General features: G+C 43.2%; 1 protein-coding gene across 1 annotated transcript; it reads right to left on the bottom strand.

Moving 5' to 3' along the window:
• Nucleotides 1-58,020: 58,020 nt before the first annotated feature.
• LOC134592862 (gap junction beta-5 protein-like) lies at nucleotides 58,021-63,517 on the bottom strand. Its single transcript, XM_063444549.1, has 2 exons — nucleotides 63,331-63,517; nucleotides 58,021-59,755 (listed from the first exon to the last, which is right to left on the bottom strand). The coding sequence occupies exon 2, from the start codon at nucleotides 59,752-59,754 to the stop codon at nucleotides 58,939-58,941; it is 816 nt and encodes a 271-aa protein (XP_063300619.1). The 5' UTR covers nucleotide 59,755; nucleotides 63,331-63,517; the 3' UTR covers nucleotides 58,021-58,938.
• Nucleotides 63,518-72,089: the final 8,572 nt, after the last annotated feature.

The raw sequence follows: 72,089 nt of genomic DNA, 5'->3' as shown, positions 1-72,089 counted from the left end.
ACCTCAAAAAACCCTAGTACAGAGCTCTTTAAAAGAACACAATTATCCCTCAACTATATTCAATAACGAAAAAGGCTTTTACGGTTGCGGCCAGTGTGCAGCCTGCAAGAAGTCAGGGTGTACTCAAAGAGTGATAAAAGATATAACTCTTAACGAGAATAAGAAAATCCAGATCAAACAATTTATAACTAGAGATGTCCCGAACGGTTCGCTGGCGAATAGTACCTGGCGAACATAGCTTGTTCGCGTTTGCCACGGATGGCGAACATATGCGATGTTCGGTTCGCCCCCTATTCATCATCATTGAGTAAACTTTGACCCTGTACCTCACAGCCATCAGACACATTCCAGCCAATCAGCAGCAGACCCTCCCTCCCAGACTCTCCCACCTCCTGGACAGCATCCATTTTAGATTCATTCAGAAGCTGCATTCATTTTTTTTTTATTATTATTTTTATTTTTTTTTAGACAGAAGTGTGTTATATTTGAGCATGCTAGGCTGAACGTGCGTATATCATGGCTAGTTGCACTGAGGGTATGAGTATATAGCAGTACATTGTTGTGAAAGATGGCTGTCATGTTTAGGGTGTAGCTTGCACGTTATCAACTGTTTATTTATATCAGCAGCTCCACTACTAGTTATAAATCAAGTATGAGTCACCCCATGAGATGAGACTAGTGAATAACATAATACATGAACGGTTAAGGTAAAGGCATGTAAGGAACTACGACAATAAACTCTTTAGGAGGTGAAATAATGACATGTTTAAACGCTTGCTACTTAACAATTAGTTAATGTGCAGAGAGCAGTTCATGTGATCAAAGGCATGGTGTGAAGGATCGGCTATAGTGAGACATGCTTGGCAGGCTGCTGTTTACTGCTTGTGCTCATCCGATCCCTTCTGGGCGCCAGGTGCAGACCCTGGAAATCCCTGATACCTGGAACAACAAAGGCAAGTCTCTGGCTGAGTGCCGGGTTCGCGTCTTGAGGTGGTGGAAGCTTGTTTTGTCGGGTGGTCGGATCTGTCCCGGTGGTGCTTCACGTCCGGTGCGGGATTGTGGTGGCTTAAGGTGGAGGTGAGTGCTTGACGTGGGTCAGGCTCTGCATTTCTGTTTGTGCCTCCGGTCCCGTCTTGGTGGATTTTAATGCGAACTGCTTCGCTTAGCTGTGGTGGAGCTTGTTGGGGCTTCCTGCTTGTTATTTGCTTCCAAAATTGATTAAAGAGTCTGTCCAGCTTAGACTCAATATCCTGCCATACTTTGCTGGTACCAGGAGGACACGCGGCTGCCGCCATATTGGGAGAGTCGCAGATGAGTATGTCAGCCTGGGCGGCTGTGCTCTGTGCATCCATTAGCTCCAGACAGGGGTGGACCGGGAAAACCACCACCGGTCCGAGGGGGGGTAACGGAGCTCCTGCCAGGAAGTAGCTGCTCCTGGGCATCCCAGGATCAGGAGATCGTCCGCCTCTCCCGCCTGGTGAGCACTAGGCCACACTTGCCACGCGGAGGTAAGTAAGACTCTGTCGAGTTGCTGACCGCTATTAAGCATGTCGGGTCGGTCAGGTAGGAGCAACATTGCTGGGTCATCCCCTTCTGGGGTGTAATTCGCTTGTTGATAGCTGCTTAAAGTGAGATATTGAGGGAGCTCACACGAAGTGCGTCTTTCCTCCATGACAGCTTTGCCCCGCCCCCCGGAAGCTGCATTCTTAGTGAGAAGAGGGACAGTGTAGCTGCTGCTGATTTAATAGGGAAATCGATAGCTAGGCTAGTGTATTCAGTGTCCACTACAGTCCTGAAGGACTCATCTGATCTCTGCTGTAAGGACAGCACCCCAAAAAGCCTTTTTTAGGGCTAATTGCAGTTGCCTCCCTGCCAGCGTGTGTGTCAGGCTCACAGCGTATACTGAGCCCACTTGCCCAGGGCCACCACTCATATCTGGTGTCACAATAGCTTGCATTTAAAAAACAATAAAAAAAAAAAACTTTGACTGTAATATAATAGCAGTTAGTTGTCTGCAAGCGTGTGTGTCAGCGTCTACTCTGCCAACTTCTGCCAGTGCACAGTGCCACTCATATCTGTTGTCACAGTAGCTTGCACGCATAGTACCACTAATCAAAAAAAATTACAGGCAGAGGCAGGCTACCCCGCAGGGGCCGTCGTGGTGCTGTGATTCCCTTTGGCCCTAGAATAATGCCCAGTGTTCAGAGGCCACGTACCCCGAACTCGCAAAGTTCTGAGGACATAGTTGACTGGCTAACACAGGACACCCAATCTTCTACAGCTTCCGCTCGGAACCTTGATGCACCATCCTCCTCCAGCTTAGCTTCGGGCACCTCTCAAGTTACCACTCGCCTGCCTGCCGCCACCACCAACACTAGCACCACAGCTGCTTCACTTGATCTGTCAGAGGAGTTATTTACACATAAGTTGGAAGAAATGAGTGATGCGCAACCATTATTGCCAGAGGATAACAGGGATTTGTCTTAGTCAGGCAGCATTACACACATGGACGTACGGTGTGATGATGATGTTGTCATCAGTGAGGACAAGGGACTGGACATGGCTAGCTTGGTATCCAACCTTGTGCAAATGGGGAGTTTGCGGTTGTGCAAATGGACTGTTTGCAGTTGTTTGCGGTGCGTTAAACGGGGAGTTTGGTCTGTCACTGTTAAGCGGGCGTAACCCTTACACTACCTGATCGATACAACATCATACCTGATGGTTTAAAGCACATTATTCCAAACAATTTAGGAATGTTAGGTAATTTATGCCCTTTATGGATTAAAACCAGACTCTGCATCTGTGACGAGAGCAATCTCGCCACATTGCATTGGAGAAGCCTGGTTGCCCGCCTGCTGCCTTTGGACTATGGCCCTGGGAGATTGGGCCCTTTAAAAAACGTATTCGGCCCTAACAGAGTGCATGTCACTCATTCTGGCCCTTTAAATACAGTGGGGTCATTCGGTACTTGCCCTGTGTGAGCAGTGATACCCCAGATAGCTATGCCATGGAGCCCATTCATATAATGCAACCATGTGCTCAATGGAGTCTGCCTCTATCCCTGGATATAATTGGATTATTTTCCCATTGTCTCCAGGAAAGAGGGCTCTGTAAAACCGGTCTGAGCCAGATAGCCATGCTGCCAGCCAGGGCCCAAAAGATATTTTACTAACTTTTGAACCCCTGGTCTGATTCATGCCATTTTTAATATGTTGTTCCCCTGAATGGATTGATTGTGAATATGTAATTTTTATGTGAATGTGATGTATGGTTTTAGAGTTATGAAAGTTGGGTAGAAAGTATGTTTTAACTGTATGTGTAATTGAGTTTCCTCTCAGGATAAGGGGAGGGAACATGTGGGATGAAACTGATATGTGATTGGTTGTTTTATACCTCCCTGTGGGCGGTCCTGTATTTGAAAAGACTGTAATAAAAACAAGGCTGGGTGTGCCAGCACCTGAGACCACTGCTTGACCCTCAACACGGAGCCTTGTCTCATTCTTGGGGGGATTCACTGTATACTGATAGAGACTGACTGCCAGGAGTGTAAGCCGCTTGGGAGCTTTTTCCTGTTCGTCTGCTAACAGCTATTCGTGAGGTTTCCAGTTTGGAGTGCTATTTTGTATCCAGTTCGGGAGTTTGGTGTTCTGCAGTAGCTGTGCCTGTCTCTCAGAAAGGGGCATATCGCCTAAACGGATTTTAACCCCTTGTCTGCTGAAACGGTCCATTACAATTGGTGGCAGCGGTGGGATCGTTCCTACAGCCAGAAGGACAGCTACAGGAAACACCATTTCTGTGGATTTTACAATTTAAGGGCAACGCATGTCCCAGTACAGCGACCCTAAAAGCAACAGGATGGAACCAGCAGTGTTATACGAGGAGGAGGACCTGGATGGCCGGGATGCATTAAGGAAAGGCATCTGGTACCAGGCCCTGGATAATGTACAATACCAGCGGGGTGAGAGTCTCCCCAGTGAAGAGCATCGATTGCAGAAGCAAGTGGCCCTGCGGATGCCCTTCCTGGGAGAGCAGCCCCTGGAGGAAAGGGTGAAGGAACTAGAGCACCGGGTATGGCAGGAGCTATGGCTGGAGGATGCCTACCAGGCGCTCTGGTGGTATATGGCACAGTATATACCCTGGACAGCCGAACATGACAAGCCAGAGGGAGAGGAGTTTGATGGTCCTGGCTTGTTATGGGAGTCCTTTGCAGAGCCTGGCTTTGGGAGCCCTGCGCAAACCAGACTTCAGGACACTTTCTATGAGAGGGAGGCTAGGCATGAGTGGGATGACCCCCATGAGGTAGAGCAAGACCTGGCTCACCTAGCAACCCTGGAGTGGGAACTGGAGCAGGACTACCGAGATCTCTTCCACTCCATTGGGAAGGCTCAGCAGGACAGTAAGGTGACAGACCCAGATCCAGACCCATTCAGCTGGGCAGATATTGTAGAGTGTTACTGGGAAGGTCCCCAGGTGGCCGGTAGAGATGGGACCGAGGTCTCTCCACCAGTCCTGCAGGGAATTGGGAGTTCAGTCTCCATTCCCCAGCAGCAGTGTGAAGTGCAGGGAGAGGAGAGCAGCGTCCTCCCTCCCCAGCGGCAGGCTGAGTTACAGGGAGCAGAGGTAGTTGTCCCTGCCCCCCAGCAGCAGAGTGATATGCCGGGAAGGCAGTGTGAAATGCAGGGAGAGGAGAGCAGCGTCCTCCCTCCCCAGCGGCAGACTGAGTTACTGGGGGCAGAGGTAGTTGTTCCTGCCCCCCAGCAGCAGAGTGATATGCCGGGAAGGCAGTGTGAAATGCAGGGAGAGGAGAGCAGCGTCCTCCCTCCCCAGCGGCAGACTGAGTTACAGGGGGCAGAGGTAGTTGTTCCTGCCCCCCCAGCAGCAGCATGATTTTTTGGGAATTGGGAGCCCAGTCTCCATTCCCCAGCGGCCGAGTGATGTGCCGGGAATTGGGAGCCTAGTCTCCATTCCCCAGCGGCAGAGTGTCCAGCAGGGAATAGAGAGCCCAGTCTCCTTTCCCCAGCAGCAGGACACTGTATTGGGAGCAGAGACAGTCGGTCTCTCTCCACAGAGTATGGAAGTATGTATGGGAGAGGAGTTTGCTACCACCTCTCCCCAGCGGCGGATCCGTAATGTGCAGGGAATAGAGAGCTCAGTCTCCTTTCCCCAGCAGCAGAGTGTTCTATTCGGAGAGGAGCCTGTTACCCCCTCTCCCCAGCGACAGCTTAGAGTATCCAAAGGGGAGACAGTTGGTCTCCCCCTCCGGCAGCGGAGCTGTGCAACAAAAGGGGAGACAGTCTGTCTCCAGCAGCAGAGCGGTGTAACTAAAGGGGAGACAGTCAGTCTCCAGCAACCAGGCTTCAACCAGACTACTCCTGCAGTGGTACTGGCATCAGGGCAGAGTACCGCTGGTCTCTGCCCCCTCAGCAACCCACCAAGGCAGCCTACCAGTCCCCCACACAGCCGTGGTGAGGCACCTGGACCTGGACAAGTTTTCCCCTTACTCGGGTGTAGTAACCAGTTATTGTGGATGGGCTGTATTACTGTTTGTGTTTTGTGGGTGGGCTGCTGGACTAACAAGGGCACTGACCGGCAGGAGGTCAGATACCCTGCTAGTCTGTTTGGAAAAGGGGAGAGATGTGACGAGAGCAATCTCGCCACATTGCATTGGAGAAGCCTGGTTGCCCGCCTGCTGCCTTTGGACTATGGCCCTGGGAGATTGGGCCCTTTAAAAAACGTATTCGGCCCTAACAGAGTGCATGTCACTCATTCTGGCCCTTTAAATACAGTGGGGTCATTCGGTACTTGCCCTGTGTAAGCGGTGATACCCCAGATAGCTATGCCATGGAGCCCATTCATATAATGAAAGACTATGGGAAAGACTTTAGCTCCATGGCAATTGAACTGTATGTGTGTGGTCTGAGCGCCATTCAATAATATGCGCTCAGACCTAAGCTATCTGGGGATATGTTGCATGTCTTTATTTTATGTAGTAAATGTAACCTTGTGTATTTTATTGTATTTTATGTCTGTTTGCAACCATGTGCTCAATGGAGTCTGCCTCTATCCCTGGATATAATTGGATTATTATCCCATTGTCTCCAGGAAAGAGGGCTCTGTAAAACTGGTCTGAGCCAGATAGCCATGCTGCCAGCCAGGGCCCAAAATATATTTTACTAACTTTTGAACCCCTGGTCTGATTCATGCCATTTTTAATATGTTGTTCCCCTGAATGGATTGATTGTGAATATGTAATTTTTATGTGAATGTGATGTATGGTTTTAGAATTATGAAAGTTGGGTAGAAAGTATGTTTTAACTGTATGTGTAATTGAGTTTCCTCTCAGGATAAGGGGAGGGAAAATGTGGGATGTAACTGATATGTGATTGGTTGTTTTATACCTCCCTGTTGGCGGTCCTGTATTTGAAAAGACTGTGATAAAAACAAGGCTGGGTGTGCCAGCACCTGAGACCACTGCTTGACCCTCAACACGGAGCCTTGTCTCGTTCTTGGGGGGATTCACTGTATACTGATAGAGACTGACTGCCAGGAGTGTAAGCCGCTTGGGAGCTTTTCCTGTTCGTCTGCTAGCAGCTATTCGTGAGGTTTCCAGTTTGTGAGTGCTATTTTGTATCCAGTTCGGGAGTTTGGTGTTCTGCAGTAGCTGTGCCTGTCTCTCAGAAAGGGGCATATCGCCTAAACGGATTTTAACCCCTTGTCTGCTGAAACGGTCCGTTACAGCATCAACTATGTAATTTTCCATGGGAGTTTTGACATGGATCCCCCTCCGGCATGCCACAGTCCAGGTGTTAGTCCCCTTGAAACAAATTTTCCATCACTATTGTGGCCAGAAAGAGTCCCTGTGGGTTTTAAAATATGCCTGCCTATTGAAGTCTATGGCGGTTCGCGCGTTCACGAACATTTGCGGAAGGTCGCGTTCGCCGTTCGCGTACAGAAAATTTTATGTTCGCGACATCTCTATTTATAACCTGTTATACTAAAAATGTGGTTTACCTTCTGGTCTGTCCATGTGGATTAAGATATGTGGGGAGAACGACAACACCTTTACATACTAGGATTAGGGAACACATATACAAGATCCAAACAGGCTTTGAACAACATTATGTATACATTAAATTATTAAATTATTATAATTATTAAATTATGTCATAACCAAAAACCAGAGGGTTTAACCTTTATAGGGATTAATAAAGTTAATAAGAATTGGAGAGGTGGAGATTTTATAAGAGACCTGGGAAAATGTGAGATGGAATGGATCTATAAGCTTAATACATTGATCCCCTATGGCCTTAACTCTGATTTTGAGTTGTGCCATTTTTTATAAATATAATTTTTTCTCTTTAGACCAGGTTTTTTTATATATATTCTTTGAATTAGATTTTATTGCGTATTCTTATGTTCTTTTTATATTTTTTAGTTCTATATATGGTATTCCTATTTATAGATTTTTCGTATTTTTATATTCTCCTTTCTTTTATATTGATGGAAAATCTCTGATTAGATACATCAGTTGGATAGAGCCTGATAGCCCTTTGATTAATCAGCATGAATTCTAAGCTGTTTTATTATAATTTAAAGATTCTGAATATCCGCTGTGCCAGTATGGAATATTAAAGATGTACTTAAAGGACCACTCTAGTGCCAGGAAAACATACTCGTTTTCCTGGCACTTGAGTGCCTGAGGGTGCCCCAACCCTCAGGGTCCCCCTCCCGCCCGGCTCTGGAAAGGGGAAAAGGGGTAAAACTTAAACTTAAACTTAAGGTTTATGATTATTGATTTCTTAATACACAAGATCCAGTGCGCACACTTATACACTAAACAGCAACTTCAATGTTTACAGATTGTATTCTTTTTAAAAAACACCTAATCTAGGCAAAAATCATGTGGGTTTAGTTACAGTATATGATCATACATTGCATAAGCACTCACCTGAACATGCATAAATAGGGTGCTCCTGGGGGCCAATTTATACAATACACAAGATCCAGTGCATACACTTATCCACTAAACAGCATCTTCAATGTTGACCAATTTTATTCGTTTTTTAAAAACACCTAATCTAGGCAAAAATAATGGGGGTTTAGTTACATTATATGATCATACATTGCATAAGCCTGCCACAATGCCAACCGAGTGAAACTGAATAGGATATATGAATATTATACAATTATTATTTTTAATAATAATATGTATTATATTTTTTTTAATTATAAATATTTTTGGAGTTTAAGTTTGGAATTGGAATGATTCATTGCTATTTGATTATGTATGTTATTTAGATTGTAATAATCTTTTGAGTTTGAATTAAAGTACATTTTTTATAGGGAATACATTTTTACATTATAAATGTTGTTTTATATTTTACTATGTATTTATTGATATGGTTCATATGTTTATTGACTTATATTTTCCTGTATGATAAAGTTTTTTACGAATTTTGAAAATGGATTTGGTAGATAATGTATGTTAAAACTGATATGTGGTGAGGCTATATATATATTATATACCGTATATACTCAAGTATAAGCCGAGTTTTTCAGCACATTTTTTGTGCTGAAAAACCTCAACTCGGCTTATATTCGAGTCATTGCCATAATACAGACTGGGGCTGTGGGGGCTGCAGAGCGGTTACTTACCTCTCCTGCAGCTCCTGTCAGCTCCCCCCTCCTCCGCGGCGGTCCGTTCAGCACCTCTGTCAGCTCCCAGTGCGGCCGCGAGACTTACAGTGTGAGCTGACAGAGGGAGCTGCACGGACCGGCGCGGAGGAGGGAGCTGACAGGAGCTGCAGGAGAGGTAAGTAAACTCTCTGACAGCCTCACAGTGCCCATCCACTGGACCACCAGGGAGTGAGAGTCCCCTCCCTGCCATGTATCAAGCAGGGAGGGGGGACAAACAAAAATTTAATAAAATAATAAATAATAATACAAAATAATAATAGTAAAAAATAATCATAATAAAAAAATTATTAAAATAATTAAAAAATAATAAAATTGCCCACCCCCCACCAAGGCTCAGCTACACACACACACACTGCACTCATACACACACACTGCATTCATACACACACACTGCATTCATACACACTGTTACAAATCGTTATTTGTAACTGGCCCTTTAAATGGAACATTGCCCTGCTTCCCTGGATTGTGGAGAAGCCTAATGGCCAGCCTCCTTCCTTATGACTATGGCCCCTGGAAGATTGTGCCCCTGAAAACTTATTAACTTTTATTGGGTGTGTATGGCCCTTTAAGAACCGTCTGGGGACATATTGTGACTTTGCTGAACAATGCCCCTTTAAGACTATGTCCCCAGACCTGTAAAATAACTTGTTCCTGGCTTTCCCCCACTTGGTTCAGTAAATAGGGCTTACTGAACCAAGTACCACACAGGCGGACCACCCAGAAGTTAAAGTGTGCAGGCAATTTACCTCCCAGGCTGTGAGGTTACTGCCGGTTAATTGTCGAGCGCTGGGTGGCTGCCATTCGACAGCCGAACACGTGGCGGCGGCCATTTTAGTCATTCGAATGCGGTCAGCGGTGTATGCTAAAGATTCTGTGGAACTAAAATCGGCTACACATTTTGCCGAACACCGCTGACCCTTACCTTCTCCCATACTGAACTTGCAGCTCCAGAGACAAAGTCCCGTTCGAAATGGGACTTAGTCGTTTTTCGGCATGAAATTGACCGACCGCACAGCCCAAATCTATGGAACTGTTTTGGACAGGAAATTGTGCTTGCGGTCGGTCATAAAGGACTTCCAGCTAACTTTTGATCCACTGGAGGGATTTGGCTGATTTTTGGAAGTGTTTATGTTTGATGTATGCTGAGTCTGAATATTGAAATTGAATGTATGGTTTTAAAGTTACAGTGTGTGTGTAAAAACTGTATTTTTATTGTATGTAATAATTGGTTTAACTGTTTATCTGAGGGGAGGGAATGTGTGGGCTGCACCAGATGTGTGATTGGTGATTTTATGCCTCCCCCTGGGAGTGTCCTATTTGCATGTAACCTCAATAAAAGCCAGGCTGGGTGTGCCAGCATCTCAGACCTCTTCTGACCCTCTAACTTGTAGCCGTGACTCATGTTTGTAGGGGACAGCTATAATCACTACAGGGATTGCTATGCTCTTCATACTCCCTTAGCTACGGAGCTCTTGTAAGAGCTCTTGTTCCTGATCCTGCTTCGCTCTACAGAAGGGAGAGGTTCACCTATTGGAACCTGGAGCCTGGTCGTAGGTCCAGGGCGCAGAGCAGACGGCGAGATACCAGCCCAGCAGCGGTGGTTCATGGAGTTCGCAGTGCTTATGGTGGCTACGGTGCTGATGGTCCTTTGGTAAGCGCTAGGAGCATCCTTTCTACGGTTTAACTTCCAGCCAGCCTGGAGGCAACCGTAGCACACACACTGCACTCATACACACACTGCATTCATACACACACACACACACACACTGCACTCATACACACACACACTGCACTCATACACACACACACTGCATTCATACACACACTGCACTCATACACACTCACTGCACTCATACACACACTGCATTCATACACACACACTGCACTCATACACCCACACTGCACTCATACACACACTGCACTCATATACACACACTGCACTCATATACACACACTGCACTCATACACACACTGCACTTATACACACACTGCACTCATACACACACTGCACTCATACACACACTGCATTCATACACACACTGCATTCATATACACACACACTGCATTCATACACACACTGCACTCATATACACACACACTGCACTCATATACACACATCACTCATACACACACGCTGCACTCATACACACACTGCACTCATACACACACACTGCATTCATTATATACACACACTGTAAATAAATATTCAATTAATATAATTTTTTTAGGATCTAATTTTATTTATAAATTTACCAGTAGCTACTGCATTTCCCACCCTAGTCTTATACTCGAGTCAATACGTTTTCCCATTTTTTGGGGGTAAAATTAGGGGCCTCGGCTTATATTCGGGTCGGCTTATACTCGAGTATATACGGTATATATATATTTCTTATATAATTGTTTTTTATATATAATTTCTGGTTGATTAATAAAGTATTTTTAATTGTCTGTAAGAAATGATTGATTTTTAAATATATATATATTTGTTCATGAAACTTTCTTCCATAATATAAGATGTTGCATATCAAGATGTTGAAGTAAAGCAGGATGCAAGAAAAACATTGTTTTGCCTCAATATTTAAGATTGAACTGCATGCATAATATGGTGGACTAACACAAGTAATTGAGCTTTGCCTCTTTGCAAGACAGAATTTTCGACTGTTTCAGGAGCTAAATATATTCTTATAATACAGCATTGTATGAACATACTTTTCTGACTGAGGTAAACGGTGGGCTCCGCCAATCAGGAAGAAGCAGAGGTAGTGCCACAGCGGTAAAAAGGTGAAGAGGGAGACTGAGATGTCTGACGAAGCAGAAAGCCCGGAGAATTTAATTTGCAAGCCTATATTTGACCGCATAACAATCCACTGTTGTACTCGTGAGACATTGCTGAACACAAATATAAGTTCTTTAGAGCAGTAAAACATATAATGAAGATGATATCATCTGTGAAAGGGCAGTTTTTGTGTGGAAAATGCAAAAAACAAATATGAACACTAACATTGACCAGGGTTTGTGACCAAATGGCTACTAAAAAAAGGACTGGACATACTCCATTACCCTGGGGAGCTTATTTTTGCAAAGGGTAATTTTCATTCCTTGTCTGCAATACGGTCTTAAAGGCAACACAGGGCTAGCAAACCAATCTGGCAAATTTAAATGTGTGAAAACTGAAATGTGCAAACTCTTTAAAAAAAACAAAAAAACGAAACAAAACAAATACACCCTCTCAAGGAGGAATTGTGACCAATAATGCAGCCCTTAAAATCTATACTTAGTAAAAAGCAGCTCTAAAACACTTGTGTGGAAATACCTTCTTGCCCACACAAATGAAATATTACCTATTAAGAAAATAGGGGCAAAAGTTAAATAGGATAGTGGAGCAGTTTAAAAATCACACAAATAAAAGTTATCCTTACCCTTGTAACATGGATATTTAAAAGTATTCATCAGCATGACATAAAAGAAAAAAAGAAAAAGCATAAAGTGCAGATTATCCAATCCTGTACATCTGCATTATATGCTTTTTCTTTTTTTCTATTTTATGTCATACTGGTGAATACTTTTCCTTACCCATATTACGAGGGTAAGAATAACTTTTATTTGTGTGGTTTTTAAAGCGCTCCACTACCCAATATAACTTTTGTTTGCTTAAATTGCACTGGTTTACTTGTAAGCTTTTTATTTGTCCCTGTTACTTTTCAAAACACCATGAAACCTGTACATGGGTGGCATCGGTGTACTTGTGTATGACAGCATACACTTATGTGTGGTTTATTGCAGTAAATGCTAACAGTTGACAGTTTTTACTGTTAAAATGTTATTCATGAAATTGGAATATAACAACATTTCTTAACTTCTCACACTTTTTTTTAGGTTTTATTCATATTAAAAGGTTTTCCATATCTCAATATTTGATGTGAAATTAAAGTCATGTTTCTCCTGAACAAAATGATAATATAATAAGCGCACACCTTAATATGAAATAAGTAAATTATGGTTGAACAGACATATAGTCAAATTCCAGGTTTTATTTTGGTAAAACTTGTACAATTGCATTCGTTCTTAAGGGGATAAAACGTGTTTTGGACCAAATTTCCCATGATCTTCTAAAAGTTCCATGTGAGTCAAGTAAAATTGTAGATTATGCTAGCTTTAGTGTACCTATAATCTTAATTTTATTAATGACAGGAGGCGAGTATTTGCTTAAGTCTCTCTTTACTAGAACTCCACAGCAGCACAGAAAAACAACCAATCAGAAAAAAGTTAGGTACTATAAAACTCCCCTCCCCATGCATCATTTCCTCTTTCGAGCTGCAACAAAACAGAATAAAAGGTAGAAAACATAATGGGGAAGAAACGAAGTCCTAGATACGATGAAACAACGATGTCCACCATCCGAGAAGAACTGCCAAACCAGATAGTGTTGATAGACTGTAAGCTGAAACGAGAGAAAAGACAGAATCGAACAGGTTGATTATCCAATGAAAAAGTACTCTGAATAAACATGTGTGCACCCAATGTAACAACCAAAATTACCTTAAAACGAAGATATCCCAACCCTACTTATGAAAATAAACATAGATATAAGAACAGGCGACAGGTAGCAGAGACAACAAACAGAGTTGCATACGTACCTGATTAATCCAATTTTTTAACATAAAACAAGGGTGGGAAAAGAATGGGTGGGAAATACTCGCCTCCTGTCATTAATAAAATTAAGATTATAGGTACACTAAAGCTAGCATAATCTACAATTTTATAACATGACAGGAGGCTTCGTATTTGCTGTTTTAACGCTCAGTCGACAAATCCAATGCTGTTTGTTTCGCTGGTACCTATTCTCGGAGCTACCCGAGCAATCCTAAATGGACTTTCCAACTGCAATAGATGACAATACACCGATCGTTGGAGACGCCAGCAGATGAAGTATCCCAAAAACTGAAAAAACATCGTCCGTTGACAGATCCACTATACGTGGGGACGTAACCTGTTGCCTACCGGCTGGTCCATGAGCCGACAAGCCGCCCTATTATCCATTTCCCTGCAGTTAAAAAAGTCAAAAGTCGTATGCGGACAAAGGGCCGCGATAAGACACTGCCACCTTGTCTCAACTCTTGATGTGCAAGGTTGCTCCACCGATCGTGCCAGGGTCACCCGGCAACGCTGCCTTGCAGATAGAGCTTCAATCTCAAGGAATGCGCCTAAGACCACCACCAAATTGCAATAGAACCATAGATCTTTCGTTCCCTCCTGGTCTACCCGGTGAGATGTCTCATCCGAGAATACATTTCTAATGCACGCCAGAGTGTGGTCAAACTAGCCGTATCCTAAGTGATTCCAATATTCCAAGTGGACTGTGTAATCCTCAGACGCGGTAGGGGAAAGACTCCAAAAGGACGTCCATTCAGGGTTCCGAATTGATCACGTGAGGAGGAACGGTGGTCGACTATTCTGGGAATAGCGAATCCCAGAAATAGTCAAAGGGATGGGAAATGCAAACCGGAGTGCCGATTTCCATCCAGATATGTCCTCGTCTAAGCGTGAAAGATGTCTGTGTAGGATTCGGGGTACACCAGGTATCCCCCTAAGGTCTCGTAGGTCTCCTTGACTGTAGTTGAAAAGTAGGTTGGCGCATATCCAAAAAACAAAACGGCTCCCGTGAGGGATAAATAGAGTATAGACGGAGGACCCACCATCTCCGAACCCTGTTCACCAGGTATGCGTACCGAGGAGATGGGCAGTCCTGCCAAGTTATCCCAAGATCGTAATGACCGGGGAACTCAAAACAACCAAGGATTCCTGACTTACCATGTGACCCATACGTACGTTTTACCTTCAGACCGGGTAATAGGCCTCCCTTGATCTTTTTACCCGAGTAAGGCAGTGCCCGTTTGCTCCAGGAAGGTCTCCGTATCTCCCGACATCTTGACATGGGAGAAACTGTCTGCGCAGTTTGCTCGTAATGGCCTGGATATCCAAAACAGAAAGCAATCTCTGTATTATATGGTGCAGAATATGCCAAAAACCTGCACCTACGCAATACCTGAGGTCCATCCGTTAGCCGTCTCATCACCAGGAGTGTGGGTAGATAAGTGGGAGTCTCCCCCCGGTATACCTCTGTGAGAATGTCTCACCCCTTGGCGATGTGTCGCCGCCGGTCTTACGCAAACCGTGGATGTGTGTCCGGGGTCTTCATGAGGCACCATGCCTTTCAGGCATGAGGTTTAGGGTTTCCACCCTTCCCACCATATTCAGATGGCTGTATACTGGTGTCCTCTCGGATAGTATGGCAACGGTGTTTGCCTGGACACCTGCCTACTTCCCTGTCACTGGTGGGTATTGGCTTTTCCTCAGTGATAGTCCCCAGGCCTGCGGCAAAAATGGGTTTGGCACCAACAGCGCAGGCCCGTCAGAAGGGCACAGGCCCAGCAGGCCAAACGAATGGACACGGAATAGTCGGCCTCTTTAATGAGTACAGACCCAGCAGGCCGTATTAACGGGCACGGACATAGCAGGCCGTTCTAATGGGCACAGACATAGCAGGTCGTTCTAATGGGCACAGACATAGCAGGCCGTTCTAATGGGCACAGACAAAGCAGGCCATTAAATGGGGCACAGACAAAGCAGGCCATTAAATGGGGCACAGACAAAGCAGGCCAATCAATGGGGCACAGACAAAGCAGGCCAATCAATGGGGCACAGACAAAGCAGGCCAATCAGTGGGGCACAGACATAGCAGGCCAATCAGTGGGGCACAGACATAGCAGGCCAATCAGTGGGGCACAGACATAGCAGGCCAATCTTGGGTTGAGTATTATTATTATATATTTATAATGTTATTTATATATAGCGTCATCCAATTCCGCAGTGCGTACAATGGGCATTGAATGAGTAATGGGGACCTCTGAGTTTGGGTAGAGGTCCCTAAAGAAATCGTAGAACATCAGAGAATCCTACAACATAGGACCCCTATTCACCAACCCTTTTATACAGCGTAATGCCGTGGGAATGACCTGAACCGGGACTGGCCGTCCCTAAATGCCCAGCGGGCAAATCGTGGTATTCCAGCTGTAGTGGGTATGAGCGGAAGTTGTTCCAGTAGCTATCATGTCCATGAATGTAAGCTACACTGAGCCACACTCTCCTTAAACTGTGAATTGGTATGCCCATGTTCACACAGATCTGTTGAAGATTTCTTATCATTATTATAGTTTACCATCATCATACCACCTGAAGGGAAGAGTGACCATGGACACTTCCAGGAGTAGGGCTAACGATAGCCAACCCAACGAATTCCCCCGGGAATCTAATAAAATTGTATAGTATCAGCGTAAACTGGTCACCCTTACCAGTTTGAGTCAGAGCCAGGTCTGATAGTTATAACTACGCCATGGATAGAGAACACATACCAGAGTAGTCTCATCTGAGACCTCATAGTAGAACCACAAAAATATATACTGAGAGCACCCTGCACAGAGTTTGCGTACAGAGTACATAGATATCTAACTCACAGGGATCTGTGATATACCTTGTCAGTATGAAATATACACTGCACAGAAATTCGGCAATCTGAGGGTAAACTGTACCAACACTCACAGCAAGCTGTGATATATATACACTGTCCTACGAAAAACAGGGAATAGTGAAGAAAACTGCCATAGGCACCCACAGCAAGTTGTGACAACTATCCTGTATAGACAAACCATCAATCTGAGGTGTAAACTGACATAACATTCACAGCAAGCTGTGATACATACCCTGTATATGATATATACCCTATAAGCGATATATGCCCTGTAAGTGATATATACCCTGTAAATGATATATACCCTGAATGAGATATATACCCAGTATGAGACATATACCCTGTATGCGATACATACTCTGTATGAGATATATACCCAGTATGTGATATATACTCTGTATGAGATATATACTCTGTATGTGTTATATACCCTGAATGTGATATGTACCCAGTATGAGATATACACTCTGTATGTGATATACACTCTGTATGTGATATACACTCTGTATGAGATATGAACCCTGTATGTGATATATACTCTGTATGAGATCTATACTCTGTATGTGTTATACACTCTGTATGTGATATATACCCAGTATGAGATATATACCCTGTATGTGATATACACTCTGAATGAGATATGTACCCCTGTATGTGAGATATACCCTGTACTAGATATACATATACTGACATAGAGAACATAGGTCTGATATGAACATATATCAGATAACCGATTCCTCTCTCATAGATCTGATATCTGAGATCTGGTTCCTCTCTCAGAGAGGAAGCACCTGAAGAAATCCGCCGCCGCCGACCGCATGGTAGTGCCAGCCGAGATCCGACCACCGTGGATGGAGGGGGGGGCCGCGAACAGGGGCACCCTCCTCTACCCGGTCGGACGCCCGCGGCTCTAGAAGGAGCTGATCGCGGAAAAAAAACGGCCACGTGCTCGAGCCGGTATACACACGACGGAGCCTGGGGAGTCCGAGGGGGCAGCCAGACGGCTAATCTCCTTACACCCCGAGCGCACACTGTAGTCAGCGCATAGCAATGGCGGAACGCGTGGCGGTGGGGGGGGGGGGGGGGAAGGGGAAGCAAATGAAAGGGATCCCCAAGAACTCCCCTAGAACCACCACGTGAAGGGAGAAAATCCCCGAGGGTACAGGGGAAGGAGAAAAACAAAGGAAAGTAATCCTCAAACTGAAAGCCTAATAAAAGGAAAGGCTGAACACAAAATGCATAAACTATCTAAATAGCGAATATAATCTATAAAATATAACAAAAATACATCCACAGTATGCATAAGGGATGAATAAAAAATACAACATATACTAACTACAATGAATAAATAACTAAAAAACAGTATACCTAAAATACCAATAATAAAATAGAAAATATAATACCACAGAAGATGAATCTATACCAAAAAACAGAATACAAAAAATCTAAATAATAAATATCATATGATACCACATATAAAACCTAAATAAATCCCAAAGCCACCCACTATAAGCAGGAGGCAGTGGTACTCTGACCTGTACTGATGCGGAGCAGCAAAGAAAGAGGAAATGATGCATGGGGAGGGGAGTTTTATAGTACCTAACTTTTTTCTGATTGGTTGTTTTTCTGTGCTGCTGTGGAGTTCTAGTAAAGAGAGACTTAAGCAAATACGAAGCCTCCTGTCATGTTATAAAATTTTAGTCTTTGTCCACAACAGGCAAAGTCCTGTAGGACTATAACTCTTATTGCACTTATGATCAGGGGCGGACTGACCACTCGGGCACATCGGTCATGGACCGAGGGCCCGAGGCAGCCAGGGGCCCGGCCGCACAGCCATGCTCCAGCTGGAGAGATCAGAGATCAGAGATCTCTCCAACTGGAATGGCAAAAACAAATAAAAAATAATTTCCTTTAATAGGTTGCTGGGGCCCCTGATGCAGCGCAGGGCCCCAGCAACCTACCGCTCTTTAAATCCCCCCCCCCTTACCCTCACGTGAGACCTGGCAGCTTCACCAGCTCTCTGCCAGGTCTCCTTCTCCCTGTCCCGTGCGGCTCTGTGTGATGAGAAGAGGCGGGGCCAGGAAGTGACCTCACTTCCTGTACTCTCCTCTCACACAGAGCCCGATCAGCAGGGGAAGGAGCAGCAGCCAGGGAGACCAGAGGGAGCAGAAAGAAAGGTAGGTACTACTTACCCCCCCTTACCTCCCCCCCCACTGTGTCACTACTCACCCTCCCTCTCTCTGTCAATGTGTCACCCCTCCCACTGTCACTGTCACCCCCTCCCTCTGTCACTGTCACCCCCTCCCTCTGTCACTGTCACCCCCCTCCCTCTGTCACTGTCACCCCCTCCCTCTGTCACTGTCACCCCCTCCCTCTGTCACTGTCACCCCCTCCCTCTGTCACTGTCACCACCCTCTCTTTGTCACTGTCACCACCCTCTCTTTGTCACTGTCACCATCCTCCCTCTGTCACTAGTCACCCCCTCCCTCTGTCACTAGTCACCCCCTCCCTCTGTCAATGTGTCACCCCCTGTCACTGTCACCCCCTCCCTCTATCAATGTGTCTGTCACCCCCTCCCTCTGCCACTAGTCCCACCTCCCTCTGCCACTAGTCACCCCCCTCCCTCTGTCAATGTGTCACCCCCTCCCTCTGTCACTGTCACCCCCTCTCTCTGTCACTGTCACCCCTCCCTCCCTCTGTCACTAGTCACCCCCCCACTCTGTCACTACTCACCCCCTTTCTCTGTCACTAGTCACCCCCTCCCTCTGTCACTAGTCATCCCTCCCTCCCTCTGTCACTGTGTCACCCCCTCCCTCTGTCACTAGTCACCCCCTCCCTCTGTCACCCCCCTCCCTCTGTCACTGTCACCAACCTCTCTTTGTCACTGTCACCCCCCTCCCTCTGTCACTAGTCACCCCCTCCCTCTGTCAATGTGTCACCCCCCTCCCACTGTCACCCCTCCCTCTGTCAATGTGTCTGTCACCCCCTCCCTCTGTCACTGTGTCACCCCCACCATCCCTCTCTCACTAGTCACCCCCTCCCTCTGTCACTAGTCAGCCCTCCCTCCCTCTGTCACTAGTCACCCCCTCTCTCTGTCACTGTCACCCCTCCCTCCCTCTGTCACTAGTCACCCCCTCCCTCTATCACTAGTCACCCCTCCCTCTGTCACTGTGTCACCCCCTCCCTCTGTCACTAGTCACCCCCTCCCTCTGTAACTAGTCACCCCTTCTCTCTGTCACCCCTCCCTCCCTCTGTCACTAGGCACCCCTCCCTCTGTCACTAGTCAACCGTCACTGTGTCACCACCTCCCTCACTGCCACTAGTCACCCCTCCCTCCGTCACTGTGTCACTAATCACTCCCTGTGTCACCCCCACCCTCCCTCTGTCACTGTGTCACTAGTCACCCCTCCCTGTGTCACCCCCTCCCTCCCTCTGTCATTGTGTCATCCCCTCCCTCTGTAATTGTGTTACCCCCTCCCTCTGTCATTAGTCACCCCTCCCTCCCTCTGTCACTAGTCACCCCACCCCTCCCTCTGTCACTAGTCACCCCATCCCTCCCTCTGTCACTGTGTCACCCCCTCCCTCCCTCACTCTGTCACTAGTCACCCCCTCACTCTAGTGACAGAGTGAGGGAGGGGGTGACTAGTAACAGAGAGAGGGAGGATGTGACTAGCCACGTGAGGGGGACCCTGAGGGTGGGGGCACCCTTAGGGCACTATAGTGTCAGGAAAACCGCTTTGTTTTCCTGACACTATAGTGATCCTTTAACATTTATTTAATGCACATATATTTGTGCATTCAAAGGGCCTGGGATCTAATTTTGCCCGGGGGCCCCAAAGGCTCTCAGTCCGCCCCTGCTTATGATAGTACAATAAGAACCACAGATCAGTGAACAAGCACATAGCCATCGATTTTCAGAAAACTTGTTTAAAAGTGAATTAAATTAAAGGGGAGCAAACCCACCACATGTAAAAAAAAAAAGTGTAATTGTCCAATTTTAATGCTATGAAAAATCGTTAATGCTTTCCTGATAAGAGATTAGACAAATGCACTTGTATCATGCCCCATAAAACTGTTAAAGGGACACTCCAGGCACCCAGACCACTTCTGCCCATTGGAGTGGTCTGGGTGCCAACTCCCACTACTCTTAACCCTGCAAGTGTAATTATTGCAGTTTTTTTATAAACTGCAATAATTACTTTGCAGGGTTAACTCCACCTCTAGTGGCTACTAGACAGCCACTAGAGGGAACTTCCTGACTCATAGCACAGATTATCTGTGCTAGAGCGTCACTGGAAGTCCTCACGCTGTGTGAGGACCTCCAGCGTCGCTCAATTCCCCATAGGAAAGCATTGAAAATCTTTTTCAATGCTTTCCTATGGGAAGACCTAATGAGCATGCGCAGCATTGCAGCGCATGCGCATTAGGTCTCCTCGGCCGGTGGGCGGGATCAGTCTCGCCCTCCAGCCAACGGAGTCAGAAGGAGGAGCGGCACGGAGGAGGAGGCAGCGACGAGGGACATCGTCGCTGCCTCAGGTAAGTGACTGAAGGGGTTTTTACCCCTTCTGCAACTGGGGATTGGGGGGTGGGAGGGAGAGGGAACCTGCAGTGCCAGGAAAACGGATTGTTTTCCTGGCACTGGAGTTTTCCTTTAAGCAAAGTTTTAAAAGAACCAGTGCACATTGTTATTTTTGCTCTGTTTCAGCTTTTATTTAATGAAATGTTAATTAAAGATAAACTAGAATCTTGGTTTAATTGAGAAGGTTATATAATTGAATATCCATTATTGCGTTACAAAGGAGAACTCATTAGAAATAGCCATTGCCTAAATCTTATCAGCTAAATATCAGAAATAATAAATCACAGCAGGGTTTTAGAATTAGCAGAATAATAGGCAGGCATTTTCAGTGGTGTCATGCTGTTTGCATATTTATTTTCTTATGTGTTAATTATTCCGTATTAGTTTTTGCTGTGTTTGTAATTAACTGCCTGCAGTCTCTAAAATCTTTTTTTATCTTTTATCTTTATTGTTATTTTTCTTCTATTGCAAACAATAAGGTCAGAAGAAAATGCAGTTCAGAAAACTTTTTTAATTTACTGATTAACCAAGAACCCATCATTATTTTCCACTGTGAGGATGTTGTCTTGCATCATGAGAACTTTAATTAAAGTCTTAATTTTGGAGAAATGTGCACCTACTATGAAAATGGCCCTATGACACTAGGAAATAACATTTGATTCTCTTTTTCACCAACTAGTAAATGCAAAATATAAACAACATTTTATTTAATGATTTTCTGTGTGCTTCAGTGACACTGTTTGTGCTTTGCAAATTGCAAGGTTCTTCTTCAATAAACAGTGTGTGGCAGTTAACTGCACAATTGAACCCTGCCTGTAATGAGTGTGGCAGGTCTGTTTGAAACCCTTTGTAGAAAATAATGTGTTCTAACAAGTGATGGTATTGGATATAATGATTTTGCCCTGCCTGTCTGAGCCTTGCACTGACATGGTTGAGAGTAGCTAACAGCTAATAGCTAATAGGTGTGTGAAGAAAAACCCTGTTTTATGGACTTAGATAAACTGTTTTATTAACTCCTCTCCCCCCCCCCCCCCCAGAACACCAGTTAAACCCTTAATACCTTGAAATTACACCGTCACATTTGGTGGCAGGGGTGGGATGGCGTCCTAGTGCGAGGAGAAGCAGCTCGGAGACACCGGTAACGTTACAGTTACGCATCTATAATTGAGGGCAATGCTAACACTCGTGCAGCGCCCCTGGCTTCAGAGGAACTCAAGGGGATGTAGGGCAGCAGTTCCTCTGGAGACTACAAAATGCCTTGGCCCAGGAGTGTGGCCCTATTTCAGCCGAGGAGGAGCTGGCCTGGAGAGATGGGATACAGCGAGATCTCTGGTACGAGGCCTTGGAGTGGACTCGAGGTCCATGGGGAGAGAACCTCCCAAACGAAGAACAGCACAGTCAGAAACAAGCTGAGGATGCCTTTCCTAAGGTTTCTGCCCTGGAGAAAGTGGGTGCTACAACTGCTGCGGTTGATCAGGAAAGAACTGTGACTTGATGAGGCCTACCGGCGCTACGCTGGTACTCAGTCCAGAGGTACCCCTGGATGGGTGAGGGCGAGAGGCCAGAGGCAGTAACTACAACAGCCCTGGTCTGTTATGGGAGGCATTGGAGGAGGACAATGATTTTGGCAGCACTGAGGAGTCCCGGTATTGGGACATCAGGGAATGGGGGTTGGATGCACTGGAGCTCCCTGATGCTACTGACATGGAACCAGATATCACCCGCCTGGTCACGATCGAATGGGAGCTAGAACAGGATTACCATTAACTGTTGAACCTAGATCAACCACCGTCCCTCAGCCCAGAGGATTGCCTGGAAGCTATACCCTCTTCTGCCCAACCAGCCCAAGAGGTGAGCAACCTCATAGACTGGTCCTGTGAGGAACCCCAACAGGCAGGTGGAGATGGGACCGAGGTCTCTCCACCGGGCCCACCGGGATGCTGGGCAACCGGCCTAGATCCCCAGCAGCGACCGGAGTTACCGGGTGCGGAGGCAGGTGGTCCTTATTCTCAAATGTTGAGGGACCTCATAGACTGGTCCTGGGAAGACCCACAGATGGCAGTTAGAGATGGGATCGAGGACTCTCTACCGGCCCTACAGGGATGCTGGGCAGGAGGCCCAGAACCCCAGCGGCAGTGTGTGGAACAGGGAGGGGAGACAACTGGTCTCCCTCCCCAGCAGCAGCGTACCTTGCAGTGAGGGGAGACAACCGGTCTCACTCCCCAGCGGCAGTGCGCAACACATGGAGTAGAGACAGTCAGTCTCACTCCCCAGCGGCAGTGTCCAGTACAGGGAGCCGAAGGTGTCGTCCTGTCATGGAGTAACACTTCCGAGTTCGGCACTCAGCGGTGAGGAGCCGGACCCCGCCCCCCTCTGACACAGCTCTGACGGTATTTAGGGAGACTGGGCCAGAGAGAGGGTGCTTGGTGATTGATTGTGTGAGCTAACGTGTGAGCTGCCTCCGCGAGACCACGGGCTCCACAGGCTCAGCTACTGGGAGCTACTTCCACCAGACTTACCTCTCCAAAAGCTCAGACAAGCCGTTCCAGCCTTTGAGCAAATGCAAGGATTGCTGCATGCCATAAAGGATTACTGGAGAACGGATACTTTGCTACTTTACAAGTGGACCATATCTCTGAACTATTGGAGGACTACCCATATTAACCTTAAGTATATCTTTCAGCTATTTGTCTACAATATAATTTATTAATGAACTAATGCTTGCTTACTCAAATCATCATTGCTACAAGTAACTAATCTCATGAAGGACAACTCCCATCATGCTTATTCACTATGAACTGTTCTTGCTTTGCAAATATTATTTGCTACTTGATTATTGTTCCTATTGAAGATTATTCTCATGAACTAATGTTACTTAATGCATCTCTGAAGAAATACTTAATAATGAACTTTGTGTTGTTGATTACTTGCACTTCTTCTTATTGGATTATTGCCTAAATGCAATTCATTTAAGTTTAACACTTATTAAAACTTCGGTTGAATCAAGTTACCAGTGATTCTCTCTTTTCTTAAAGCTACAGTATTGATACTTAAGGATTCTCCATTTCTTCACTATTGTAATTAGGGAGATTACAAGCTGCAGTTGAGTTCCAATCCAAATCACCCCTAGTAGCATAACAGAATCACCAAGCCATAAAAATGGAACCAGTAGAAGTGAATTCCCAAATTACCTCATTAACCCATAGAGGTGAAATACTCAAACAAGGCATGCAGGATTTGCAAATTGCTAATGAGAGACTTCTTTCTTATATTAGAGAAATGCAAAATAAAGTTACACATTCTTCAAGTGACCCTGCTGTCTGCAATCCTGAAAAATTTTATGGAGATCGCTCTAAATATAGAGAGTTTTTGAATTCATGCAAATTGCTGTTTACTCTTAAACCTAGGGCGTACCCCACAGACAGGATTAAAGTCTGTTCAATGATTTCCTATTTAAGGGGTGAACCCATGTCCTGGGCACATACATTTCTGGAAAATGAAGATCCTACTTTGGATTATTTGGATAATTTTGTTGAAGCAATGTCACTACTATATGAGGACCCTGATAAACAAACTACTGCTGAAATTACTATTAGATTATTACAACAAAGAAATCGTCCTGTGGAGGATTAGATAGCTGAATTTAAAAGATGGGCTTCAGAAACCCAATGGAATGATATAGCTCTATGTAATCAGTTCCGTTTAGGATTGTCTGAAACAATTAAAGATGAATTATCTAGAACCATTCTTCCCCCAACGCTTAATACATTAATTCAACTCTCTATCAGTATAGATAGAAGAATCAGAGAACGAAAAGCTGAAAAGGCTCTCTCTAATTCATTTTGGAAAAAAACCACCTTTGCGCATGTCTTATAAACCCTTGCAACCAAGTGAAGCTATGGAAGTTGGGTTTATCAGGGAACCTTTATCTATTGAAGAAAAAACAAGAAGAAGAAATGTAAATCTCTGTATGTACTGTGCTTCTAAGGAACATCTTTTACAAGAATGTCCTCTACTAAAACGCGCTAAGGAAGGAAGGCTTAAAATTAATACCTCAATTCTGAAAACACTTCCCTCTTCCTGTTCTCATCAGTTTGCTGTACCTTTAATTTTACAATGGGACAAAGAAAGAATCAAGACTGAAGTTATTATTGATTCTGGAGCTACAGGGATATTCATAGATTCTTCGTTTGTTGAAACCAATAAAATTCCTTTTATGAAAAAAGCATCTTTTGTCTCCATCAGGGTTATTGATGGATCTTTAATTCCCTCTGGTCCTATAAAAAATGAAACAATTCCTATCAGGAATATATTTTGGTTTTGGACTGGATGTGGTTATAATTAGTGATGTCGCGAACACAACATTTTCGTTTCGCGAACGGTGGACGCGAACTTCCGCAAACGTTCGCGAACCGGCGAACCGGGCGAACCGCCATTGACTTCAATGGGCAGGCGAATATTAAAACCCACAGGGACTCTTTCTTGCCACAATAGTGATGGAAAAGTTGTTTCAAGGGGACTAACAACTGGACTGTGGCATGCCGGAGGTGGATCCATGGCAAAACTCCCATGGAAAATTACGCAGTTGATGCAGAGTCTGGTTTTAATCCATAAAGGGCATAAATCACCTAACATTCCTAAATCACAATGGATATGGATTGACACATGACATATGACATATTGACACCTTGACATATGGATTGACACCTGTCCTCAGAGACCCTGATACACACTGACACAGAGCAGAATAGGGACTGTTCCCCCTACATAGGGTCCCTTGGCAGATATGGATTGACACCTGTCCTCAGAGACCATGATATACACTGACACAGAGCAGAATAGAGCCCCTGATACACACTGACACAGAGCAGAATAGGGACTGTTCCCCCTACATAGGGTCACTTGGCAGATATGGATTGACACCTATCCTAATGATCCCTGATACACACTGACACAGAGCAGAATAGGGATTGTTCCCCCTACATAGGGTCACTTGGCAGATATGGATTAACACCTATCCTAATGATCCCTGATACACACTGACACAGAGCAGAATAGGGATTGTTCCCCCTACATAGGGTCACTTGGCAGATATGGATTGACACCTGTCCTCAGAGACCCTGATACACACTGACACAGAGCAGAATAGGGACTGTTCCCCCTACATAGGGTCACTTGGCAGATATGGATTGACACCTATACTAATGATCCCTAATACACACTGACACAGAGCAGAATAGGGGCTGTTCCCCCTACATAGGGTAACTTGGCAGATATGGATTGACACCTATCCTAATGATCCCTGATACACACTGACACAGAGCAGAATAGGGACTGTTTCCCCTACATTAGGTCACTTGGCAGATATGGATTGACACCTGTCCTCAGAGACCCTGATACACAATGACACAGAGCAGAATAGGGACTGTTCCCCCTACATAGGGTCACTTGGCAGATATGGATTGACACCTGTCCTCAGAGACCCTGATACACACTGACACAGAGCAGAATAGGGACTGTTCCCCCTACATAGGGTCACTTGGCAAATATGGATTGACACCTATCCTAATGATCCCTGATACACACTGACACAGAGCAGAATAAGGACTGTTCCCCATACATAGGGTCACTTGGCAGATATGGATTGACACCTATCCTAATGATCCCTGATACACACTGACACAGAGCAAAATAGGGGCTGTTCCCCCTACATAGGGTAACTTGGCAGATATGGATTGACACCTATCCTAATAATCCCTGATACACACTGACACAGAGCAGAATAGGGACTGTTCCCCCTACATTAGGTCACTTGGCAGATATGGATTGACACCTGTCCTCAGAGACCCTGATACACAATAACACAGAGCGGAATAGGGACTGTTTCCCCTACATAGGGTCACTTGGCAGATATGGATTGACACCTGTCCTCAGAGACCCTGATACACACTGACACAGAGCAGAATAGGGACTGTTCCCCCTACATAGGGTCACTTGGCAGATATGGATTGACACCTATCATAATGACCCCTGATACACACTGACACAGAGCAGAATAGGGACTGTTCCCCCTACATTAGGTCACTTGGCAGATATGGATTGACACCTGTCCTCAGAGACCATGATACACAATGACACAGAGCAGAATAGGGACTGTTCCCCCTACATAGGGTCACTTGGCAGATATGGATTGACACCTGTCCTCAGAGACCCTGATACACACTGACACAGAGCAGAATAGGGACTGTTCCCCCTATATAGGGTCACTTGGCAGATATGTATTGACACCTATCCTAATGATCCCTGATACACACTGACACAGAGCAGAATAGGGACTGTTCCCCCTACATAGGGTCACTTGGCAGATATGGATTGACACCTATCCTAATGATCCCTGATACACACTGACACAGAGCAGAATAGGGACTGTTCCCCCTACATAGGGTCACTTGGCAGATATGGATTGACACCTTTCCTAATGATCCCTGATACACACTGACACAGAGCAGAATAGGGACTGTTCCCCCTACATAGGGTCACTTTGCAGATATGGATTGACACCTATCCTAATGATCCCTGATACACACTGACACAGAGCAGAATAGGGACTGTTCCTCCTACATAGGGTCACCATTTTTAGCCCAAGGCAGCTCATCTCATCAGGCCTTTTTTAGTCAAATGTATCGCCCACTGTCAGTCCCTTAGGGATCCATCCCTCATTCTTCTTAATAAAGTTGAGGTAATCTAGACTTTTTTGACCTAGGCGACTTCTCTTCTCAGTGACAATACATCCTGCTGCACTGAAGGTCCTTTCTGACAGGACACTTGAAGCGGGGCAGGCCAGAAGTTCTATCGCAAATTGGGATAGCTCAGGCCACAGGTCAAGCCTGCACACCCAGTAGTCAAGGGGTTCATCGCTCCTCAGAGTGTCGATATCTGCAGTTAAGTCTGCTACCTGTCGGTCGAGTCGTTCTCTGAGGGTGGATCCTGAAGGGCTGTGGCGATGTGTAGGACTTAAAAAGCTCTGCACGTCCTCCATCAACAACACGTCTTTAAAGCGTCCTGTCCTTGCAGGCGTGGTCGTGGGAGGAGGAGGATGACTTTCACCTCTTCCCCTGTTAGATACCCGTTGTTCTGTGACATCACCCTTATACGCTGTGTAAAGCATACTTTTTAATTTATTTTGCAAATGTTGCATCCTTTCCGACTTGTTGTAATTTGGTAACATTTCTGCCACTTTCTGCTTATACCGGGGGACTAGTAGCGTGGACACCCAGTACAGGTCGTTCTCCTTGAGCCTTTTTATACGAGGGTCCCTCAACAGGCACGACAGCATGAAAGACCCCATTTGCACAAGGTTGGATGCCGAGCTACTCATTTCCCGTTCCTCCTCCTCAGTGATCTCAATGAAGGTATGTTCTTCCCCCCAGCCACGTACAACCCCATGGGTACCAGATAGGTGACAACGAGCACCCTGGGATGCCTGTTGTGGTTGGTCTTCCTCCTCCTCCTCAAAGCCACATTCCTCTTCTGACTCCTCTTCCTCACAATCCTCTTCCAGCATTGGCGCAGGTGCAGCAAGCGATGCAGATAAGGCTGTTTCTGGTGGTGATGGTGACCACAACTCTTCCTCTTCCTCTTCACGCTCATCTACGGCCTGATCCAGCACTCTTCGCAGGGCATGCTCCAGGAAGAAAACAAATGGTATGATGTCGTTGATGGTGCCTTTGGTGCCTACAGGCATTGCGCATGAGCGTCCAGTAACGTGGCAAAAAAAATCCCAGCTCCCCAGACACTGTCCTAGCACACAAGTCATACAAATATTCATTAACAGCTTTTTCTTGTTGGAGCAGGCGGTCGAACATTAGAAGTGTTGAATTCCAACGTGTCGGGCTGTCGCAAATCAAGCGCCTCACTGGCATGTTGTTTCGCCGCTGGATATCTGCAAAGTGCGCCATGGCCGTGTAGGAATGCCTGAAATGGCCACAAACCTTCCTGGCCTGCTTCAGGACATCCTGTAAGCCTGTGTACTTATGCACAAAGCGTTGTACGATCAGATTACACACATGTGCCATGCACGGCACATGTGTCAACTTGCCCAACTTCAATGCCGCCAACAAATTTGTTCCGTTGTCACAAACCACTTTGCCGATATCCAGTTGCTGCAGAGTCAGCCACTTTTCCACCTGTGCGTTCAGGGCGGACAGTAGTGCTTGTCCGGTGTGACTCTCTGCTTTCAAGCAAATCAAACCCAAGACGGCGGGACACTGCCGTATCCGGGATGTGGAATAGTACCTGGGGAGCTGGGTGGGTGCCTTTGATGTAGAGCAAGACGCAGCAGCAGAAGAGGACGCAGCCGAGGAGGTTATGGAAGAGGATGGAGTAGGAGGAGTAGAGGAGGTGGCAGCAAGCCTGCTTGCAAGTCGTGGCGGTGTCACCAACTCCTCTGCAGAGCCACGCATTCCATGCTTGGCAGCCGTCAGCAGCTTTACTCAATGCGCAGTGTAGGTGATATACCTGCCCTGCTGCTTCACTTGTATCTGACAACTCAGCAAAGGAAGCAGCAGCGGGTACAACATCATCATCATCACACCGTACGTCCATATGTGTAATGCTGCCTGCCTGAGACATAGCCCTGTTATCTACATCCTCTGGCAATAATGGTTGTGCATCACTCATTTCTTCAAACGGATGTGTAAATAACTCCTCTGACATACCAAGTGAAGCGGCTGTGGTGCTAGTGTTGGTGGTGGCGGCAGGCGGGTGAGTGATATCTTGAGAGGTGCCCGAAGCTAAGCTGGAGGCAGGGCCAGATTAACAGCCCAGTGGGTGCTGACAATTATGACGGGCCTAATAACAGAATCATATCGACCAAAAACACTTAAACACTCCCAAGCGTCATGTGTCTAATGGAGATGGTGCTGGAGAGAAAGAAAACAGCAGCTATAAGAAAACACATACCCTATGCTAATCTCCCTCTAATTTATCTTTTCATCTTTCAAGTAACTCCATAACCCCTAACAGCAGTGTCCAGTCAAGCAGGAAGTCAATGGGCTGGGTAAAAGGGTGTGCCACTGACACAAATCACGTAACCTGCCAAAAGGGGAAAACATGCCCAAAAAGAGGACATGTCTGCCCAAAGAATTAGAAGGCCAGCCTGGCATGAATGCATGTCAGGCTGCCTGTCAATCATGCAGCTGGCCAACTAAGGGCATACTATGCAGACAGCACCCTGAGCTTGGCATAAATGCATCTAATGATGCGCTCGCTCAACGCTTTCTAAGGACTGTCCCCTAGCACTCGCTGGTCCACTTGTCTCCTTACCTTCTTACTAGCAGGCAGAAGATCCTGGTATCAGGGCCGTTTGAAGGGATTCGGGGGCCCCAAGCAAAATCGACATGGAGGCCCCCCCAACACTCCCCACACATACGCAAAGCCTACAGGAACCACAGCATAGCCATACAGTTTAAGTTCACCCACACTTATAAATAAAACTATATAAATAAACACTATATAAATAAAAAAGGTTTACAGTGCAAATACTGCTGTTGTATATAATGTGCATAAAATTTGAAATTTTTTTACAATTGAACATTTGCAAAAAACACCACTGTACCATAAAATTAAATATAAATTAAAAAAAGTGCACAATAACTAAATCCCAACATACTAAAAACACACACACACATACATACATACATACATACATACATACATACACGTTTTTCAGTTCTCACAAACATGTGCAAATTATCTATAACTGCTGTGCACTTAGTGTGAAAGAGCTCCCTGTCCTGCCCCATGTCCTAGAGAGCTCTCTTCTGTCCCTTAGAGCTCTGCCCTGCCTTTTGGTGGTCTTTCCTCTCCCCCCACCCTCCCCTACCAGTCTCTTCTCACCCTCCCCCCCCTGTTCTCCTCATCTCCGCTTCTCCTCACCCCCCTCCCTGTGTTCTTCTTACTCCTCCCCCTCCCTGTGTTCTTCTTACTCCTTCCCCCCTCCCTGTGTTCTTCTTACTCCTTCCCGCCTCCCTGTGTTCTTCTTACTCCTTCCCCCCCTCCATGTGTTCTTCTTACTCCTTCCCCCCTCCCTGTTTTCTTCTTACTCCCCCCTCCCTGTGTTCTTCTTACTCCTCCCCCTCCCTGTGTTCTTCTTACTCCTCCCCCTCCCTGTGTTCTTCTTATTACTCCCCCCTCCCCCTCCCTGTGTCCTTCTTACTCCCCCTCCCTGTGTCCTTTTTACTCCCCCATGTTTTTTTACTCCCCCCCATGTTTTTTTTTACTCCCCCCTCCCCCTCCCTATGTTTTTTTTACTCCCCCTCCCCCTCCCTATGGTTTTTTACTCCCCCTCCCCATGTTTTTTTTTACTCCTTCCCCCCTCCCTGTGTTCTTTGTCTCCATGTGTCCTCCAGTATTCCCATGTGTCTATGTCCCCATGTATGTGTCACTAAGACACTAGGAAGACGGGGAGACCTGGGGACACGGGGAGACCTGGGGACACAGAGACACCAGTGACACTAGGGGGACTAGGGGACACTGGCTGGGACACATGGGGACACTGGGAAAATAGGGGACACTGATACTAGAGACACTGGCTAGGGGACATGGGGACATTGAGACATGGGGCAGTGGGAGACATGGGGGCACTGAGACACCAGGGCCACAGACACTAGGGACACTAGCTTGGACACATGGGGACATTGAGACACTTGAGGCACTTGGAGAAATGGAGGCACTAGGAGACATGGGGACAGTGAGACACTGGGAGACTAGGGGTCACTGGGAGACTAGGGTGCACTGAGGTACCAGGGACACTGGCTGGGAGACATGGGGACACTGAGAGACATGGGGACACTGGGAGACATGGGGACACTGTGTCCCGATGTGTCTGTGTCATAATGTCTCCCAATGTCCCTTAGTGTCTCAGTGTCTGCCATAATGTCTCCCAGTGTCCCTCAGTGTCTCAGTGTCTGCCATAATGTCTCCCAGTGTCCCTCAGTGTATCAGTGTCTGCCATAATGTCTCCCAGTGTCCCTCAGTGTATGTCTCCTTGCAGCCTTTCCCCCATCCCTTACTTCCCTGAGCTGTAGGCTGTCTCTGCAGGGTGGGAGTTGCTGTCTGGACTCTCAGTAGCTGCACTCCTGCAGATCAGTGAGTATAGATAGGCAGGGAGGGAGATGCCGGAACTTCCTATCACTGCCTCTTTCCACACACAGTGACCCCTACTGGCCAGTGCTGGTATTGCATAGTAATCTCTTGTTTATACTGAGAAAAATAACAGCATTTGCATTGCCAATATCACTGCAATATTGGCACCAGCCAGGCAGCCTCAAATACTGTCTGTGCCAATAAAATAAAAGCCAGGTGGAATCCCTAAGTAGTGTGTGAAAAAAAAAAAGTAAAAAAAAAAAATTTTTAAATATTTTTTTTTTTTTTAAATCAATGGGCCTATTCCATGGGCCTGGGCCTGGAGCTGCAGCTCCATCAGCCCCTATGTTAATCCGGCCCTGGCTGGAGGAGGGTGGTGCGTCAAGGTTCTGAGCGGAAGTTGTAGAAGATTGGGTGTCCTGTGTTATCCAGTCAACTATGGGAAAACAAGGGGCTGGCTGCACTCACCTAAACATGCTTAAATGGGGTGCTGCTGGGGGCCAATAAGTACAGTAAAAATAGAAATCCAGCGCACTTACTTATCAACTAAACAGCTACTTTGATGCTGACAGATTTGACTAGTTTTATTAAAAACACCTAATCTAGGCAAAAAATAATGGGGGTTTAGTTACACTATATGATCATACATTGCATAGGCCTGCCACAAACGTCAATGTACCCCACCTTTGGCAGGTCCTACTCTCACTGCCAACTGTCTACTAAATGAGCTACTCACTTGGGGAAATCCTTCCATCTCGAGTTCTCTGCAGTACAAGGCTTAAATAGGGTCCTGAGATGGGACACCTGTGACAGGGGGCGGTGCAAAACCAAGGAGCTGGCTAGACTTCTAAATATATATGGGAAAACAAGGGGCTGGCTGCACTCACCTAAACATGCTTAAATGGGGTGCTGCTGGGGGCCAATAAGTACAGTAAAAATAGAAATCCAGCGCACTCACTTATCAACTAAACAGCTACTTTGATGCTGACAGATTTGAATAGATTTCCCCAAGTGAGTAGCTAGTAGACAGTTGGCAGTGAGAGTAGGACCTGCCAAAGATGGGGTACATTGACGTTTGTGGCAGGCTTATGCAATGTATGATCATATAGTGTAACTAAACCCCCATTATTTTTTGCCTAGATTAGGTGTTTTTAATAAAACTAGTCAAATCTGTCAGCATCAAAGTAGCTGTTTAGTTGATAAGTAAATGCGCTGGATTTCTATTTTTAGCCAGTCAACTATGTCCTCAGAACTTTTCAAGTTCAGGGTACGTGGCCTCTGAAAACTGGGCATTATTCTAGGGCAAAAAGGAATCACAGCACCATGACCACGATGGCCCCTGTGGGGTGGCCTGCCTCTGCCTGTCATTTTTTTTTTGGATAAGTGGTACTATGCGTGCAAGCTACTGTGAGACCAGATATGAGTGGCAATGTGCACTGGCAGAGGTTGTCAGAGTGCATGCTGTAGGCCTGACACCCGCTTGAAGACAACTAACTGCTATTCAATCTATAACAGTGGAAAAAGTTTTTTGGTTTTAAATGCACGCTATAGTGACACCAGATATGAGTGGCAATGTGCACTTGCAGAGGTTGGCAGAGTACACGCTGAAGGCCTGACACCCGCTTTAAGGACACTGACTGCTATTAGCTTACAGTGAAAAACTTTTTTTTCTTTTTAAAGTCACGCTATAGTGACACCAGATATGAGTGGCAAAGTGCACTTGCAGAGGTTGGCAGAGTACACGCTGAAGGCCTGACACCCGCTTTAAGGACACTGACTGCTATTAGCTTACAGTGAAAAACTTTTTTCTTTTTAAAGGCACGCTATTGTGACACCAGATATGAGTGGCAAAGTACACTGGCAGAGTACACGCTGAAGGCCTGACACCTAGACGCTTGCATAAACTAACTGCTATTAGCTTACAGTGAAAAACTTTTTTTATTTTTAAAGGCACGCTATTGTGACACCAGATATGAGTGGCAAAGTACACTGGCAGAGGTTGGCAGAGTAAACGCTGAAGGCCTGACACCCAGACGCTTGCAGACAACTGCTATTCAATCTATTACAGTGAAAAAAAGTTTTTTGTTTTTAAATGCAAGCTTAAGCTATTGTGACACCAGATATGAGTGGTGGCACTGGGCAAGTGGGCACAGTATCCACTGTGAGCCTGACACAGAAGCTGGCAGGCAGGCAACTGCAATTACATTACACAGAAAAAAAAAAGCAGACTGATGTTCTAGCCCTAAAAAGGGCTTTTTGGGGTGCTGTCCTTACAGCAGAGATCAGATGAGTCCTTCAGGACTGTAGTGGACACTGAATACCCTAGCCTAGCTATCAATTTCCCTATCAAATGAGCAGCAGCTACACTTTCCCTCCTCTATCTAAGAATGCAGCTTCAGAATGAATCTAAAATGGATGCTGTAGAGGAAGTGGGAGGGTCTGGAAGGGAGGGTCTGCTGCTAATTTGCTGGAATGTGTCTGCTGACCGTGAGGCACAGGGTCAAAGTTTACTCAATGATGACGAATAGGGGCGGATTGAACCGCACATGTGTTCGCCCACCGCGGCTAACGTGAACACGCTATGTTCGCCGGGAACTATTCGCCAGCGAACAGGTCGGTACATCACTAGTTATAATGTGTATTGTGTATATCATAAAATCTGTAACAGTATCCTAAATCAATATTAACAATACATTTTATTATACACTTGTGTTTATGTCTTATTTGTCAAACATTCCATAAAAGAATATCCTTATAAGAGGGTCATAATTTCTTACAATGGCAGGCCAAACAGTTACACACCAGAACCACTACAATGAAATGGCAGATTGCCCAGTTTATGGTCCACTTTTACAAATGTGGATATAAAGGGAGTTAAAAGAACCATGCAAAAGTTACATCCTACTACTGGTGACTTAGTGCCTTCTCCAACTCAGCTTATATCTGCATGCATTGAAACACTTGCCCCAGCCCTCGCAAAAATAGTGTAGTGTTCTCTGAAAACAAGAGACTTCCTAGATTCTCTAAAAGAATTTGTGGTAAAACCACTACTAAAGAAACCTTTATTACACCCAGACTGCATGGCTAATTACAGACCGGTATCCACATTTCCATTTCTGGGGAAAATAATTGAAAAAGTAGTGGCAACTCAACTGGAAGCCCTTCTATCAAGCTTGAACATCTTTGATCCTTTCCAGTCAGGTTTCAGATGCCAGCACAGCACTGAAAGAGCGCTAGTCTGAGTGCTAAATTATCTCCTTATGGCAAGAGACAAAGGTGATTACTCCATCCTAATCATCTTGGATCTCTCAGCTGTATTTGACACCACTGACCACAGGATTTTAATAGAGCACTTGCAGCACATCTGTGGTCTAGGAGGCACAGTCCTTAACTGGTTTAAGTCTTTCCTCACTTGTAGATCACAGAGAGTAACATCAGGATCAAGCTCATTGGCACCAACACAACTGGCCTGCGGAATTCCACAAGGATCCATCTTGTCTCCCATGCTATTCGCAATTTACTTGCTACCACTGGGGGACCTCATTAGGCGACATGGCCTAAGGTATCATTGTTACGCTAATGACAGACAACTCTACTTCTCCTTTGCTCCAGATACAACAGACCCAACAGTTGCTTAGCAGAACTCATAGAATGGATGAATGATAGTTTGCTTAAAGTGAAACCAGACAAAAAAGAGTTACTCTTGGTGAGGGGACCCGGGGCAACAAAAATATCCCATGATCACCCAACTAGCCTGGAGCTTGGAGGCTCTGAACTCAGTAGTTCATCAAAAGTACGAAACCTCTAAATGCTGATTGACTTTGGACTATCATTTAAACAACAGATTTCCTCCGTAATAAAATCTGCCTACTTTTATCTGAAAAACATAGCCAGGATACAGCACTTAATTCCACTGGATGATATGCCAACATTAATCCATGCATTTGTATCCTCTCGGCTAGATTACTGCAATGTACTTTACTTGGGCCTCCCAGAAAAATAACTCCATCTCCTTCAGACTGTACAAAATGCAGCAGCCATACTACTGACCAATTAAACTCGCTCCTGCCACATAACACCTGTTTTCCACTCCCTGCTTTGGCTTCCAATTTAATGGTGAACATATTTTAAAATTGGCCTGCCAACCTTCAAAGCCTTAAACAATCAAGGCCACAGTACCAGAAAGAGCTCCTGACACCCTACATTCCATCCCGTTCACTTTGGTCAGCCAGCAAATCCCTCCTGTCAGTGCCAAGAATAAAGACAGACTCAGGATCCAGGGCATTCAGCAACACTGCCCCTACCTTCTGGAACTCTTTACCATGCACAATCAGAGAGGCACCGTCATTATAGACTTTTTTTAAAAAAAGTTAAAGACCCACCATCAGGCATTCAGTCGGCTCATCTGACCTTCAGAAACTCCTAACTTTTATGTCTTTATGTTTGTATATTTGTAAAGTTATTTGAGTCTCACAGGGAGAAAAGCACTATAAAAATCACAAATTATTATTATAATTATATTATTATATCCTATATAGGTCTGCATCCAGTTTGCGTTCAATAGGTTCACGAAAGGAATGCTGAGCTATCCAAAGGTAGCATGGTTTTTCTAGCCACTCTGGATACTGGAGCATCTACCTTGGGAGGTGTAATCCACAGCTTAGAAATGCTCTCTTCCAGAATGTATAATCTTGCCAATTTACTTTGGAAGACCACCTTCTTCTTTGGCTTTTTCCACTCAGCTGTAATGAAGTCCTTAATGTACTTGTGTAGAGGAAAGGATAATCTTTTGCTTATTCAGATCAGCAAAGTTTCTTTTTAAAGGCACGCTATAGTGACACTAGATATGAGTGGCAACGTACACTGGCAGAGTACACGCTGAAGGCCTGACACCCAGACGCTTGCATAAACTAACTGCTATTAGCTTACAGTGAAAAACTTTTTTTCTTTTTAAAGGCACGCTATTGTGACACCAGATATGAGTACACTGGCAGAGGTTGGCAGAGTACATGCTGAAGGCCTGACACCCAGACGCTTGCAGACAACTGCTATTCAATCTATTACAGTGAAAAATTTGTTTTTGTTTTTAAATGCAAGCTTAAGCTATTGTGACACCAGATATGAGTAGTGGCACTGGGCAAGTGGGCACAGTATCCACTGTCATAGGCGTGCGCAGCCTATTGCATTAGGGTGTGCACCCTAAAGCACAAGCACACGCCGCGTATATATATGTATATATATATACACACACACACACACACACACTGCTGTGTGAGGGTGCTGTTAGTGTGATGTGTATGTGAGGGTGCTGGTAGTGTACTATGTGGGTGAGGGTGTTTGTGTGTGCGTGCTTGTGAGGGTGCTGTGAATGTACTGTGTGTCAGGGTGCTGTTTGTGTGTGTGTGCACTTCTGAGGGTGCTGTAAATGTACTGTGTGTGAGGGTCCTGTTTGTGTTTGTGAGGGTACTGTTAGTGTGCTGTGTGAGTGTGCTGTTTGTGTAATGTGTGTGAGGGTGCTGTGTGTGTGTGTGTGTGTGCTGTATGTGTATGGGTGCTGTGTATGTGTGTGGGTGCTGTGTATGTGTGTGGGTGCTGTGTATGTCTGTGGGTGCTGTGAATGTCTGTGGGTGCTGTGAATGTCTGTGGGTGCTGTGAATGTCTGTGGGTGCTGTATGTGTGTGGGTGCTGTATGTGTCTGTGGGTGCTGTATGTGTCTGTGGGTGCTGTATGTGTCTGTGGGTGCTGTATGTGTATAGGTGCTGTGTATGTCTGTGGGTGCTGTATGTGTGTGGGTGCTGTATGTGTGTAGGTGCTGTGTATGTGTGTGGGTGCTGTATGTGTGTTGGTGCTGTGTATGTCTGTGGGTGCTGTATGTCTGTGGGTGCTGTGTATGTCTGTGGGTGCTGTGTATGTGTGTGGGTGCTGTATGTGTGTTGGTGCTGTGTATGTGTGTCTGTGGGTGATTGTGGGGGGTGGAGGTGGGGGTACATTACTTAATATCCCCCCTCCCTTCTTACTTTATGTAGGGAGGGGGGATCCTTCCTTGCTGCCTTCCCTGGTGGTCCAGTGGAGGTGGGGGCAGAGCAGTTAATATCCTCCCTCCCTTCTTACCTTATGCCTGGGAGGGGGGATCCTGCTGCTGCTGCCATCCATCCCTGGTGGTCCAGTAGAGAGTGAACTCTAGCCCCGCAGGCAACGCTCAGATCTCGCGAGAGGAACCCGGCAGAGCTGCTGGCAATAGCTCCGCCGGTCCTCTCCTGCCTCCCTCACTGCCTGTGGGTCGGTGGGGAGGGAGGCTGAGAGCAGAGCCGGCGTTTGGATAGCGCCGGCTCTGCATGAGCCGGCAGGGGAGATCCTGCCGGTCTCAATACATAGGCGGGCCGCGGGGATTAGGGTGTGCCCAGGCACACCCGGCACACCCCGTGCGCACGCCTATGTCCACTGTGAGCCTGACACAGAAGCTGTCAGGCAGGCAACTGCAATTACATTACATAGAAAAAAAAAAAAAGCAGACTGATGTTCTAGCCCTAAAAAGGGCTTTTTGGGGTGCTGTCCTTATAGCAGAGATCAGATGAGTCCTTCAGGACTGTAGTGGACACTGAATACCCTAGCCTAGCTATCAATTTCCCTATCAAATGAGCAGCAGCTACACTTTCCCTCCTCTATCTAAGAATGCAGCTTCAGAATGAATCTAAAATGGATGCTGTAGAGGAGGTGGGAGGGTCTGGAAGGGAGGGTCTGCTGCTAATTTGCTGGAATGTGTCTGCTGACCATGAGGCACAGGGTCAAAGTTTACTCAATGATGACGAATAGGGGCGGATCGAACCGCACATGTGTTCGCCCACCGCGGCGAGCGTGAACACGCTATGTTCGCCGGGAACTATGTGCCAGCGAACAGGTTGGTACATCACTAGTTATAATGTGTATTGTGTATATCATAAAATCTGTAACAGTATCCTAAATCAATATTAACAATACATTTTATTATACACTTGTGTTTATGTCTTATTTGTCAAACATTCTATAAAAGAATATCTTTGTAAGAGGGTCATAATTTCTTACAATGGCAGGCCAAACAGTTACACACCAGAACCACTACAATGAAATGGCAGATTGCCCCAGTTTATGGTCCACTTTTACAAATGTGGATATAAAGGGAGTTAAAAGAACCATGCAAAAGTTACACCCTACTACTTGTGACTTAGTGCCTGCTCAACTCAGCTTATATCTGCATGCATTGAAACACTTGCCCCAGCCCTCGCAAAAATAGTGTAGTGTTCTCTGAAAACTGAAGACTTCCTAGATTCTCTAAAAGAATTTGTGGTAAAACCACTACTAAAGAAACCTTTATTACACCCAGACTGCATGGCTAATTACAGACCGGTATCCAACCTTCCATTTCTGGGGAAAATAATTGAAAAAGTAGTGGCAACTCAACTGGAAGCCCATCTATCAAGCTTGAACATCTTTGATCCTTTCCAGTCAGGTTTCAGATGCCACCACAGCACTGAAACAGCGCTAGTCTGAGTGCTAAATTATCTCCTTATGGCAAGAGACAAAGGTGATTAGTCCATCCTAATGATCTTGGATCTCTCAGCTGTATTTGACACCACTGACCACAGGATTTTAATAGAGCACTTGCAGCACATCTGTGGTCTAGGAGGCACAGTCCTTAACTGGTTTAAGTCTTTCCTCACTTGTAGATCACAGAGAGTAACATCAGGATCAAGCTCATTGGCACCAACACATCTGGCCTGCGGAATTCCACAAGGATCCATCTTGTCTCCCATGCTATTCACAATTTACTTGCTACCACTGGGGGACCTCATTAGGCGACATGGCCTAAGGTATCATTGTTACGCTGATGACAGACAACTCTACTTCTCCTTTGCTCCAGATACAACAGACCCAACAGTTGCTTAGCAGAACTCGTAGAATGGATGAATGATAGTTTGCTTAAAGTGAAACCAGACAAAAAAGAGTTACTCTTGGTGAGGGGACCCTGGGCAACAAAAATATCCCATGATCACCCAACTAGCCTGGAGCTTGGAGGCTCTGAACTCAGTAGTTCATCAAAAGTACGAAACCTCTAAATGCTGATTGACTCTGGACTATCAGTTAAACAACAGATTCCCTCCGTAATAAAATCTGCCTACTTTTATCTGAAAAACATAGCCAGGATACAGCACTTAATTCCACTGGATGTTATGCCAACATTAATCCATGCATTTGTATCCTCTCGGCTAGATTACTGCAATATACTTTACTTGGGCCAGACTGTACAAAATGCAGCAGCCATACTACTGACCAATTAAACTCGCTCCTGCCACATAACACCTGTTTTCCACTCCCTGCTTTGGCTTCCAATTTAATGGTGAACATATTTTAAAATTGGCCTGCCAACCTTCAAAGCCTTAAACAATCAAGGCCACAGTACCTGAAAGAGCTCCTGACACCCTACATTCCATCCCGTTCACTTTGGTCAGCCAGCAAATACCTCCTGTCAGTGCCAAGAATAAAGACAGACTCAGGATCCAGGGCATTCAGCAACACTGCCCCTACCTTCTGGAACTCTTTACCATGCACAATCAGAGAGGCACCGTCATTATAGACTTTTTTTTTAAAAAAAAAAAAAGTTAAAGACCCACCTCTTCCATCAGGCATTCAGTCGGCTCATCTGACCTTCAGAAACTCCTAACTTTTATGTCTTTATGTTTGTATATTTGTAAAGTTATTTGAGTCCCACAGGGAGAAAATCACTATAAAAATCACAAATTATTATTATAATTATATTATTATATCCTATATAGGTCTGCATCCAGTTTGCGTTCAATAGGTTCACGAAAGGAATGCTGAGCTATCCAAAGGTAGCATGGTTTTTCTAGCCACTCTGGCTACTGGAGCATCTACCTTGAGAGCTGTAATCCACAGCTTAGAAATGCTCTCTTCCAGAGTGTATAATCTTGCCAATTTACTTTGGAAGATCACCTTCTTCTTTGGCTTTTTCCACTCAGCTGTAATGAAGTCCTTAATGCACTTGTGTAGAGGAAAGGATAATATTTGCTTATTCAGATCAGCAAAGTGCTTGTCTGAACCTTCAGCTTTGGGGACATCCTCAGGAATCCCTAATGATTTCCTCACCATAAGGATTAATTTCTCAACAGCTCTAGAATCTAGGGATTCACTCATCGTTTCACTTTCACTGTCACTGGAGTCTATCTGATCCAGGACTTCAAATTCCCCCATAGGTTCAATGCCTTCAGAGTCAAAGGACTGTGAAGAGTCTTGCCTCTGTCTGGGTCTTTTCTCAGACCTCTTTCTTACCTCAAGGGCTTCTGAAATGCCCTGGGTTACCTCCTTCCTTATCCAAGATAGTAAATCTGTGGAAGGAGCTGGGGTTGTAGACGATGATACTGCTACTTTCTGTAGACAGTGTAAGCATAACGGTTTACCCTCCAATTCCTTGCCATTGCATCCTGTGCAAGAGTTGGACTTTTCCCTCCTTTTCCTAGGTCGGAAGCCACCATATGTTTTCATTACTATAAAGCATAATGGTGTATTTCAAAATAAACGAAAACCCAAGACTGAATAAACTTCACCTGGATTCAGAAATAGACATTCAAGCTTTAGCTGGAGAGGTCATAATAGGCTAACTAAAATAAATAAATAAATACATTTATTAACTGTAATACAGAAAATAAATGTATTTTAAAAAATAATATATGTCTAACCAGACATAATCCTACCTGAGGCAATTTGAAACCAAACTTGCGGGCACTTTAAGAACTTCTACACCATGAAATTCAGCAGAAGGCAGTAAAACAACTTATACTGGTGCCAAGAGCCATCTCCGTGCTCACATGTTCCTTTAAATACCTTAAACATCAAGTGTCCCTCATTTTTCGGCACTTACTAGGCTTTGCCTATACTTAAAATGGCCGCCGCAGCATACAAATCCCTTTGTTCACGTCATTTTCAAAATGAAATAAAAGCGCGAATTGCGAATGTGCGCAAAATGATCTGAAACCAAGAAGCCAGTTACCTTTTCCACAGTACAAAATCACGTGAACATAATGCACAGGCTTATCTAGGAGGAGAGTCAGGAAATTATGATTTTGTAAGTTTTAAGTTACAGATTGTAACATAGAAACATAGAAACATAGAATGTGACGGCAGATAAGAACCATTCGGCCCATCTAGTCTGCCCAATTTTCTAAATACTGTCATTAGTCCCTGGCCTTATCTTACAGTTAGGATAGCCTTATGTCTATTCCACGCATGCTTAAACTCATTAACTGTGTTAACCTCTACCACTTCAGCTGGAAGGCTATGCCATGCATCCACTACCCTCTCAGTAAAGTAATACTTCCGGATATTATTTTTAAACCTTTGTCCCTCTAATTTAAGACTATGTCCTCTTGTTGTGGTAGTTTTTCTTCTTTTAAATATAGTCTCCTCCTTTACTGTGTTGATTCCCTTTATGTATTTAAAAGTTTCTATCATATCCCCCCTGTCTCGTCTTTCCTCCAAGCTATACATGTTAAGTTCCTTTAACCTTTCCTGGTAAGTTTTATCCTGCAATCCATGAACCAGTTTAGTAGCCCTTCTCTGAACTCTCTCTAAGGTATCAATATCCTTCTGAAGATGCGGTCTCCAGTACTGCGTACAATACTCCAAGTGAGGTCTCACCAGTGTTCTGTACAATGGCATGAGCACTTCCCTCTTTCTACTGCTAATACCTCTCCCTATACAACCAAGCATTCTGATAGCATTTCCTGCTGCTCTATTACATTGTCTGCCTACCTTTAAGTCATGTGAAATAATCACCCCTAAATCCCTTTCCTCAGATGTTGAGGTTAGGACTCTATCAAATATTCTGTACTCTGCCCTTGGGTTTTTACATCCAAGATGCATTATCTTGCACTTATCCACATTAAATGTCAGTTGCCACATCTCTGACCATTTTTCTAGTTTACCTAAATCATTAGCCATTTGGCTTATCCCTCCTGGAACATCAACCCTGTTACATATCTTAGTACCATCAGCAAAAAGACATACCTTACCATCAAGACCTTCTGCAATATCACTAATAAAAATATTAAAGAGAATGGGTCCAAGTACAGATCCCTGAGGTACCCCACTGGTAACAAGCCCAAGCTTCGAATATACTCCATTGACTACAACCCTCTGTTGCCTGTCACTCAGCCACTGCCTTACCCATTCAACAATATTGGAATCCAAACCTAAATATTGCAGTTTATTGATAAGCCTTCTATGTGCAACAGTGTCAAAATTGGCTTTCTTAACATAATTCTGCCACTCAGTCCAATGATATTATGCATGGTAGAATTGCCTTGACTTTCCATCAGGTTGCATTGATTTTGTATTTCAGATTTCTTTTGTCAAAGAGAGGTGATAAATCAGGGGAATCTTGGAAAGGCTTTACAAATCTGGGTAACACATGGGCATATAGAAATGTTCCTCTCTAGAATTTACTTTTTCATGACTCATTTGTGTTGATTAAAAAGACATCTCAGAACTTTGTTCTTTTTATTTTTCTTATAGTATCTGTTACAATATTGGTGTATACTTATATTTGATTGAGAAATTCTCAGAAATTGTATTTGATAATCATGTTTAATGGACAAATTCTTCCCAAAAAGGAAATATTCTCTGTGACTAAGCAATTAATGAAAATATATAAGAATAAAGCCGTTCAAAAAACAAATGTGTAGGCGAGCCACCTGAAACACACACTAGATTTTAAAAAAAGTGAGGGAAATCAAATATAAGCAGAAAATTACACAACAAATATAGTGGAACTTTAAATATTAAAGCTCAAGCTTAGTAACTTGTTTATCACTAGGGTGATATATATCACAAAAGTGTGCATGTAAAATAATTAAAACAAAAATATATAGTGCATTCTGTAATTTAAAAAGTGGTGAATATGCAAAAGAGTGTGATATTATACTCACATATGGTAGAGCCTTTCTTTTAATTGTCACTTCACAAGTCTCAAGAGAATACAGAAACATAGGAAAAAACAATGGTGCAGTATTTTCTCAACTCCAATGATGAATGAATGACATAAAATATTATTACCTTGTCAAGAGTTCAAGGAGTGCCTGGCTCTGAGGCATAAAAGTATTGTCTCAAAGTAGGGTGGCACTCCACATACAGCTTTATCACTCAGACCCAGTGATGGATGTAACCATACTGCGAGTTGCCTTAAAACATTTATTTAAATAAAAACAACAAATTAAAATCAAACCATAAAAGATAGCTATATGGAGTAGTCCAGTATAATCAGCAGATATGCTGTCAAGTTTCTTCAATCGGTAACTTCCTGGTCCAAGTGTCCTCTTTTTAACTGCGTGCAGGATTCTGCAATCCCTTTGTTGCACCTACTTAGTCACTTTACTGTGCCTTTCAGTCACCGACCAACATTGCTAGCCAAATAATTTTAGTGCAGTGTGGAAGGCTGACCTAGCTGGGGTGCAAATGTAAATCAGTGGAAGTGGAATCCCGAGAAGGGGAACAATAGGACTGGCTAGTGGATGCCTAGTCTCAAATATATATAGTATCCAATGACTTACGCGCACAGTGGCATCACTTGAAGCGAGGCACCGCCAGAGAAATGTGAGGATACAGGGTGCACCAGGGACCTTGCTGGACTATGCAAATAAGGTGGCTAGGGCCTTAGGTGGGAAGGGAGACAGTGATACACCACCAATACTATCAGCATTCAGAATCCAGAAAGCTCCCACCACCTTTGCAAATGTTTCCAGGGATGTCATAGCTTTCACCCGGGATATCTCAGTTTAGACAGCTATCTTGGCGTGCTCCAGAAACCACCCCACTATCACAGTGGAAGACAGTTGCGTAAAAATTTTCATAAAGTCTAACATGTAATTTGCGAGTTGTCCTGCTTATATATTGAGCGCCACATCCACTTTGCAATAGATACGTTACTTGTGTCGTGGAGCAATGTATACATTTTTTTATATTGTATACTTGATTTGTGTATGTTCCTCTAAAGCAGTGGTTCCCAAACCAGTCCTCATGGCCCACCAACAGTCCAGGATGTTAGTATTTCGCTGTTTTATTCCAATGGAGATACAAACAAAACCTGGACTGTTGGTGGGTCTTGTGGACTGGTTTGGGAAACGCTGCTCTAAAGGATTGTGTGGTTCTATTTTGGTGTGTACATGTTAAACATCTACCACAACAATAAAAAACTTTAGTATCTCTTTGGAAAAATCAGAGTTCTATTGTTTTTTTGTTTTTTTTTATGTGGTAACAGACCAGTAGCTATTTTGTTTTTTTGATTATCCGTCTTCTTGAAAATCACAGTTCGTTTCTCTAGTAAAATTTTATTAAGGAACTCATCTTTTTAGAGAATGTACCAAAATGTATTTAATAAAAAAGGAAACTCAAAATAGTATTATCCCTTTTCATAGTATGTTTGTACTTCTTTAAAAGATCCATCTGATCAGTTTGAATCAGACTTAATTAATCTCTTTCTAACTCATTTGTATTCTATCCCTTATCACTATATCTTTTTTTGATTATGCTAGATTGATTTTTAAACATATGAACATCTGAGCAATTCCATCTGAGGTGTGTAAGTTTCCCTTTCATGATATTTCTGAGCCAGAAGGGAAGGTGTGCACTAGATCTATATAATGCAGTATTGCAATCTGTACTCCTAAATAATGTTTTTTTCTTTAAACCATTACCTTCCACATATATGGTGAGATCCAAAAAGGTATATGTTCAAAATGACATGTGGACGTATACTGGAGATTGTATTCCTTTTGGTTGATGTATTTAATAAATCTGTTGAAGCTATCCTGACTTTCCTCCTAGATAATTAGCGTATGCTTTAATTACCAATTACCTATCCTTTGGGTGATTTTTTTTTTTTTTTTTTCATAGGACATTGTTCAAATTCTTACTCTTGGAAAAAGTTATTACTTAATTCCTTGCATAGTCAGTTTTATCTCTTAGATATTTTCTCTTTATAGCTTGTACTGTTTCGTTCTTGATTTTTGTTCTCTTAATTATCTTTTTGTTTTCCTTCTCTAATTATCAATTTCATCGTCCCAAAAGAAAAGGAATCTAACATTGTTATCCAAATATATTTTTCTCATACACAATATCCCCTTTTTGGGAAGAATTGGCAAATACTTCTACTTTTTTCCACCTGGTGTGTTTTATAGCTGCTATATTCACAATATTTGCAATTTACTATGGCACTGTTTGAAAATAGAGGAAATGCTACACCAATATAGATCACTTTTTTTCCTATGGAACAAGAAGACCTTGATCAGGCTGATACAATGGGCGGTAAGTCAGTTCAGAGTTGCCAAAAATCCCTAGAAAAACTTATGAGTAAAGAAATTAGAATTAAATGGAAAGTAGCAACTTTGGAGTAATATATTAATGAAAACAGAACCCCTAAAGGATTAAAATTATTTTTAAAAACAAAACAAAAACTAAATGGATCAGGATGATCTATGATGACAAAAGATTTATTTACCAACGAATTTCCCCCATGTATCAGGTTTTTTTGGGTAAGTATATTAGATGCCATTTTCAACTTGTTAATTTGACAAATGGATTTTCTGGGTCTATGTCTTCTTTGAGGCAGTGTGGCAATCCAGGAAAGAAAATGGCCCCACAATGGCATATTTTTTAAACAAGGCAAACCATGGTATTCCGAATTGTGTAATCTGAATTATTTGATCTAGTCACTTTATCACAAATGCCAGCCTCATTTAATGGTCATATTTTCTTTTGTAGTTTTTTATACATATGAATTTAATTTTCACAGGAAATGTCATTATCCTGATTTGAGTCAGTGCAATAAAGCTTCAGTATTTTTATTACACTATTGCGCATTGTCTGGCATGCACCTTTATAAGAATTAAAACAGGAAATGTTTCCTTTTAGTAATGTTTCCTTGTTTCCTTGAAATGACACTAGTTTATTCAAATAAACTGATTACTAGAATCTTTTCTTCCTGAATATAAAACAAAGATTAGAGAGAAAATGCCAAGATGAAGGTTATAGGTAAAATAGAGAACCCATTTGCGTACAATAATAACAATGATAGTGTCTTTGGTTATCTTGAAGGTACCTCTTTCTTTTATTCTAGGAGAGGAAGAGTGAAGAAATGCCATAAATACTGTCCAAGTTCATTACCATTAAGTCAGTCTGTTCAACAAAGGATATTCCATGATCATTTTTAAACATGTTAGACAAAAGTTGAATACTGGTAATTGAGAGATCGAGTGGATATACAGAGTGGTTGAGAAATAAGCCAGAGTTTTTTAAACATGTCTATGAGTTGACGGCGGCGCAAGGTAATCTGTCCGTGTAGGAATCACTGCGAGAAATAAACACTAATCGTATTTCTTTCTGATTCAGTCAGAGAATATTTGCAAGGGGATTACTGAAATGGATGATCCAATTAGAGTAAGCCAGAAGTTCATTGCCAAAGGAATGGTAAGCCGGTTAAGTATCAGAGATATTCGAGGTTGCAGAGTTCAATTCCGACACGGGAGAGAGAACGCTAGGGAGAAAAGCGAAAATGAGCACATGGCTCAGGCTCATTAAATGAGTACCAAACATGAGGATTTACCCATTTAAATAGGAGTACAATAGTTCATTTCTTAAAGAAACATCCATCATATACATTTGATAAAGTGATTGATTTTCTGGGCCTATGCCCTCTTTCAGAAAACATGGCACCCTAAGAAAGAAAATTGACCCTGATGGCATACTGTTTTAACAAGTATTCTAAATTTTGGTTTTTTAGTTGTTTGGTGTAGCCACTTTGTAATTATTGGGCTTAATGCAAACAGGGACAGGCCAAGATCAGGAATCCAGAACAGAATCCAGAAGGCAGGGTAGTTGCTGTAACAAGCCAATAAGTTGGTACAGGCAGCTAACAAAGAGTTATCAGGACAAGCCAAGGTCAGAAAACCAAAGTAATCAATCACATTTAAGAATTCACTGATTACATAGACATATTCCTCATATGGACAATCACAAAATAGACTGAACTTTTTTTTTTTTTTTTAGAAGAACAAGCAAAACAGTTTTTGCTGATTATAAGCAGTAGGAGTACACTGATATAACACAGGCACTGTGTGCTAAGACATATTGGGCAGATATTGTATTGTGAGACATGCATCTGCACCTTAGGGCATTAGCTAGGGCCTTAGGTTGCGTCATTCTAGGCACACCAGACCTCGACCTTAACATTTATCTGAGCAAGTAATCTGCCAATCTGTTGAAATTAACAACATGGATTTGACTGTTAACTTAACCTAAGGTAGATGTACATTTTAAATATTGGCTCAATACACAGTAGTCATTTAATAGTAGATATGCCCAACTAATTGCTAACCAATGCCCAAGTAGAGATGTACAAAAAATAAAAAAAATTAAAGCAGGTGAACACAAGCATAGTAAAACCGATTAGGAGCCACTGGATTCCTGGATGGAATGTTGTGTAGTCTTTAGGCTCAGCTCCAGGAGACTGGTGGTGATGGAGTGCAGGTAAGTCTGCTGGATCCTCTGTGCTCAGCCCATTCCCACCTCCCACTTGGGTACATTAACATCAGAGTCCCGGCATGAAGGTCTGGAAGGCATGTCCCGGCATGAAGGTGCAACTCTGCCAGCCCCAGACAAAACATGAGCCTTCAACCTGTGCCCTGTAAATATATTACAAATATAATTCCATCACCCCTGTAGCCCCCTCTATTTACATTTCCTTCTACACACACATATATATAATATTCATTGGGCCACAAATATAAATGTCACAAATATAATCATTGCCTAGTCAGATCTTTCCCATCCCCTCCCTCCCCCCTATCTAATACACTGCTGACCCGCTCCCCCTAATTACTGCTGTCACCCCCTCCTCTAATATACTGCTGACCCCTCCTCCCCTAATACACAGCTGACCCCCTCCCCTATTACACAGCTGACCCCCCTCCCCTATTACACAGCTGACCCCCTCCCCTAATACATTACTGACCCCCTCCCCTAATACATTACAGACCCCCCATCCCTCCCCTAAAACATTACTGACCCCCCTCCCCAATACATTACAGACCCCCCTTTCCCTCCCCTCCCCAATACATTACTGACCCCCCTCCCATCCTCAATACATTAATGACCCCCCTCCTCTCCCCAATACATTACTGCCCCCAATACATTACTGACCCCCTTCCCTCTCCTACCCAATACATTACTGACCCCCTCCCCTCCCCAATATATTATTGTCCCACCTCCCCTCCTCAATACATCAATGACCCTCCCCTCCTCAATACATTAATGACCCCCCTCCTCTCCTCAATACATTAATGACCCCCCTCAATACATTAATGACCCCCCTCAATACATTAATGACCCCCCTCCTCTTCCCCCATACATTACTGACCCCCCTCCCCTCCCCTCCTCAATACATTAATGACCCCCTCAATACATTAATGACCCCTCTTCCCCTCCCCTCCCCAATACATTAGTGACCCCCCTTCCCCTCCCCTCCCCAATACATTAATGACCCCCCTCCCCTCCTCAATACATTAATGACCCTCCCCTCCTCAATACATTAATGACCCCCCTCCCCTCTCCTCCTCAATACATTAATGACCCCCCTCCCATCCTCAATACATTAATGACCCCCCCTCCTCTCCCCAATACATTACTGCCCCCAATACATTACTGCCCCCCTTCCCTCTCCTACCCAATACATTACTGACCCCCTCCCCTCCCCAATATATTATTGTCCCACCTCCCCTCCTCAATACATTAATGACCCTCCCCTCCTCAATACATTAATGACCCCCCTCCTCTCCTCAATACATTAATGACCCCCCTCAATACATTAATGACCCCCCTCAATACATTAATGACCCCCCTCCCCTTCCCCCATACATTACTGACCCCCCTCCCCTCCCCTCCTCAATACATTAATGACCCCCTCAATACATTAATGACCCCTCTTCCCCTCCCCTCCCCAATACATTAGTGACCCCCCTTCCCCTCCCCTCCCCAATACATTAATGACCCCCCTCCCCTCCTCAATACATTAATGACCCTCCCCTCCTCAATACATTAATGACCCCCCCTCCCCTCTCCTCCTCAATACATTAATGACCCCCTCAATACATTAATGACCCCTCTCCCCCCATACTTTACTGACCCCCCCTAAAGGATTGTGTGGTTCTATTTTGGTGTGTACATGTTAAACATCTACCACAACAATAAAAAACTGTAGTATCTCTTTGGAAAAATCAGAGTTCTATTGTTTTTTTGTTTTTTTTTATGTGGTAACAGACCAGTAGCTATTTTGTTTTTTTGATTATCCGTCTTCTTGAAAATCACAGTTCGTTTCTCTAGTAAAATTTTATTAAGGAACTCATCTTTTTAGAGAATGTACCAAAATGTATTTAATAAAAAAGGAAACTCAAAATAGTATTATCCCTTTTCATAGTATGTTTGTACTTCTTTAAAAGATCCATCTGATCAGTTTGAATCAGACTTAATTAATCTCTTTTTAACTCATTTGTATTCTATCCCTTATCACTATATCTTTTTTTGATTATGCTAGATTGATTTTTAAACATATGAACATCTGAGCAATTCCATCTGAGGTGTGTAAGTTTCCCTTTCATGATATTTCTGAGCCAGAAGGGAAGGTGTGCACTAGATCTATATAATGCAGTATTGCAATCTGTACTCCTAAAGAATGTTTTTTTCTTTAAACCATTACCTTCCACATATATGGTGAGATCCAAAAAGGTATATCTGTTCAAAATGACATGTGGACATATACTGGAGATTGTATTCCTTTTGGTTGATGTATTTAATAAATCTGTTGAAGCTATCCTGACTTTCCTCCTAGATAATTAGCGTATGCTTTAATTACCAATTACCTATCCTTTGGGTGATTTTTTTTTTTCATAGGACATTGTTCAAATTCTTACTCTTGGAAAACGTTATTACTTAATTCCTTGCATAGTCAGTTTTATCTCTTAGATATTTTCTCTTTATAGCTTGTACTGTTTCGTTCTCGATTTTTGTTCTCTTAATTATCTTTTTGTTTTCCTTCTCTAATTATCAATTTCATCGTCCCAAAAGAAAAGGAATCTAACATTGTTATCCAAATATATTTTTCTCATACACAATATCCCCCTTTTGGGAAGAATTGGCAAATACTTCTACTTTTTTCCACCTGGTGTGTTTTATAGCTGCTATATTCACAATATTTGCAATTTACTATGGCACTGTTTGAAAATAGAGGAAATGCTACACCAATATAGATCACTTTTTTTCCTATGGAACAAGAAGACCTTGATCAGGCTGATACAATGGGCGGTAAGTCAGTTCAGAGTTGCCAAAAATCGCTAGAAAAACTTATGAGTAAAGAAATTAGAATTAAATGGAAAGTAGCAACTTTGGAGTAATATATTAATGAAAACAGAACCCCTAAAGGATTAAAATTATTTTTAAAAACAAAACAAAAACTAAATGGATCAGGATGATCTATGATGACAAAAGATTTATTTACCAACGAATTTCCCCCATGTAACAGTTTTCCATTTTTTTGGGGGTAAGTATATTAGATGCCCTTTTCAACTTGTTAATTTGACAAATGGATTTTCTGGGTCTATGTCTTCTTTGAGGCAGTGTAGCAATCCAGGAAAGAAAATGGCCCCACAATGGCATATTTTTTTAACTAGGCAACCCATGGTATTCCAAACTGTGTAATCTGAATTATTTGATCTAGTCACTTTATCACAAATGCCAGCCTCATTTAATGGTCATATTTTCTTTTGTAGTTTTTTATACATATGAATTTCATTTTCACAGGAAATGTCATTATCCTGATTTGAGTCAGTGCAATAAAGCTTTAGAATTTTTATTACACTATTGCGCATTGTCTGGCATGCACCTTTATAAGAATTAAAACAGCTGACCCCCCTCCCCTATTACACAGCTGACCCCCTCCCCTAATACATTACTGACCCCCTCCCCTAATACATTACAGACCCCCCATCCCTCCCCTAATACATTACTGACCCCCCTCCCCAATACATTACAGACCCCCCTTTCCCTCCCCTCCCCAATACATTACTGACCCCCCTCCCATCCTCAATGTATTACTGTCCCACCTCCCCTCCTCAATACATTAATGACCCTCCCCTCCTCAATACATTAATGACCCCCCTCCCCTCCTCAATACATTAATGACCCCCTCAATACATTAATGACCCCCCTCAATACATTAATGACCCCCCTCCCCTTCCCCCATACATTACTGACCCCCCTCCCCTCCTCAATACATTAATGACCCCCTCAATACATTAATGACCCCTCTTCCCCTCCCCTCACCAATACATTAGTGACCCCCTTCCCCTCCCCTCCCAATACATTAATGACCCCCCTCCCCTCCTCAATACATTAATGACCCTCCCCTCCTCAATACATTAATGACCCCCCTCCCCTCTCCTCCTCAATACATTAATGACCCCCTCAATACATTAATGACCCCTCTCCCCCCATACTTTACTGACCCCCCTCCCCTCCCCTCCTCAATACATTAATGACCCGCCAATACATTAATGACCCCCCTTCAATACATTAATGACCCCCTTCTCCCAAACATTACTGACCTCCCTCCCCTCCTCAATACATTAATGACCCCCCTCAATACATTAATGAACCCCCCTCCCCTCCCCCATACATTACTGACCCCCCTTTACTCCCCTTCCCTCCTCAATACATTAATGACCCCCCTCAATACATTAACGACCCCCCTCCCCTCCTCAATACATTAATGTCCCCTCCCCTAATACACAATAAAATAGGTCCCCCAAGCCCCTTTATTCTTACCTTTACAACAGCTCAGGGAAGAGAGGCCACGATGCAGTCTCAGTAGATCGGATGTGACGTCATGTCGTCATTTGCTGCTCACATCCAGCGGCTGACAGGAAGTAGCTGTGCCCTCCCACAGTAAGCAGCAGCAGGTGTGGCTGCGGCCATGCGGTTGTGGCTGCAGCCGCGCGGCCGCATAGGCTAACAGAATTTTTTTTTTTAATGTGTTGTGGCTGAGTGCAGCCACATGTCAAAGCGGTCCCAGGGCTGGCGGCCTACCGGTATATTTTCCGGTAGGCCAGTCCGACCCTGGTTAGAGACTAAAGGCACTGTGTCCTTATTTCCATACAGGAAGAGCAGTAATAACTGGAGTCCTTTTGGACTCCTTTCTTATAGGTAAAACAAATAAACATCCCAAAATACATACAATATAGATAGGAACCCCCACAAGTATTATATCCCCAGATAGCTTGGCTACACTAGATGGATCTGAGCGCTATTCAGACAACTTGGGTGCTCAGATCCATGTAGTATTGATAAATTGCCACCGGGGTAAAGTTTGACCTTCGGGAGTTCCTAAACGAATATAAACGAAGGCTCCCCCTGGCTCGTAGAAAACAAATGTGCTTCCCGTTTGGAGCAGGCAACAATATGATTTTCCCAGGGTTCGCGAGGCAAAGCATCCAAAATAGAGTTCCACGCACTCGACGACCAAGTACTGCTGAAATGTTACCGAATTACCGCAAGTCGGAAAGGATGCAGCAGTTCCAAAATAAATTAAAAAGTATGCTTTACACAGCGTATAAGGGTGATGTCACAGCACAACGGGAATCTAACAGGGGAAGAGGTGAAAGTAATCCTCCTCCTCCCATGACCACGCCGGCAAGGACAGGACGCTTTACAGACGTGTTGTTGATGGAGGACATGCAGAGCTTTTTAAGTCCTACGCATCGCCACAGCCCTTCGGGGTCCACCCTCAGAGAACGAGTCAACCAACAGGTAGCAGACTGCCTCACCTTAACTGCAGATATCGACACTCTGAGGAACGATGAACCCCTTGACTACTGGGTGTGCAGACTTGACCTGTGGCCTGAGCTATCCCAATTTGTGATAGAACTCCTGGCCTGCCCCGCTTCAAGTGTCCTGTCAGAAAGGGCATTCAGTGCAGCAGGAGGTATTGTCACTGAGAAGAGAAGTCGCCTAGGTAAAAAAAGTCTAGATTACCTCACCTTTATTAAGATGAATGAGGGATGGATTCCGAAGGGACTGAGAGTGGGCGATACATTCGACTAAAAAAGGCCTGATGAGAGGGACGTAACAGGGATTAAACTGATAAGAATAGTACTACTTAACACACCACTCCTATCTGGTGGCACATTAGATTACACGCGCAGTGCCCCAAATTTGAAGTAGGGGGACCAACCAAGCATCTTTTTCCATCTCCCGGTTCCTAAAATCGATGCCATATACACATCCCCTGATAGGGGATGTAACAGGGATTAAACTGATAAGAATAGTACTACTTAACACACCACTCCTATCTGGTGGCACATTAGATTGCACACGCAGTGCCACAAATTTGAAGTAGGAGGACCGACCAAGCATCTTTTTCCATCTCCTGGTTCCTAAAATCGATACCATATACACGTCCCCTGATAGGGGACGTAACAGGGATTAAACTGATAGGAATAGTACTACTTAACACACCTTATAATAACGCAGAGAGAGGCAACGCAGAGAGAGGAGTCTGAAGAAGAGGAGTCAGAGGAGGAAGGTGGCTTTGAGGAGGTGGAAGACCAAACGCAGCAGGCGTCCCAGGGGGCTTGTTGTCACCTTTCGGGGACCCTTGGTGTTGTACGTGGCTGGGTGGAGGAAGAGACCTTCAATGACATCAGTAAGGACAAGGAACGGGACATGACTAGCTTGGTATCCAACCTTGTGCAAATGGGGAGTTTGCGGTTATGCAAATGGACTGTTTGCGGTTGTTTGCGGTGCGTTAAACGGGGAGTTTGGTCTGTCACTGTGAAGCGGGTGTAACCCTTACACTACCTGATCGATACAACATCATACCTGATGTTTTAAAGCACGTTATTCCAAACAATTTAGGAATGTTAGGTGATCTATGCCTTTTATGGATTAAAACCAGACTCTGCATCAACTATGTAATTTTCCATGGGAGTTTTGCCATGGATCCCCCTCCGGCATGCCACAGTCCAGGTGTTAGTCCCCTTGAAACAACTTTTCCATCACTATTGTGGCCAGAAAGAGTCCCTGTGGGTTTTAAAATTCTCCTGCCTATTGAAGTCTATGGCGGTTCGCCCGGTTCGCCCGTTCGCGAACATTTGCGGAAATTCACGTTCGCCGTTCGCGAACGGAAAATTTATGTTCGCGACATCTCTATCTAGAAGTTTGGTCCTTAAGGGGTTAAATGGGTAAATAATAATATTTAAGTTTTTTTTGGTCCCTTGTTGAATTTTACACTGTCACAAGTGGATTTCCCATTAGTCAGAGTATGCACCTGCCTACAGATGCCTGTCCTGTAGGCGGTGACTGTTTTCATAATTTATAATTTGCCTTTTTGAAATGCAAGTGAACGGATGAGGAGAGATAAGTACCTAGAGTGTCCTCAGTGTCCTCTGTATCCCAGTCAGTCTCCTATACTTGATAGCATAGTTCCAGGAACAGTTATAGAGGGTATAAAAATAAGATCCCAGATTCTCCAGTGTCTGTCTGTGAGGTTGGACAGGATGTGGAAGGGACCACTTCCCATATGCCCACTAAGCTTCTCACAAAGAAAATGCCTTGCAGGAGGATCAGGGACAGCACCGAATGATGCACTCTGTATATAATAGGATAGCACTGAGTTCTGTCCTATGCACTCTGTACTACAGCTACTGCATCTCTAATATAAATCATAGGAGGCTGACTGGAGTACAGACATCATAGGAGGGTGAGTAGTGAGTTTGAAATTACCCTTCAGATTCCACATCATTTAAACACCCCCTTTTTTCTTACCCTAAATGTTTCAAACACTTTCCTTTATCCCACATTTAAATGGATACTATAGGCATCAAAACAACTGTGATTCAGTTTGTGTGTATAGATTATGCCCCTGTGGTCTCACTGCTCAATTCTTTGTCATTTAGGAGTTAAATTGATTTTGTGCCTGACACAGTCTGCATGAAAACTATTCATTTTTAAACAGATTAAACTTCATTTAAATGTTTTTATCTCCTGCTCTGTAAAGTGAACTTTAATTATACACAGGAGGCTCCAGAATTTGCAATAAATTAAGTGTAAACATTAGATGACTTTAAGCAGGTAGTGTAAGTCACATGAAGGGAGGTGTGACTAGGGCTGCATAAACAAAGTGATTTAACTCCTAAATGGTAGGGAATTAAGCCATGAGACTGCAAAGGCATGATTTATACACCAAAACTGCTTCATTAAGTTAGTTGTTGTTTTGTTGACTATAGTGTACCTTTAAGCTTTGATCTACTTGAATCAATACTTTGTCTTCCAAATGTGATTGTACTCCACATTGTTAGTGTTAAATAATTAAACGTGAATTTCAAGTTTTAGAACAAAACTAGCTGATCAAGAAGCATAGTGGAACAATTTTCAAATCCAATTCAGATATTTTAGCTTTTAATTTAAAATTGCATTCGTGACAATTCTCACTTTTGTGAACAACCCTCCAAGTTTGTATATGTTTACACTACATGTTTACTAATGCCGTTTTTGTTGTGTGACTGTGTATTTACGTATTCGTGTGAGTCTGTGTCTATGTGTGTTATTTAGAAATAGCTAATCTCATTGTTTTTCACTATTTCGAGTTGAAAAGGTTATCATTCTTTAAAGTGATATATTAAATGTTTTCAAGTTTCTATTCTAATAAATTGGCTATGCAACATCTGCTATGAAGGCATATGAAGACAGGCTACTTTTCTTTAATGCTAATCACCTACACACATTTCTAGAACGATAGACTCTAGTATCTGCATTGCATACTTTTTATAATAAAAATTAGAAAGGAAAATTAAGAGTATGGTATTAGCAACATTGTCATGAACAATAAGTACACAATCACAAGTCACAAAATAAATAATATTTTCTATTTATTTCTTTAAGAAGTACAAAAATTGACATTACATTTTTAAAATAATACCTTTAAGGAAGGATTCCTCACAAAAAAATAAATAATACAAAACAATTTTACTTTTTTTCTGCAAAATAATGACAATATGAATGCAAAATTGTATCTAGTAGGATTTGCTCTATAAACAATGCTTTAAATAGCTACAGAACTAATTTGCAAACTATGAGGAAAATTCTATGAGTCAGTTCTCAGGTTCCTACAACTCTTCTGTTTAGTGAATGAAACGTTAAAATTATCAAATAAAAATTGGATTCTATATTTAAAGTGTAACATGTTTCACCTATTTTTCATTTCTAGAAACAAAGCCTTTTAATAAATGAAGAATATGTCAACTGACTGTAGAAGTATGACTGCTCCAATTATCTTATTGTATGGCTACCCTGCCAGCGTTATTTCATAAAGTGTTAATTCTTGGGAATTAAAAGTAGATTCAAAGAGAATTTCACATTATAACATTTGAATTTTTCCAGTTAAGCTATTTTGATCTAAAATGTAAACTTTTGAATTGAGTTTTTATTCCCAACAAGTTACAATTTAATGAATAATCCTGTAAATATAACAGTTCAGATCTCATCTGCAACCTTTCAGTTTTATTTAAATTTTCAAATTTGCTTTTGTATTGACCTCTGAAAACATACTTGTTTTTTGAACTTACTCACTACCCACTCTGTTGAATACTTCACTGTTCTTACCTAGTATATAATTTGAGCCAATTTGGTTAGATTAGCAAAAGGTAAGATTCCACTCAATCTAAATTTTAAATCATCAGCCATTCTACTATTTAAGTCCAGCTTAGTGATAAATTAAATTAGATACAAATAAACATGAAAGACGTGGAACATACCAAATATTACTTTTATTATCAATCTATAAATTATGGTAAACTATGACAATGAAATTCTCATCAGTAACCATTATTTGAATTCAAACTATGCTCTGATAAGCTGAAATACCAAGCAACCAATCAGAATGCTTGATTTCAAATTGATCTACTTTTGTTTCCTGGCTAGCATGCCAGATTAGCAGCTAAACTGTAAATCTGGCACCCCATGGATTTGACTGTCTGAAAAATAAACATTTCATTTCGAAGTATTCATTTTTCCTTCACTGATATGTTGAGGATAATTTTTTACGTGGGTTTCTTTATCTTGCAATATTTTAGATAGAATATGAAATATTAGCAAACAAAAATGGAAATTATGTTTTTGGTCAAAAAGAGTTTGATCAAATACCGATACTACAAAATTACATACTCTAAGCATTTGTACTGTAATGTGCATTCCCAGGTGCTATGTCGGGGTTTTAAAAGCTATATTTTCTTTAGCTTTGAAATGCTAATCTAAAATTAGCACAAGCATGTACACTGATGGAAGAGGTAAACCAAATTAATTTGATATTTTGAAGTTCTGTAAACTTTGCACTTTTACATGTGTTAATTATTTTGACTGATATATCTTAAGAGAACCATACAATGATTTTAAAGAACCAGATGAAAATTGAATGACAAATACTTAAGGTCATCCACAATTTTTAAATGCCTTTCTCTAGTGTATAATATATTTATAAAATCAGAAATCCCATTGTTGGTTATTTTATAGAGCAGTGTTCTGTCTGTGCAGTATTGTTATCTCTGAAAGTTGGCAGTATGATATACCAATAAAATAGCTAATCTAGCAGTGAACAGCAACTTTTAAAGAGAAATTATACATAAGTGGGTTTTTTTCGCCATAGGATTTTTCTGTGGTTTTATTCATATGTCTTCAAGTATGAGCCTCCTGGATGAAGGTACCACTGATGTAACATGAGATGATATATTTATTGTGTTATTGTTTTGGTATTAGGGTCAGCCACATCATAACTCCACACCAATTAGATGTTTTCCTTTAACACAACTTTCAGCCACCAGAATGAATAGAGAAAAAGTGCCTAACCCTTAGTTAAGCACGGTTTTCTAATTTCAGTTGCATGTACATATGAACACTGGTTGTCCATCTCCTCATTTAGCTTATTATCAGCACGGATAATTTCTTGACTGTGGAGGAATGTGACAACCTTTTCACTTTTTCTCACGACTTGTTCGTTCCTCTTTTTCATGCACTCACAACATCTCTTGCACACCAGGTATGCAATCTCACATAAATTAAGTAAGATGCATAGTATAGAAGTTCCCACCATAAAGAGAGTAAATATAGTTTTCTCACTTGGTCTAGATATAAAACAGTCTACGATGTTTGGACAAGGATCAATGGAGCACTTGACAGTATTTGGGAGTTTGTAATCGGGATAGAGCCTGTGAAAGATGTAAAGAAATACTGCATCCACTATAGCTTTAATAAGAAGACTAAGGAGGTAGGTCCACCATAACCCACCTCTCTTCTTTCCAGTGTCCAGATATAGCCTTCCACAGTTCTCCCCCAAACGTTTTATACGTTTTTTCTCTCTGTCCTCCCGATAAGCCACATGCATAATCACAAGTAGAGATGGGCAAGTGACCAGGATAAGTTGAAGAGCAAAGAGTCTAATGTGAGAGATTGGAAAATAGTGATCATAACAGACATTGTTGCATCCTGGTTGCCGTGTGTTGCAGTCAAAATCCCCTTGCTCGTCACCCCATACTCGTTCCGCTGCCACCACATAAACTAAAAGTCGGAAGATGAAGACAACAGAAAGCCAGATGCGACCAAAGGCAGTGGAGAACTTGCCTACACCACTGAGCAATCCTTGAAATAGCGCCCAATTCATTCTATATATGGTGAGAAAGGTAAATTGATCATTATATATCAACCAAGTCAAAACAGATTCAACTTATATTCTACCATTTGTATAGCATACTCTTTAAATCATTTTACTGGTAATTATTCAGACCTATTACTGTGAGATTTTTCTAGTAATTATCAATTATTTCAAGAATGAACATTGCGTGTAATAATTTGTATACACACACACACACAAGAAAATCACATCAATAATCTCCATGTATAGATTACCTCTTAAAGGGACACTCTAGACTCCTAAAGCACTTCAGCAAATTTCAAATTTGCACTTTTATAAATTAACCTTGTTATACCACATGGTTGTCAATTAGACAGCTTATCCTGTTACTTCCTGGTAGATTTGCTCAGTGGCACTAAACTCAAGAGGCAGGCAATTACCTAGCGCACCAGGCTTCTCATTGAGCTGCATTGGGAAGTCAATGGTTGGACAGCCACAGAAATCCTGGGTTAGATTAGAAGAGGACACCTTGAAAAGGCTTCTGCTAGCTGTTTTTAGACATAGACTCCAATAAAAAAATAAATAATTAAATACATGAATGCTTTCATTGCGAGTATATCTACAAAACAGGGATCTGTATTTATTTATGCAGTGGAGTGTCATTTTAAGCAATGCCATGAACACATGACCACATGCAAGTTTTTTTGTTTTTTTTGCACTCCTGGATTTGAAAAATGACTTTAGTTTATTGTGCAGAAAAATCAAAGTTCAGTGGATCGACGTTTCGACCAATACACGGTCTTTTTTAAGATCTGAACATTACATACAGTGAATGAAATATATATATATATATATATATATATATATATATATAGGTAATAGAGATTAATGACTTACCAAAATCTGTGATGTCCCGCCTCCCCCAACCAATCGAAAACCCGTAAGTGTGTGAAGACCGCGCATTACGTCCTACAATGTTTACAGCGGTTGCTAAGCAACCTTCGTGGAGACCAGTGTCTATAACAAGTGATAGCCAACTACTTGCTGTGCAAAAAACAGAGGATATTTAGAAGAGAAATAAAGATGGGACAAGGAGCAGCACCTACACCTTGTGATCAAAAGATTGAATCAAAAATTATCTGCAATATAATGTGAAAGTGTGATATGTGAAAATAACAGCATGCAATATCTCTTCTAAATATCCTCAGTTTTTTGCACAACAAGTAGCTGGCTATCACTTGTTATAGACACTGGTTTCCACTAAGGTTGCTTAGCAACCGCTGTAAACACAGCGGGATGTAACGTGATGACATCACGCGCGGTCTTCACACACTTCCGGGTTTCGATCGGTTGGGGGAGGTGGCACATCACAGATTTTAGTAAGCCATTAATCTCTATTACCTATATATGTATTGCATTCACTGTATGTAATATTCTGATCTTGAAAAAGACTGTATTGGTCGAAACGTCGATCCACTGGACTTTGATTTTTCTTCACAATAAACTAAAGTAATTTTTCAAATCCAGGAGTGCACCTTACTATTTTTGCTATATTCATATCGCTGGTTTGCACCTTGGTACGTATTTTTATATATATTGTATATAGGTAGTGTGCCAAACCCATTTTTTGACATATATACACATTATATATATATATATATATATATATATATATATATATATATATATAGCTGCACTCCAACTGGTGTCCTGATGAAAGCTCCCAAGTGGAGCTGAAACCTGAAACGTCGAATTTTTCTTCCGCAATAAATGGAGAAGTTATCTTATAATATATATTGTATATTGTATTTATATCCTATTGTAACAATACAATGTTTTGTAGACCCAGGACATACTTGAAAATGTGATAAATCTCAATGTATCCATCCTGGTAAAATATTTTATAAATAAACAAACTAAATTATCCTTAATGTAACCTCAGACGGGTGTTTATGACATTGCTTAGAAGATAAATTGTGGCGCTTTTTATGCCCTTTAAGATCCATACCATAAAATCCTCAAGTCCCTCTTCCCCAGACTATATATAAAACCCTGAGCACTTTAAGTAGTGTACTTGTGGACAAAGTATGTGCTACAGACCAAATTATACCAACATATCACAGCATGGTTAGGAATGATTGGATTTATGGTCTACCGTATGCTAAATACAGATGTTTCCTGAGTTAACATGGACAGTCCACTAAATACCTACTAAACTTAACAATAAGTACTCCTTATCATTATAATAGGTGATCATCTATGTTATTATCTTAGCCCTAACCTTATCGTTAACACAGAAAAAGGAGTTGAATCATAAATGGTGCTGTAATTGTGCTGTCCATTAATGGATGCAGTATCATCACAATGTATATAAATTATGAAGAGCATCTTTATATAGTTGTTTCATGAAAACTTATTACAAATATGTTCTACAATATATGTTATGTAGAAGGAAAAAACTTTTCAATCCTTTTGCAGAATTCAATGTGTGTTAAAGACTGCCATCCTATCATTACCTTAAAATATTGGTTGGAGAATATTAGGTACACCTATACTATTGTAGTTTTAAAGGCACATTTTATATATTTGATTAATTTATCTATTATGCACTACTTAATGACTTTTCTCATAAAATTACATTATGGATTTTGCAGACTAAACCTGTTTAATCGCTGGTGTAACTTGAAATCAGAGGGCCATGGAGGAAGCAGCCCGGCCGGTTACAAGTTGTTACAGATGTATTGACAGTATAAGACTCATTTGAAATTAATTCATATCTTAATGAGCAAACCCCCCCCCCCCCCCCCCCAAAAAAAAAAAAAAAAACAGTAGATATATTCAGTATTTTTGGACAAAAAAAATAAATCTGGGTTTTATAGACATATCTGGGTGCTTGATGCATCTCAGACTATGTAGTCTACATCAGTGAGATTAAAGTAAACTGCTGGGCCTTACTTACTCTCAGTTGTAGGCACCTTTTAATCATACTGAGGTACTGAAATGCAACAAAAAAAGAAAGAAAGAAAAAAGAAACTACAACTCATTGTGCTCAGACCCACTCTTTTATTATCTTTCCAACTTCAAAGAGGTTTGTTTATACACTAAATCAGGTCTGGGAAATTGACAACAGATTTGCAAATTTGAAACCAAATAGTTAAATTGATTAAAATCTCCAATTTAGCTAAAGATTGTTCATACATCTGTGCAATATTGGTTTACATTATACAATTCAGGTTTGACCTCAAAACAAATTGCTGTTTAGGTAAAGGGATTTTTTTTTGAAACGTCAAGTATGAGAATAATATTAGTGCAGTGGCATAGAAAGAAACATACATACAGATAAGTACCTTCAAATTCTTTAGCCATGAATAATGCATTGTTCATTGAATTACTATTTAAATACAGTATTTGTTCTAGATCATCCCAAAATAACTCACATTATCCTTGAAAAGGTTTGAAAATAGAGAGATAATGAGAGTTAAACTCCTACAACAGCAACTGGCATGACAGTTTCCTACCGTAGGGTAAGAAAAGCAAAACACAAAAGTATCTTCCAATCTGCACCCTAACATTGTTACAGTGTCAGCCCCCCTTATACAGACTTACTTTTAGTCTTAATGTATCAGCTATGCAGATAACATGTTCCCCTTGTTGGATAGTAGGAATCTTCCATAAAGCTTTATTCACATCTTTCCCATTCTGATACTGCTTTTCACATGTATAAATAAAACAAATCTGTTCTCCTGTATGCGCTGGGTCAATTGTGAGTCAGTATTTTCAGACTGGGGAAAAAAAAAAAACTCTCATAAGTACTCAAAAGATTTCTCTAGTAGAAACCGGATCTGTCTGATAAGGTGTGTGTTCAAATTCCAGTGCAAACAAGAACATTAACCCTTTACAGCAGAACAGAAAGAAGTGAGCCACACCTGCTTATATGAAGCAATCTATAGTTTCTTCTTTTCAATAAGCACAGGTGTGGGCTTTAGGTGGAATAATCCCCATCTAGAGATATGCAGGATGTGCAGATCAAGTAAAATACAAATATATAAAATCCAAGGGCAGGAGTAAATATAAAAAAAAATCACTTTGTTTAAACAGACAATATGTTAAAAAACAAACAAATACAAAATATAAGCCAAAGCTTTTTAAAAAGTGAATTTCTATATTTTATTTATTTATTTTTAACATATTGTTTGTTTTAAATATGAAGTACTTTTTTAATTTACCTTTGTTCCGTGATTTTATATATATTTTTATTTTACATGATCTGGCTCCTTGCACATCCTGCATATCCTTATGTGGAGATTATTCCACCTGAAGCTCTATATCACAAGAGTAGGTCATTGCTCTAGTCCCTGTAAGTACCTTTTCTATACCTGATATTATGTATCTACATGTTGCACTATTGTGTCCTTTCTCTTTAGTTTCCTTCATATATTTCAACATCTACCTGACGCTGAAATGACTGACCCTTGCCGACTACAACTTACATCCATATATGGGGATTGTACTGTCAATGCTTATTACAGCAGAGCTCTTAATAGCTCTGTGGCGGAACCGCTGCCTGTCCGTGAATTGCCCTCTATCATATTGTGTGTGTTTCACCATCCATTCGTGTATTGTGCCCGCTCCCCGTTCAGGAGTGCTTCCACAAAGGGAATTCATTCACCTCCCAAACGGGGACCACTCCAATTCCTCATTTAGAATGTTAGGTAAGAACATTCACACCTCGCAACATAGGTGTTAAACCGCAATCTGCAAAGGGAAACAATTAATGAGTGCTCCCCTGGGTACAGATGAACGCCAGCCAGGGGAAGCATTCATGGATTGTTTCCCAACTCGTTCGTCTCCCGAACAAGGACCTCCCTGGTGCCCCATTAGAAAGTTCACACCAATTAAAAAGAACGTTCTCACTCGTAACATACGTTCACACCAATTAATCAGAATGTTCTCACTTGCAACCTAAGTGTGAAACTGCAGGGGAAGTAATTAATGAGTGCTCCCCTGGGTGGCCGCCATTTCGTATAGATGAAAGTCGTCCATGGGGAGCATTTGTATCCTAAAAGGAGACCCTTCCCTTGCAGGGTTTCATACAGGGACCTCACAAGCGGAGCCTGGTCGAGGAAGGTACTGCTGTGAGGGTCCCTGGGATTGAGGTGGGCATTTTTGGGGCACTGGCAACTTTGGTGGGCTTTTCAGTGCCTGCAGATCAGCTCTTTTCCTGCGGGCAGGCTTTTCCTGTGCCTGGGAGACAAAGGGACTGTCCCTTTTTCCTGTGCCTGGACTCCCAGGCACAGAGGCTCTTGGAAAGAAGACCCCCTGGCAGCTGGGGTGGGAATCCTTGTGCTTTTAGTGGTGGGCTTTGGGGACAAAGGGTCCCTTTCTGCGCTAAAGCACCAGGAAGGGGGAGGATCCTGGGATGTAACCTTGTAGGATTATGTGGTACACCCCTTGCACCCCTTGTGTGTCGTCCAGTTACAGGGGGAATGGGTCTCTTTATATCCTAAATGGTTCCTGCCTGGCTGAAGGAAGGGAATTAGTGGAGGTAACCAGTCAGATTACCCTGGATCCACTACAAGCTCTATCAAGTGTGAGTGTTTTCTTGGCACTTTATATTCACAGTTTATTTGTATTTTGCTATACTGCATTATTATTTGTTCTTTTTCTTCAGTAGAGCTTTTACACTGGCTTCCAGTACTTGCTTTACTGAAATCTAGGTAAGCAATGTCTACTGCACCAACCTGATCTATTATTTTAGTTAACCAAAAAAGAAAATCAATAAGATTAGTATGGCATGATCTCCCTGAAGAAATGTTGTCTATGTTGTCTCTGATCTTGAAATCCATGTGATTTTAGATGTTCAACAATCCTATAATTTAACATGATTCCCATTACTTTCCCCACTACTGAAATAAGGCTTACTGGCCTATAGTTGCCTAACTCCCCCCCTACTACTAAAAAATGACTTAGTCTTTCTTCCTAACTGAGCTCCCTCATTTTCATCTGTAAATACCGAACAAAAATATTCATTGAGGTAGTCAGGGTACATCTTGACTTTAATATTTAACATGTAAATGCACTCAATCTAACAACAGAACACATGGAGGGATATCAGGAGCAATTAAGCTACATGGGCCTTGGAGGTAAGGTAGGTCCTAGTTTCCAAGTCTTGTATGTCCTTGCAGATGTCTTTCACTTTTTGTAGTATTGATAGTAGTTTTTTGAACACAGGGTCTGTAAAATGCCTTGTGCAACTGCCACTTTGCCTGGCAACATCCGGCTGTCCTACACACTTCCCTTGTCTTCTTCATCATCTTAGCTTTGATCCTGGGTGGACTGGAGTTTGTGCATTTTTTCTCAGCATTCTTTTCCCCGTTGTGTTGTGCCATAGCTTGCCAGATTTGCAGAGCTCAAAAACAGGGCGAGTTCACTCACACATCTCTCAAAAGGGCTATAAGGTTTATAACTTCTCTCCTAGCCGTCCATATGCTTCAGCGTCCAACCACACCCTCTTCCATAGGATACATTTTACTATTTTGGTGGTATTATCTTTCTTGGGTTTAACTGTTTTCTCTTCATTTATGATAAACTTTGTAGTTTTCCTACTTTTGTTGGTGATGGCCAACCATTACTGCGAAATCAAGAGTACTGGTTCTAGGCTTGGTGATCAAGACCTATCCCGCCCAGACTAGCCATGGGCAGGTTGCTCTGCCTCTTAATTCCAGGACTAAAATTTTATCCCAGCTCTGTCTTACAGCCAGACACACATATTCACTCCAAGATACACTTACAGTTTGTAATAGTTTTTTACATGATGCGTCACTGACCTACTCCCTTTCACTGTTCCTTCTGTGATCCTTCTTTATGGGGTATGTAGTATAGTGTCTATATTTTCCTGTGCACAACTAAATGGTCTGATATATAATATCTCGGTAAGGGTTATATTCAAATTTTATGTAACCCACTATCAAGATTATTTCTATTACAGCCAGGTGAGCAACCAAAGTTTTTGGTTTTAATTTTTGTTCTATGTTAATAAAAGATAAATGAACTGTGGAAATTGAAACAACATAAACAACATATTATTTTCATATGGTAAGTACAATGTAATTTTTTTCTGATTCACTTGGTAAATACTTTGTGCCACACCCATCCCCTTGGGATATATTGCTATTCATCACCTATACAATAATAATTGAGAGGCCTGGGAAACACTTAAGACTTTCATTTGAGACCTGTAGTAACAAAGACCCCAACCTAAAAGCCCAGATCCTTTGTGTAGGAAGATGTAGAAACATGTAAATTGTTCAAACTCACACACCATGCATGAAAAGGGATTATGCAATCACCCTATTAAATTGTTTTTTCAGCTTTCCTTTCCTTATGCCACTTGTAGCTTAAAGATTATACTCCCCTAGCCATTTGCCTTTATATATTTATTATTTTTTATTATTTGCAACAGATCTTAATATTCATAAGCCTTCATTTCAGTTTCCTACGTGTAGTTTGCAATCTGAGGGATAATTTTGAGCGATAGATGAGAGTAAATTAGTTTAACAACTGTAATTAAATATTTGCCAAAGATTTTATTTAAGACACAGAGGCTCCTTTTATGCTGCACTGTTTTTTATTTCCCTCAGCCGCAAAGAAATTTACATTGAAAAATCAATAAAAAAACAAATATAAACAGCAACCATATTCACATAGCAACACAGTCAACCAATCAGCGTCATCTTTATCCTGTAAAAGGCAGCACCTAAGTGACCACTTCCTCTTTCTTTGCTGCTCCCTCAGTTAAGTAGAACACTGGTTCCACAGTTTCTAACTTATCAGTTATAGTGATAATTGTTGATGGTACCTTTGGGTACTGGTAATTTTATTTGTTTCATCTTAACTTTATTGTACTTAAATATTATTTTAATTTTTTGTTCTCTAATGTTGCTTAATTGGAATCTCTAACTGAACTCCATAGTCCAATATTTGAACCCTGGGCTACTTCAGCAGGGTTGGTTTGCCGTAGGGATTTACCTCTTTTTATTGCACTCTCACGTTCTGGTTTTCCATTGCCCTGCAGTCATCTCTGCTTTCCGGCCTGCTCTGAATCCTTGGAGTTGGTATTTACTTTCCCCAAATGATGCGCATGCAAGTTCCCTCAGTTGCGAATTTGGCGGCCATCTTTTTGGGTAGCTGTTTGCGTTGCAACTGGTTTCCTGAACATTCGTTTTTTTTCTGTGGCGAAACCGACCTCGCCACGTGTCCTTGGAGGGGGCTGCTTGCCCGCCTCTTGCCTTTGGACTATGGCCCTGGGAGATTGGGCCCTTTTACAAAACGTATTCGGCCCTAACAGAGTGCATGTCACTCATTCTGGCCCTTTAACCCCTTAAGGACACATGACGTGTGTGACACGTCATGATTCCCTTTTATTCCAGAAGTTTGGTCCTTAAGGGGTTAAACACAGTGGGGCCATTCGGTACTTGCCCTATGTGAGCAGTGATTCCCCCAGATAGCTATGCCATGGAGCCTATTCATATAATGAAAGACTATGGGAAAGACTTTGGCTCCATGGCAATTAAACTGTATTTGTGTGGTCTGTGTGCCATTCACCTAATAATGTGCACGCAGACCTGAGCTATCTGGGGATATGTTACATGTCTGTGTTTGGTGTAATAAAAGTGACTTTATATATTTTAAAACATAATCCTGTATTTAGGTCCCCACATGTGTAATGGAGTTTTGTCTTTGACCTGGGAGATAATTGGATTACTTCTCCAATTATCTCCAGGGCAGAAGGGAGGAAGCCAGGGTGCATTGTGGGGATGTTTTACTTTTCCTGTTTGAGGCAGATTAAAATACTACCAGCCAGGGGGAACAAAATATACTTTTACTAACTTTTGAACCCCTGGTCATTTTTTAATATGTTGTCCCCCTGAATGCATTGATTGTGGATATGTATTTTTATGTGAATGTGATGTATGGTTTTAAAGTTACAGAGTATGTGTGGAAACTGTATTTTTACTGTATGTAATAATTATGTTAATTTCTTATCTGAGGGGAGGGGATGTGTGGGTTGTACTGTTGCTTGATTGGTTGTTTTATGCCTCCCCCTGGGTGTGTCCTGTATGTGCACAACTGTAATAAAAACCAGGCTGGGTGTTCCAGATCTCAGATTCTGCTTGACCCTCAAACCGATGTGTCGTCTCGTTCTTGGGGGGAATTGGAGTGTATGCTGACTGCCAGGAGTGTAAGCTGTTCGTATGCTTTTCCTGTTCAGCTATCCCAGTGTTCGTGTGTTTCCAGTTCGGGAGTTGGAAGATTTGTACAGTTTGCAGTCCGGGAGATTGGTGCTTGCAGTAGCTGCTGGTCTATGGAAAAAGGGGATATCGCCTAAACTGGGTTTTATCCTCTTGTAAGCTAAACGGTCCGTTACAATTGGTGGCAAGCGGCGGGATCGTTTCTACAGCCAGAAGGACAGCTACAGACAACACCAATTCCTTGGAGTTACAAATTGAGGGCAACGTTAGCACTCGTGCAGCGCCCCTGGCAGCAGAGGTATCCAGTGACTTGGAGCAGACAAGTATGGAAGGCTCTGACGCTGAAGATTATGGGCTGGCCGAGGTGAGGCAGCGAGTGGCCCAGTATGGGGGTTATGTATCCATGGAGATATTCCAGGGGATCTGGAACCAGGTCATGGCTAAGCGAAAATCAAGGATGGACGGAGAGTATGCTCAGCGGAAAGAGTGTTACAGCATCCGAGGAGGTTAACCGTCTTCCCCTGAGGCGGCAGTGTGTAACCCAGGGAGCTAAAGGTGCAATCCTTCCTCCCCAGCGGCAGTGTGTATCCCAGGGAGCTGAAGGTGCCGTCCTTCCTCCCCAGCGGCAGTGTGTACCCCAGGGAGCTGAAGGTGCAATCCTTCCTCCCCAGTGGCAGTGTGTATCCCAGGGAGCTGAAGGTGCAATCCTTCCTCCCCAGCGGCAGTGTGTATCCCAGGGAGCTGAAGGTGCAATCCTTCCTCCCCAGCGGCAGTGTGTACCCCAGGGAGCTGAAGGTGCCGTCCTTCCTCCCCAGCGGCAGTGTGTATCCCAGGGAGCTGAAGGTGCCGTCCTTCCTCCCCAGCGGCAGTGTGTACTCCAGGGAGCTGATGGTGTCGTCCGTTCTCCCCAGCGGCAGTGTGTAACCCAGGGAGCCGAAGGTGTCGTCCTTCCTCCCCAGCGGCAGTGTGTACCCCAGGGAGCTAAGGGTGCAATCCTTCCTCCCCGGCAGCAGTATGTACCCCAAGGAGCTGAGGGTGCAATCCTTCCTCTCCAGCGGCAGTGTGTACCCCAGGGAGCTGATGGTGTCGTCCATCCTCCCCAGCGGCAGTGTGTAACCCAGGGAGCTGAAGGTGTCGTCCTTCCTCCCCAGCGGCAGTGTGTACCCCAGGGAGCTAAAGGTGCAATCCTTCCTCCCCGGCAGCAGTATGTACCCCAGGGTGCTGAGGGTGCAATCCTTCCTCCCCAGCAGCAGTGTGTATCCCAGGGAGCTGAAGGTGCCGTCCTTCCTCCCCAGCGGCAGTGTTTACCCCAGGGAGCTGATGGTGTTGTCCATCCTCCCCAGCGGCAGTGTGTAACCCAGGGAGCTGAAGGTGTCGTCCTTCCTCCCCAGCGGCAGTGTGTCCTGCAGGGAGCAGAGACCGTCAGTCTCACACCCCAGCAGCAGGACAAAATAATGAAAGGGGAGACAGCTGGTCCCCCTCTCCACCAGCAGAGAGAGTGACAGGGAGAGGAGCCTGTTAACCCCTCTCCCCAGCGGCAGTTGACAGTCCAGAGAGAGGAGCTTGTTACACCCTCTCTCCAGCGGCAGCCTAACCCACCAAGGGGAGATGTTGAGCCCCGCAACTGTGCAGATGGGACCATAGTCTCTGCACTTACAGCCCAAGGGGTAGGGACGGTCGGTCCTGTCCCCCAGCCCCAGAGCTGTGTACCCAGAGGGGAGACAGTCGGTCTCCCCCTCCCACAACCAGGCTCCAATCAGGCTACTTCAGCGGTAGCGCTGGCACCAGGGCAGAGTACCGCTGGTCTCTGCCCACTCAGCAACCCACCAAGGCAGTCTACCAGCTCCCCGCACAGCCGTGGTGATGAACCTGAACCTGGACAAGCTGCTACTTTATCCAGGTGGAGTAAACATTTATTGTGGGTGGGAGGTACTGCTGTTTGTGCTTCGTGGGTGGGTTGCTGGACTAACCAGGGCACTGACCGGCAGGAGGTCAGATACCCTGTTAGTCTGGGGGGTAAAGGGGAGAAGTGTGGCGAAACCGACCTCGCCACGTGTCCTTGGAGGGGGCTGCTTGCCCGCCTCTTGCTTTTGGACTATGGCCCTGGGAGATTGGGCCCTTTTACAAAACGTATTCGGCCCTAACAGAGTGCATGTCACTCATTCTGGCCCTTTAAACACAGTGGGGCCATTCGGTACTTGCCCTGTGTGAGCAGTGATTCCCCCAGATAGCTATGCCATGGAGCCTATTCATATAATGAAAGACTATGGGAAAGACTTTGGCTCCATGGCAATTAAACTGTATTTGTGTGGTCTGCGTGCCATTCACCTAATAATGTGCACGCAGACCTGAGCTATCTGGGGATATGTTACATGTCTGTGTTTGGTGTAATAAAAGTGACTTTATATATTTTAAAACATAATCCTGTATTTAGGTCCCCACATGTGTAATGGAGTTTTGTCTTTGACCTGGGAGATAATTGGATTACTTCTCCAATTATCTCCAGGGCAGAAGGGAGGAAGCCAGGGTGCATTGTGGGGATGTTTTACTTTTCCTGTTTGAGGCAGATTAAAATACTACCAGCCAGGGGGAACAAAATATACTTTTACTAACTTTTGAACCCCTGGTCTGATTCATGCCATTTTTTAATATGTTGTCCCCCTGAATGGATTGATTGTGGATATGTATTTTTATGTGAATGTGATGTATGGTTTTAAAGTTACAGAGTATGTGTGGAAACTGTATTTTTACTGTATGTAATAATTATGTTAATTTCTTATCTGAGGGGAGGGGATGTGTGGGTTGTACTGTTGCTTGATTGGTTGTTTTATGCCTCCCCCTGGGTGTGTCCTGTATGTGCACAACTGTAATAAAAACCAGGCTGGGTGTTCCAGACCTCAGATTCTGCTTGACCCTCAAACCGATGTGTCGTCTCGTTCTTGGGGGGAATTGGAGTGTATGCTGACTGCCAGGAGTGTAAGCTGTTCGTATGCTTTTCCTGTTCAGCTATCCCAGTGTTCGTGTGTTTCCAGTTCGGGAGTTGGAAGATTTGTACAGTTTGCAGTCCGGGAGATTGGTGCTTGCAGTAGCTGCTGGTCTATGGAAAAAGGGGAT

This window comes from Pelobates fuscus, chromosome 1, assembly GCF_036172605.1.
Source record: "Pelobates fuscus isolate aPelFus1 chromosome 1, aPelFus1.pri, whole genome shotgun sequence".
In the NCBI taxonomy this organism is placed as follows: domain Eukaryota; kingdom Metazoa; phylum Chordata; class Amphibia; order Anura; family Pelobatidae; genus Pelobates; species Pelobates fuscus.
This window is presented reverse-complemented; position numbering and strand designations above follow the sequence as displayed.

Coding starts and splice junctions, on each gene's coding strand:
- LOC134592862 (XM_063444549.1), bottom strand. CDS start 59,754: ATGAATTGGGCGCTATTTCAAGGATTGCTCAGTGGTGTAGGCAAGTTC.